This window comes from Monodelphis domestica, chromosome 3 (assembly GCF_027887165.1).
Source record: "Monodelphis domestica isolate mMonDom1 chromosome 3, mMonDom1.pri, whole genome shotgun sequence".
In the NCBI taxonomy this organism is placed as follows: domain Eukaryota; kingdom Metazoa; phylum Chordata; class Mammalia; order Didelphimorphia; family Didelphidae; genus Monodelphis; species Monodelphis domestica.
Window position 1 is genome coordinate 293,872,576 of NC_077229.1, and position 72,089 is coordinate 293,944,664.

The following is a 72,089-nucleotide window of genomic DNA, read 5'->3' on the forward strand; positions in this document are numbered from 1 at the left end:
CACCAGGGAGGCTAGGCTATCCCACACCGGAAGGAGGGCCAAGTCGGGGAGCCATATGGTCCTGGAACCCCACAGTGCTCTGAGCTGTGAGTGAGAGCGGATTCAGAGGCGGTCTTTTGGGGAAACAAATATAGAGAAGGTAGAAGAAGAGATACACCTGGGCTTGGATGAAAGGTAACAAATGCTCTGTTTGTGACTTTTCCCAACATAACAAAGTGTTAAAAGGGGATATCACGCCGGTGACAGAATGCACAGCCTTCAAAGTAAAGGATGAGATATCCCGGATGTTTGACGTTGTCAGATTTCGTTAACAGGATCGGGACTCGTGTCAGACGGACATCTGGGCTACTCGCCAAACTTGGCCCTTGTCGGTTCTCTCCAAAGCAGCCTCCTGAGTCTCTCTCAGCTCCAGACCCCAAGTTCTGCCGGCCTTGAGTCTCTCAAAGACTCCAGAACTGGAGGCTTCACCGAACCACTCATCTTTCTCCCCGCCCTCCCTCCCCTGCCCCATGCCCCACTGCAAACCATAATCTTGCAGGCAGACAATAAAGATAGAACAAGCATTCAAAAAAATGAGTAGCTTTGGAGTCTTAGAACGTGTCCCAACATTTTCTGCTGGTTTTTCTTTTCCCCAGGCACTCAGGGCACTGCCTGCCTTCTGCACCTGCCACAGGCAAGTGTCTCTGTCTTTCAGTAAAATTACTTTATGCATTTTTAGTGCAGGTCCTGGCCTGCTTTACATCCTGCTTTACCCGAATGATTATATCTTCCTTACTTCATTAACTTTTCAGCAGACTTTGAAAAGCAAAATCATCTCTCTGATACCTGCCATTTGATATTCCATAATGTTAGCATGAAAACAGAGATGGAGGGGAAAGGAGTCCCTGTGTCCCTTCATCCATTCATTTTATCTGTTCCTAATCAGATGACATAACAGAGAATACTTTGAAAACCTTAAAACCCTATTGAAGTGCTACCTGTTGTGACTTTTTCTCATTGATTTATTCCCAAATGTATCAATCATGTTATTTAATTTGAGGAACTCCAGTTTAAAGGATAGAATGTTGGGTTTGGAATTAGAAAACCCAGGGTACAAATCCCACTTCAGACTCTTAATGGATGTGTGACTAGATGGTGTCCTTTATCATCTGGAGCCTCAATTTTCTCACCTATAAAATAAGAATGAAAATAATGGTATAGAGTAGAATAGGTAGGACAGTGGATAGAGCACTGGGCTACCAATCAGGAAGACTCATCTTAGCTTTCTTCTGCCCTCAGATACTTACTTGCTATGATCCAATGCAAATCGCTTTACTCTATTTGCCTCAGTTTCCTCATCTTTAAAATGAATTAGAAAAGGAAATGGCAAAACCACTTTGCCAAGAAAACTCCAAATAGGGTCACAAAGAGTTTGTTTGACAGGGACTCAATAACAACGCATGATACTCTATTACAGATGTGTTGAATTCATGGTCAACAGGCCAAAAAACTCCGGAGTACACCAAATTAAATTAAAATACAATATTTCCAAATTATGTATAATAAAAATAAATAAGCCTACAGTATAACAAAAAATAAATAAAAAGGAATGCTGGCAAGTCCTCAAAAAAAGAGGTGCTGAATCAAATGAGATACATATATATATATATATATATACATACATACATACATATGCAAACATGCATTTAATCATGGAGGATATGAGATATATTTTACATGTTACTTATAGATTATAAATTGATAAATAAGTGGTAGCCTTGATTATTTATACAGTCCAACTGCCTTTTCTTTTTAGGTCTAGGAGATTTTCAGAACAGTCTGCAAAGGGTGATGACAGAAATGGATAATGACAATCATTGGAAGGGCTGCAGGAAGACAGGCATGCCAATAGTGGAACCAGAAACTGGTCCAACTATTCTGGAGAGCAAATTGGAACAATGCCCCCCAAATCAATAAACTGCCTTTTACTCAGTGATATCAGTACTAGATGTATACAGCAAAGAGAAAAAGGCCCCATATGTACAAATGTATTTATAGCAACTATTTTTAATATAGGTAAGAAATTTTAACTAAGGAAGTCTCTGACAATTGACAGATCAAATTATGGTTTATAAATGTAATGGATTACTACTTGTGCTGTAAGAAAGAAATGAGGAAAGAGATGGAATTAGAGAGACCATAAAGGACTTATATGAACTAATATAGAATGAAATGATCAGAACCAAGAAAACCATTCATAAAGTAACATTGTACAGAAAAGTAACTTTGACAGACTTAAGAACATTGATCAATATTATTACAAGTTATGACTCTAGATATCCTTGGATTAAAAACAAAGCAGTTAGTTGGTGCAATGAAGAGTATAATGTGTTGGAATCAGGAAAGCTTGAAAGTAGGCTGAATTCCTTGTCTCTTTTTGGTTTCTGTCTCAGGTATATGTAGTGATGAACAAAAGAGTAATTGAAAATTAATTATTACATTCTTTACTCCTGAGCAGAAGGTGGCAAACATTCAATCATACTGAGAGCAGGATGGACTGAGGATAACATAAAAGGCCAATTGAAAAGAAGAATGCCCTCTTCTGCAGAACACCAACAGTGGCAAGGTCTAATCCAGTTGGTATTATTGTAAAAACTCAGTACTGAAAGCTTCAAATTCAGCTTAAAAATGCGAGGCATCCTTGTGCATCAGAAGAGGAAGATATTGTATTCTGCTTTATATCCTGATTCAAGCAGAGACACAGAAGTACCGACTCCTCCTTCACTCCAACCCCCCTGCCTATAATTGATAGTTTGACTACTCCTTTGTGAATTTCTCAAGAAGCTGCTTCTTCCCCTCTGGTTTCTTCTTTTTTTGTAAAAGACTACAAGCCCCCACATCCAGAGAAAGAACTGTGGAAACAAATGCAGAAGAAAAACAAAATCAATCACATAGTTCAATAGGGATATATGATTGGGACTTTCACGTTAAAAGATCACCCTACTGCAAATATGAATAACATGGAAATAGGTTTTGAACAATGATACATGGATAACCCAGTGGAACTGCTTGTCAGCTTCTGGAAGGGAGAGGAAAGAGGGGGTGGGGATCATGAATCATGTATGTAACCTTGGGAAAATATCCTAAATTAAAAAAAAGAGAGATTACAAGTCAATTTTATTTTTGGTGTTGGGGAGACTGAAGATGATTCTGTTGCCTTTAAATTTTTGGTGAATTACCTTGCTGAAATATTTTACTATGTGACTTGTTATTCTTACACAACTTTACACAACTGTTATTACACAACTTGTTATTCTTACACAACTGAATTAAAGATGCCCTTAATTGGAGGCCAAAGTATTTTTCTTCATAATTGGTAAATTGTACTGACACTAAACCTCAAAGCAGTGAGATGTCTGAGAATGGTTTGGAGGAGAGGTTATACAAATGTTCACCTTTAAAGAATTCACTTGCAGTGCTTCCCTATGTCTGGTGATTGGCTACTTCTGTAATCAAATGACCAAATTCCTCCTGACAAGTCATGCCAAAGAAGACTTGTTGGGAAAGAATTGATGGGACAGTTTTTATTTATACTGATAACTGCTTTTTATTTTTATTGCTCATCACTCCGATCCAGATATGGAGAGCAGTTTGGTAATAAATGGCCATGCCTCAGCTGTCACCATTTTGACCACAACGATGATCAAATTACAAAAATCATTCTTGATTATTTGACTTAAAAAGGTCTTTTTCTCATATTGATGATGCTTTCAGATATGGGTTAGTGGTTTCTTTAAGCTCCATTTTGACTAGCTGTGAGGTGCTATAACTCTCACCTATTTGATTGATGGTTCAGAATCTTCATCAGTCCCTGCGTATATTTGATGCTGGGGCCAGGTGATGCTCTGAAAAGTGTAGCCTAGGTTAGGTAAGAGAGGAGGGTGCGGGGTCTGTATTTCACAGGCTTTTGCAAGTGTACTTCATCTTGACAAGCCCCCTCTGATGAGGGAGAGCTCTGTGAGCCTGGAGGAGGCCACATAATAGGGGCAGTGTGGAGCTAAACAGGCATGAGGGAGGTAAAAATCAACAACAGTATGTGTGTCTGAGGGGGAGGAATATTTTCTTGACGGATTAAGTAGGAGGCTTAAGGGTACACAGAAAGCCACAAATTACCTAGGATGGAGCTGTAAGATGCTAACTGACATAGAAGGATGTAATGACACTCTGTTGAAGAGATTTCAAAGATAAAAAAAAACCTCATTTTTCTTCTAATTATTTCAGTTTTATATCTTATTCCTCCATCCTAAAGAAAAGTAAAGAAGTGTTGTTGACGTATTTTAAATGGATACTGGAGGTTTTAATTTCTGCATTTAAGGTTATCGAAGGTAGCAACCATTTGTTATTCTACTATACGGTTTACTCAACCTGAAACATGGGGTCTTTAATGTAATATGACCTCAATTCTGAACTATCTTTTTATATTGATGTTATATGATAGAAATTATATGAAATACTGATAGCACATAATATGAAATATTAAATACATAAGTAATTATTATATAATGATAAATCTAAGACAGACAAATTACTATCTTATCTTCTGAAATAATTAAGGATTCCAATTTCCCAGTCAATTCAAAGGTTTCTTCATACAGACAATTAAGAGTGACTTCCTTATATTTAACCAGACTTGTTTCATTTGTTAGAAATGGAAGATTATTGGGTGACTGACTGCATAGACTTTATCACTGTTGACCACACCTTCTCAATAGTTTCTTTTACCTTGATTCCTGAAACATAATGGTACCTCAATGTTCTATTGAATACTTAAAGGGGATAGTCCCCCAAATTCTTCCTTTGTCCCTCTTTCACTTTTCTTTACATTCTTTCTTCCTTGGCAATTCCATTTGATCTCACATTTTTCAAATATCACACATGCAAATGACTTCCATTATCTATAGTTCCAGGTCTCACTTACCTACCAGACTCACATTTCCATTTATCTGTAGGATAATGCTACTTGTGTATCATTTGTGGACTTTGCCACTGAACTTCAGTGGCCTTCTCCCTCTGTCCTTGTGACTCTCTTCTCCCATTAGTGAATTCCTCCTGGAAGAAAGAACCAAATAAGCCATGTTTCATTGTCCAGATTTTGCCACTGTACAAATGTCTCTTTCCCCTAATCCTCTTTCAGAATTTTTTTATGTTGTTTTCCTTCATTAGAAATTCAGCACTTAGTACATTGCCTGACACATAGTAGTGTTTAATAAATGCATCTTGACCTGACTTGTCCTGTTGGTACTTCAAACTCAACATTTCTTTCCTTTTTTTTTAAACCTTACCTTCTGTCTTGGAATCAATATGATTCCAAGTCAGAAGAGTGGTAAGGACTAGGCAGTGGGGGTTAAGAAACTCAACATTTCTTAAAGAGTTTTTCCTTAAAACCCAATCCTCTTTTCTGACTTCACTGTTCCTATCAGTTCACCATTTACCATCTTAAAAATCTTGATTTACTTTTGATTTCCCTCATTCCTCCATTTTTTTCATAGTCAGTTGGCTATCAAATCTTACAGATTCATCTCAGCAACATCTCTTCTTCACCAGTTCCCATTGCCACATCTATCCTAATTCTGGTGTTTTCTGACAGGTCTTCTCATCTCCCCTTTCTAATTCTTCCAATTAATCCCACATATTGCTAACTGATTTATTACTTACTATTTAAATTTAGTTCTTATGTATGTTACATATCCCATTTAGACTTCTAGCATCAAAAGGGCAAGTACTCTGGTTTCTTTTTTTTTTTAATCATTACCTTCTGCCTTAGAATATATACTAAGTATTGATTCCAAGGTAGAAGAGTGTTAAGGGCTAGGCAGTTGGGGTTAAATGACTTACCCAGAGTCACACAGCAGGGAAGTGTCTGAGGTCATATTTGACCATAGGACTTCCCCTCCCCAACCTTAGTTTTCTTTCCACCGAGCCACCTAGCTGCCCCTGGCTTACTTAAGCTTTGACTCTTCCCCCAGCATGGAGCAGGATGCTCTGCTTTAGTGTTTGCTATATGTTTGTGAAATTGAATTGAATGAATATGTTAATGAATACAAAAATATGAAAACTTGCAACTTAAGGGAGATCAAGTGATCAGAGACAAGGAGGAAACTGAGAGTAGAAGACAATTCCCAGAAGCCTCTTTTGTACATTTAACTTGAGCTTTGTGCTAACCCAAGAAAAAACTAGTTTAGGGAAATGCTGGGTGTAGTCTCCTAGGTAATAACTGTGTTAGAAAAGGGGTGACTGCAAAGAGAACAGTTTTGACATAGAATTGAAGGGAAAAGGTTAGAAAAGATATAGAAAAATTTTATTAGGGAGGATTGTAAGGATATTGATAGTGAGATTACTTCAGATGCATGATTACCATCTGGACACACTTCCTACCTGCATCAAGCTAAAGTGACTACAAATACAGTTTGTAATGTTTATTTTGATCACAGTTAATAAACGAGATCTCTGTATGCTATGGGAAATAGTCTTTGTACTCAACCCAACTACTAGTTAAAAGTCGTTGCCTATTTTTGTGGAGAAAATAAGCTCACAGAATGTTCCTTTTCTTTTGGTTTTGGAACCTTTACAGAGCCTTCCGGGGGTAAGTTTTTATTTTAAGTTTCTTCTGTACCAAAATACTGCCTTGTACATATTAAGTGCTTTATAAACACTAAAATAATTAATTGAATGGAATAAAGTATATTTAATTGATTTGTAGAAAGGAACTCACAAAATAACATAGAGTAAAAGTTGGTGGAATTCAAGACACAATTTTCAAAGGTGACACTCCAGTGTGCTAACAAAATTTCTTGGGAATATTTTGCATGGGGACTATCATGGACTTTTTTCCCCCCAAAGTGGTTTTGTAACATTAGTTGACTCAATGGCTTTAATAAAATACTCAAAACAAATTTCTCTTCTTTTTAATTAAAATATGCATATGGAATTATGAAAATATGAAACCTAAAATATGAAGTTATATGTGTGTTTTGGGGCACAATTATAGAACTGAAGAGTAAAAGGAGGGATGAGAATGCTATGAAATGAAAAATAATGAAAATATAAAATTATGATTCTTGAATGTCCTCAACTCATAGGTTTGTAAACTCTTTAAGAATAAACTTTGCTTTTTTTATTATTCTGTACAGGTTACATTGAAAAATAGGTACTCAAAAGTTTGTTGTGATTTTATCATCAAATAACTGCAGGATCAATTTCCTACTAGTACAATCATATCTTTAATGACATTATTTGGCTAACTGAAGAATGACTAATTTTCACTGAAAATGAAAAATTGTTGGTAAAACTATGTGTGTGTATATATGATATATGTATATGTGTGTGCACATATATGTATGCATATGTATACCCAGTTGGTTGCTTTCCAAAGCAAAATGAATTGTTTACTTTGGCAGGAGGGGTGACAATGCACAACTAGCCAAAGAGCCCCATCCCCGGGCTCTCCTCCATTTATTTCATATCATTGTTTATAACCTGGCTTCCTTCAGAAACAGCTGGAATGAGGAAAAAGAAGCCAAGATTTTGAGTATCAAGTAAGGGGAAGGCTCCACTCTGTTCTTTCTAACCACAACACCTCGTCTAGAGCCCCAGCTAAGCTATTTTCAGAAGGGGGAAGTAGGACGGCTTAGCCAAAGTTGGATACACTTACTGGAAAGAGGAGCCAGGTCTGCATCTGGCAGGAGGGAAGGAAAAGCAGTAGGAAAAGAATAAGGAACAAAGAACATGTCACTAAGTAGAATTTTGTTAAATTTCAATTTGCCAATATATGAGCAGAGGATAGATTTTCTCTGCTTTTGCCAAGTGCATTTTGAATGTACTTAGACATTTTGGCCATTAATTTGATGGAACGTCCTACATCAAAGGGAAGCCAGGGAAGTGTGGTCTGTCATCTATTTTATGAAATCTAGAAATCAAAGCAAGGGGAAGTGGAGTTGGAATGGGAAACAAGGAGCAAGGAGGATTAATTCTATGGATATGGGGAAGCTCTAAACCAGAACCCTGCCTAGTTAATCAATGTAGACTATGTGTTTTTGCTACTAAAGTATAGCCATCATCAGTCCCAATTAAAGGCCTGCCTTCTGCAAGAAACTTTTTCTAGTCTTATTTAATCTAAGTACTTTCCCTCTTAGATTATCAGCCATTTATATCTTGTGCATACAGGGTTGTTTCATGTTGTCTTGCCCATTAGATGTGAGAGGAGGGCCTCTTTTCAGTTCTATTTTTGCCTTTCTTTTTATCACCAATCATTAGCATGGTCCCTACACACAGTAGTGCTTAATAAATATTTTTTTAATTTCACTTAATCATAATAATTTTTATTCATATAATACAAGAAAATCAGTATAAATATCAACTTGCACTGCTATCTGGGTTTCAATGAACAATAATCATGCTTCAGTTAAACCTCATTGACTATGATCTTGCCACTATGCAAAACCTTGGGACATGAAACTGAAGGATCATATGAATGGTGAAAACCTATTCTTATTTAGCCTCAGTTTTTTCAGGTGATTATTTGGCCAAGATCATCCAAGAAACAAAGAAAAATACGATAATGTCCCTAGTACAGTGCTAGAAAAGTAAGGCTTCAACCTACTGGCAGAAAAGTAGACAGAGGCTGCTAAGAATGGTAACTTTCTACATTATGCATTAACTTGAATGGTGATATTCACAATGCGTAATGAATCGACATACCATCTGAGGAACTAGGTTATTAGCAATAGTGAGATTTTTGTCATAAATGAAATGAAAACAAGGAAGATAATCACAGGCTTTTCATTTAAATTCAATTCAACATGCATTTATTAAGTAGATCCTCTGTACCACGCACTCTACCATATTGTTACAAAGGATTAAGAGATTGAAAAATTATAGAAAGAACTCATTAATACTCCTCAAATTATATATATGTATATATGCATGTAATATGTATTTAGATATACACTCTTCATGTTTAAGCATCTCTGAGTATGTCTGTAGTTGGTTTATACTATCAGCACCACTTGGTGCAACCACATCAATAAGATGAAGTTTTAGAACGTCCTTAGAATACAAAGAATTTTTATCCCGACTTCCAGTAAGGACGGTAAGGCAAATATCATTGACCACATTTTACAGAGAAGGAAGTTAAAACTTGAAGCTTCTCCATTTTCACAAAGTAAATCTTGATGTTGAGATTACAACCATTGGTCTTCTGACTCCAAACTGCATTGGGTTTGTTGGTGTATATATCAATATATTGGCTCTCCTAAAAACTAGTACATTATCAGCATAATAAATAATTATGTGGGAAAATAATTGTTAAGAAATCCTCTATTAAGAAAATATTAGCCTCCACAAGAAGATTTTTTTAATCAAGAAAACTTGTAATAAAAAAGTACAAAATGTTTTATTTCAGGAAACAATTTAATTCAATTATTCATCATGATATTTTACAAATTTTATAATTTCAATATTTATACACAATTAATTTAGAATGATGATGCATAATATAGACAAAGAATATATCAACAAAAGCAAACGTTCTGTGATTTCATTAGCTGAGGAAATCCCCAGTATAGAAATTCTCTCCAGGAAGCAACCTATTTATTGGACTTGATAGATAAATCCTAGGGAGTAACCAATCAGAAGTTAAATGACTTGCCCCAGGTCACACAGTTATTAAGTAGGAGAGTCAGGATTTGAACACAGGTCTTCCTTACTCCAAGTTCAGCACTCTATCCACCTTGCCATACAGTATTGGCATCTGAGTAAAACTGTTTGCATTATCTTTCCTCCTGCTGCTTATTATATATGTGCACTAAAGAAACAGAGACAAGAAAGGAAATAATAATTTAAAAGTAAAAACAAAAAAATTCCCTTAATTTTTTTTCTGTTTTGAAAGAAAACCACCCTCTAATAACCATTAGATAAAGATGCACCTGAATTGCTCATTAATATAAAGAAAACTATGTACCACTGGCACAAAACCAAATTAAATTGTTTTCATATAAAAGGTATTAAGTATTTGGGGTTATTTCCTTTAACCTGGTACTCACAATCATGCAGTCACACTACTGGTGTGATAGCATTACCTCTTTTTTGTTCATGAAATCAAATTATTATTATGGACTCATAGAAATTTATAGCCCTGCTCATGATAAGTTGTAGAATAAATGTAAATCTTTTTTTTTGGTCAACAAGCATAACTGCTGGTCTTGAGTTCTGATCTTCCATCAGTCTGTCAATAGTTTATATTTAAGTAATATAAATTTAAAAAAAATATCGATGCTTATTTAGATGACAAACTATAGATAAGTATTTGGGAAGTGCTTTTTAATTTGCTGTCTTGAACCTAACACAGATGTTTAGATGTCCTTATTCTAGAGATCATGGGGGTCTTTGAAGACCTGGGCTTCAAATTCTAGATGTTTCTGCAAAATAAAAGTGAAAAAAATTAGATATAGCTTACACTAAAGTCTTGTTGGATTCTTAAAGTGGCCCAGTTCCACTGATGACTTGATCATAAATCTAATTAAAAAGTAAAACAATGAAAATGTTTTAACCCTGATGAGAAGGGAAGGACATTTGAGGCAATGATGAAGGGAATTAGAAAGCTGCTGCAGGGAAAGAGTTATTGAACTGTTGGAAGAAAATATTTAAAAGTTATCAAATTCATTCCATATTACAAGGCAATGATCTTATCTATCTGTTGTGAATAACTTAAAAACAAAACATGCAATTATCTACAAATGATATCTATATCCAAAAATTAATTTCCTTGCAATGCCTAGAAAGGTAGTGAGGGAGTGGATGAAGTGTATCCCTTTAATATCTTGGTCAAGAAATGAGAGAAATCTCAGCTCAATCCACTTCAAAGGTGAAGCCACTGATTCCCTTCCCACATTGTCCTATCTCAGCTTGATACTGTCACTTTTTTGGTCATTTGTTCCTGAATGCCTTTAGAGTAAAATAAAAACTCCATTGTTGATATTTGAAGACTTTCATAATCTGGCTTTAGCTTATCTTTCCAGGATGATCATATATCACTTTCTCTTTATGCTCCCATCAACTAGCCCTCTTTCTGTTCCTCATATAACATTCCATTTTCCAGCTCTTTACTTTTGTACAAGCTATTCCCAGCATCTAGAATGCTTTGGTTCCTCATCTCTACCTCCTGGAATACATAATTCCTTTGAAGGTGCAGCTCTTTTGCCACCTCCCTCAAGAGGTCTTTCCTGAAGCCACCAGTGTTACCCTTTGCCAAATCACTGTTCATACAGTTTAGATGTATGCTTTATTTGTTGTTGTGTTCAGTCATTTCAGTCATGTTTAATTTTTCATGACTCCTTTTTTGGGGAGTTTTCTTGGCAAAGATACTATTTCCTTGTCCAGCTCATTTTACAGATGTGGAATCTGAGGTGAGTAGGACTAAGTGACTTCAAACTCAAAAAGATAAGTCTTTCTGACTGCAGGTTTCATATGCTATCTACAGATCCACCTAGCTGTTGGATGCGACTTTATAAGTAGCTAAGAAAGGGAAAGATATATCCAACTGAATAGAGAATTCCAGAGAATAGCAAGCAGAGATAAGGTTTTCTTAAGTGATCAATGCAAAGAAATACAAAAAAATGGGAAACATAAGAATTCTTTTCAAGAAAATCAGAAATATCAAGGGAATGTTTCAGGTAAAAATAGGCATGAAAAAAGACAATATGATAGAGATTTGACAGAAGTGTAAGTAATTAAGAAAAGGTAGCAGAAATACACAGAAGAATTCTACAAGAAAGATCTTAACATTGCCAGTGGTTACTGATCTAAAGGCCAGACTTCCTGGAGAATGCAGTAAAGTAGGCCTTAGGAAAAATTACTAACTATAAAGCTAATGAAAATCACAGAATTCCAGATGAACTGTTTAAAACTGTAGAAGATGATGCTGTTAGAATATGTCAATAAATTCAGAAAACTCAAAAGTGGCCACTGGATTGGAAAAGAACAGTTTATGCCCTAGCCCTAAAGAAGAACAACATCAAAAGAATGTTCAAACTCCAAAACAATTGCATTCATTAAAAAAAACAAACAAACAAACAACCCATCAAGGTTATGTTTATGAATCTGCAAACTGGGTTTCAGCAATATGTGAACAGAGAATTACCAGAATAGGCTAGTTTTCTAAGAGGAAGAGGAACTAGAGACCAAATTGCCAAAATTCATTGAATTATGGAGAAAGCAAGAGAGTTCCAGAGAAATTTCTACTTCTGTTTCATGGACTACACTAAAGCCTTTGACAGTGTGGGTCATAACAGAATGTGGCAAATCCTCAAAAAGATGGGAGGGAGTATCAGGTCATTTTACTTGTCTCCTCAGGAACCTGTATGTAGGTCAAGAAGCAATAGAGAGAAGTAAACATGAAACACCTGATTGGTTTAATATTGGGAAAGGAGGACCACTAGGCTGTATATTGTCACATTATTTATTTAACTACAACATGCAAAATATAAGGCTGGATGAATCAAAAGTCAGAATTAAAGTAGCTGGGAGAAAAAGGAATCATGAGATATGCAAACTATACTTCCTTGTGAGTGAAATAAAAGATCATAAAATCTGACTTTAAACTTTTAAAACATCCAAAAACTAAGATCTTGGTGACTGGCCTCATCATTTTCTGGCAAATAAAGGGAGAAGAAATTGAAGCACTATCTAATTTTATTTTCTTGACCTCAAAGAACACTGTGGACAGTGATTGTAGCCATGAAATTAAAAGACACTTGCTCCTTGGAAAGAAAGCTATAGCATATCTGAATTATTTATTAAAAAGTGGAGACATCACCTTTTCAACAAAGGTCTTTATAAGTCAGTTATGCTTTTCTTTTCAATAGCAATGCATAGCTGTGAGAGTTGTACTATAAGGAAAGGTGAGTGCTACATAATTGACACTTTTGAATTGTGGTTCTGAGAAGACTTTTGAGAATCTCTTGGACAGCAAAGAGATCAAATCAGTCAATATTAAAAGAAACAAATTCAGGTTCTTCCATGGAAGGTCAAATACCAAAGCTGATGCATACTTTGGTCACATAATAAGATAAGACTTATTGTAAAAGGTCATGATGGGAAACATGGAAGGTAAAAGGCAAAGGTGACGGCAGAGGATGATATGGATAGATGGTGTCATGGAAACAATGAACATGAACTTAGATTCAGGAGATAGTGAAGGGCAGAAGAAACTGGCATGCATGGGGTCACAAAAAGTCAGACACAAATGAACAACAACAAAACATGCGATAACTGCCCCCCCCCCTTGATTCAATGGAAGCGCTGGAAGGCAGAAATCATCTCACTTCTATATTTGTATAGTCCCCTAGCTAGCACAGTACCTTGCACAAAGAAAAACATTTAATAAATGCTTGCTGATTGATATATGATGAAACTTTGAGGGGAGGTTCAAATGAAGGGTTTGTTTGGTTTTATGAATGAGGATAATGCATATATATATATATATATATATATATTTTCCCCCCCAGGGAAGAAACTAGTGGATAGGGGAACATTTTTAAAAATGAGAATGAAGAAAAAAATTTTAAAAATGAGATAGAAGAGAAAGTGGGGGAAGACTACATGTCAAGATTAAAGAGAAGAAAAAAGACAAGCTATATTAGGAACTTGACTGAAGGAAGCACTGGATGATACTTCATCTTGACAGATGGAGCTTAAAATATATTTCCTATGACAAGAGAGGACAACTGGTCTTACCCTAGTTTCACTGTGAGGACTCACCTAGCTCCTTTGGTATTTTCTTTTTAGGATTGAAAAAGTTCTTCAGAAGCTACAGAAAATATCAGAGTTGTGAGACATTCTAATAGGAGACCCTAAATGCTAATCCACTGGTTCTTTCATGTGGGTAGAGATTATTTTCTCCTCGGGGGCAAATTTATCTGTGTATGGCCAACCACTTATTTAGTCAAATCCTATGGATTGAATATAGATGTTTTTCAGTGACTGTTAATACCTTTGGGTCAGGTAAACATGGACCAAATGCTTCCAACAAAAGACCTTCATCTCTTACAGCTTGTTCATAATCTGCAAAGGATAGCTTTCCATCATGGTCATAATCCTAGGAAAGACGAAAAACAAAAAATATTAGATATGATAAGTGATTTTGATGACATTATGTGTTACATATGTGTAACATCATTTAGATGATAGAAAAATATGTGTTTATGTGTATGATTTTTCTTTTTATTAAGAAGGAGAAGTCACATGGCATAGTGGTTGGAGAGCTGATCTCAGAGATAGCTTTTGGGTTTTAAGTTTTGCTTTTGATAAATGCTTTCTTTAGGATCCTGACCAAGTCATTTCATCTCTTCATGCTCTTGATATTTCTCTAAGGCTACAAATTGACTTGCATTGGCAGAGGCAGCCATCTCATGAATAATTTTTTCCTGCTAATGAAACCACAGGTTCATTCTCTATGCCCTATGCCCACCAAAGCAAATAATGATTACTGCATTTCCCCTTTTTGCTTTTCTTCCATACCCAATTATTTTGATTGAAATATGCTGATAATATTTGGCTGTAATATGCTTACCATTTTCTTAAGTGTTATATCAACTAAATCTTTAATTCCTTCATCAGGATCTTCTTCACTTGGCTGCTTGAGAAGGCTGTTTTTCAGCATATGAAACATTTCTTCTCGTGAAATGAAACCATCACCATTCAAATCGTAAGCTTCAAAACAATCTTTTAGAAACATAAAAAATTGTAATTTTGTTAAGTTGACTTTTTTTTTATTTTCTCTTAAGCAATTTTAGGCATTCTTAAGTTGGGTAGCTAGGACATTAGCCACTTTAATCATTTTCAGAATGATTTCTCTAGTGGGTTTAGAATTATCATTGCTGTTATAATTTTGATTCAGACATAAAATTCATATTCAGCCCAATATTAGTCAATTTTATTTTCATGTATGCAACATTTAAACACACATCCAAAACCTAATGCTGCAATTATAGCTTACTATAGAGTATTCTTTTCCTTTCCACTTCGAAACTGACTACATTGAGTAGATTGTCCTCTCAAATTACTTGCTCCCTGTAATCATCTTTCATTACATTCAATATATAGTTTCTCTGAAAAGGCTGGGCTAGGCTTAAGAAACCCAGAGCGTATAGTTCATTTCCAGTACTTTCTTAGACAGTGAAAATGTGGCCTGACTCTGCCCACCTATGTTGATCTATGCCACATGCTTTAGGCCATAGTGGGAACATCTACTAACTTGATGAGTGTTAGAAGATTTGACCACGTTTCAGTGAATGCAAAAATATAACATTCTGTTATGCCCTCTAAATTTTCTCAATGTTGAGATGGAAGATATTTTTATGGACTATGAAGTTCAAGGGCACCAGTTCTAGGCTACTTTGGGTTCTTAGACCTTTATCAGTTTAAGAGAATGGTTGAGTTTTTGTTACATTAAATATTTCCATTTCCATTTTATTCTGAACAAGGCAAAAAAAGTCTTTGTTGAAATTGAGCCCCCTGCCAAAATTCAAAGTATTTTGTATTTTCCTCTCCCTCCATACCAGTTCTGTCATCCTGGGTTACTAAAAGTCTGACTAAAAGTCAGACACAACTGAACAACAACACAATAAATACTATTTTAGACCAAGAAACTGACATGGGCCAGATTTAGAATGTAGAAGAGTGTGAGACAACATGGTGTAGAAGAATGCACAGTGGCCTAGGAGTTAGGATACACAAATTTGTAATCTTTCCTTTTGCTACTCCCTACCTGGCCAAGTTTATGAATCTTTCTGGGTCTCAGAATCTCCATCTATAAAGTGATAGGATTGAAATCAATGACATGTAAAATATCTGTTAGTTTGAAATTCCATGATTCTACTATTTAAGTAAAATGGATGGATGGGAAAACATTGATTTGATAATTTCAAAGCACAGAACATGTTTCTGGAGTATTTTTGTTAACTGGATTATCTGGATATATAAAAAATTTATGTTTGCTAAAAATGATTTTTAAAAATCAAGTGAAAGAAAAACCATTTTTATGTGGAACTCCTATTGTCTTTTGGACTCCTGCTACATTGATAAATTTTCATAAAGTTAAAATTTCAGTATTGTTTGTTTCAAACAACAATGCTTCACCTTAGCATTCTTTGAACTTTCTTTTAAAATGAGATGGTCAACTCATTGGATATTTACTGATTGGTGTCTTTATTATCTCTTAGAAGATATGGACAAGGGGTAGGTAGGTAGCACAGTGGATATAATGATAGGTCTGGAGTTGGCAGGACATGGGTTCAAATCTGGCCTCAGACAGTTTTTGGAATTTTGGAGAGGAATCTAGAATTATGCACCCAATGTCATAAAAATGAGTACCCTTTCACTCAGCAATAAGCAGTAAACAAATAATGTTTGTTTCCCAAGGTGATCAAGGAAAAAGGTAAAGGACCCTACACATTTAAAAATATTTCTAGCAGCCCTTTATGTTGGCAAAGAATTGGAAATTGAGGAAATGACCATCAATTGGGGAATGGCAGAATAAGCTGTATTTTATGATTATGTACATGGTCAAAGGAAGTGAAGGGCAGTTTTTGGAAGAAGAAATCAAAGCTATTGATATCTCTGGTTTAAGAAATGATGAGGTTAATTTTTGAAGAAACATGGAAAGACTTGTCTGAAATAATGAAGAGGGAAATGAGCAAAAGCAAGAGAATGCTATATACAGTAACAGTAATATTGTTTGAAGAGTGAATGACTAAGTTATTATGTTACATGACTATTCAGATCAACTATGAGGGATTGATGAAGGAAGATGTTATCAATCTTCAGAAAAAATATGTAGAACTATAAATTATATAGGTTCACATATATATTTCTATAAAAAACTCATCTTTATTGTAGGGCTGGGCAGAAAGGAAAACTGCTTGGAACTGAAATATAACAAAAATAAAATAAATAAAACAAATATAGAGACCTATGGACTTAGAATAGGGCCATACAAGATGATAAAAGCATAAAAAAATTTAAAGCAGTCATTTTCAAACATTTGTTGATGTTGGCACGGTAGCACAATTACTATTTAATTTTAATTTGATCTCACAATAGGGGAGTTGGAGAATTCACATATATGGAATTTCTGTTCAATAAAGGTAGTCATTTTTTGTGAGTTTAAGGTCTGAAATTTTTTGAGGCTACTACATGATTTTATAAGGCAAAATATGTTTTTTGGTTTGAATACTATATCTAGCATATTACACATGTTAGGTAAGCAAAATTTATATTAAGCTACTTATACAATTTCTTTTATTTGCAAATAATATCCAAAATTTCTCAGTAAAATTAGTAGGACCTATAACATACTCATTGAGAATTACTGTACTAAAAATCAAAACTCATGAGAATTGTATTCAGATAATGCATTAATTCAGGTTAACATTAATTGGTAGAATCTAACAATAAAATAATTTTTGCATTGTTTATTTTAAATAAGAGAACAATGTGGAATAAAATATAAAGTATAAAATTAGAAGACCAGGAAAACTGCAAATACTTTGGAAAATATGGAATTTCTAGCAGCCCTTTATACTGGCAAAGAATTGGAAATTGAGGAAATGACCATCAATTGGGGAATGAAAAATACTATATTGTGTTCTGCAAAACAAAGTTCAGGGGCATATTTAAGCCATATATTTAAAAGTAAATTATAAATAAAACTAATATATTAAAAAGCACAAAGGTTGAAACAAAATTTACTTTTAGATAAATCATAAATTTGTTAAATTATCAAAAAGAAATATTTTAGAGAATTGTTTGAAGATGGTGGCCTATGCAGAGTAATGAGGATATCGCATTCTTTTTTTTTTAAGTAGAACAAAGAAGAGAAAGACATCCCAGGCAGCAAATCCCTTCAGTAACATACCCTACATCCCGCCTAAAGCACACAGAAACACATATATACACACTCACACACACACATATGTCTCATATTATAAATTGGCTACAAAAGGTAAGAATGTTATATTCATAAAAGGGGGATTGGTGGTATTTTTGGCTCATTTTAAAATATGGCTTTAGAGTGTCTTTTTCCCATGATTCATTGTAATATAATGTTTATTTTCATATATTTGTTACTAAATTACCTTGTGCTGATGTAACTCACCTAAAATGTAGCTATTGATGGTAAGTCACTTAACTCCCATTGCCTAGCCCTTCTGTCTTAGAACCAGTGCACATTATTGATTCTAAGATGGAAGTTAAGGGTTTTATATTTATATATATATATACACACACATATAATTATATATATATTCATTTTTTTCTATGCTGCTCCATCAAATTCATTCACCTGGTTCTTCACAATGTCCATCTTTCATCACTTCAGTGTTTGAAGAGTTCTTCATATCCTTTCTGATTTTAATCTTGCTGGTTTTTAGAATTTGAAAGTTTTTTTCCCTGAAATAACCTTTATCATTTTAATACATTAATTGACAAATTTTCATTAAACCAGGTTTAATGGTCATAAGAAAACTTTTTCAGGACTTATCAGTATTTAGATTACCACATTTTTCTTTCTTGGAGTCATCCTTTCTCCAACCATTTTTGTTTCTACTGTTCCATCTAAACAATAAAGCAGTTTTTGGAAAGCAGGATTTTTGGTATAGCCAAGATACAGTCCTAGCAGTAAAAGAACAATCATGTTTAGAGCTCCACATATATACCATGACTATTTCTCTTACGTACTGATGTATGGAATGAATTTTTTCAGTTATTGATTCAAAAAGTGAATTTTCATGTTTTGAACAATTTATGTGCCATCTTGGAGATTATATTCTTTTATCCCAGAAGTAAAAATTCAGCTTTCATTACATAATGAACAAGGTCATTTAGAGTTGTTTGAGTTAACCTCTCTGAAAATAAAGAGAGATTATTTCAAATGGGAAATCATGACTTGGTTGGGCTCCTAATGCTGAAGAATCTTCAGGTTCTCCTTCATTCAAGTTCCAGATTTCTAGTAGTTTTAGACAAGTTTTAATTTGTTTATTTGCTTTTGTTTGTTACCATTTATATATAATATGTAACATAACAATAATATAATACATATGATTTGTTATACAAATGTAATAGATTATAATATGCTTATCCAAGAGAAACAAATCCTCCATTAGCAATATCCAAAAATATATCTTATTTTTTCCCTTTCCCCTCTTACTCCTCTGCTCTCCCCAAGAAGGCAAGCAGTATGGTTGTACATATATTACCATATAATTTCCATGTTCATATGTTCCATATTTCCGTGTTCATCATGTTGTGAAAGATGACATATACTGCTTACACTAGAGAAAAATTCATGCAGGAAATAAAGTGAAAAATGGTATGTTTCAATATGCATTCAGACTGTCACTTTCTTCTAAGACCATGGATATCCTTTTTTTGCTATGAGTCCCTTGGAGTTGTCCTATATCCTTGCCTTGTTGATGACAGTTCATTTATTCACAGTTATTCATTATCTACTATTGTTACTGTATATAATGTTGAAGTCTTTCAATTTCAAGTAGTCAAAGCTATTCTGTTTTATCTTTTGAAATTGCCTCTATCTCTTATTTGGTTAAATTTGTATATCCCTTCCAACAAAACCAATACAACCAGGATTAGAAGGTAAACAAAACCTGAGGAAAAAATTTTTATATTAAGTGTCTCTGACAAAGACCCAATTTCTCAAATATATGGAGAATTGAGTCAAACTTATGAGAATATAAAAGGCATTCCTTAAATGGCAAATTGTCACAGGGTATGAATAGGCAATTCTCATTTGGAAAAATTAATAATATATTTAGTCATATGAAAAAATATTCCAAATCACTTTTAGAAAAATGCAAATTAAAACAACTTAGTGGTACAACCTCATACTCATCAGACTAGCATATATGACAAAAAAAAAAAAGAGAAAGTGATAAACATTGGAGGGGATAGAAAAAATTGAGACAAAATTACAACTATCATTGCCACTCTTCTTTCCAAATATCACTCCTGTATCAATAACTGTCTACTAGATATTGTTAAATAGATGTTTCAAATTCAACATACCCAAAAAGGACCCTGCATCTCTCCCCAAACACCTCATTGTAACTTCTCTATTTTTGTGGAGGGTACCACCATATTTATGGTCACCTGAATTATCACTTGCAGCAATCCTTGATTCAACTCTACTTCTTCACCCCTTCACATCCAATCAATTAATTACCAATAGTTGATTGTACCTTTATCATGCATCTCATATCCATTCTCTTTTCTCCACTCACACAAACACCACCCTACGTTCAGGCTCGCCTCACCTCTTGTCTGAATGAATAGTCCCTCAACCTGTCTCTGTCTCATTTTTCCTGTCACCAATCTATCCAATCGCCTGCCAAGCTGATATTCCTATAGTAAAAGACTGTACACATCAAACCCGATTTAAGCAAATCCTTGGCATCCCTTTTACCTTTTGTGGATAAAACGAACATGATTTATCTTTTACCTCAAGGATAATGTATAAATTCTTTCCTTTTAAAGTCCTTCATAATCTGGGTCCAGTCAGTCCTCCCATATTTATTATATATTATTCTCCTTCATCCCCTTTATCCTCAGCCGGCCTAAATGATTTGCTGGCTTGTCCCCATGCACTACTTTTCATCACTAATCACTGTGCTTTTGTACAGGGTTATTCCTCATTCCTGGAATACACACTTGTCCTCACCATAAAGGCCCCTTCCTATCATCCTTCAAAGTTCAGATTGGGTATCACATCTAATAAGAAGTCTATCATATCTTGATTCTCTCAAGTTACTAATGTCTGTCCCAGAAGCCCAATTGCATCTATTTTGTATTTGTTTTATATACTTGGTGTTTCTCTTCAATAGAATGTAAAGTCAATGAAATCAAGATTTTTTTATTTTGACCTTTCTTTCCCCAAGGCTAAACACATAATAGGTGATTAAGAAATGAATTATACCTATTCATCTTAATTTTAGAATAAATAACATTTGTTAGTGTTCCACTACCTGGTATGATGCAAAACAAGTTAAATGACATGATAGCTAAATAGACATGATAGATACTTTCATACTTGTCTAGATATGAATTTTTCAAATTTGGTTCAGCCTATTTGCCTTTCTAGTTTAAACTAGAATGGCATCTTGAATGCTCTAATTTCAACCTTCTATCATCATGAAAATTAAAAAAAAAGATGATAGAATATAATTTCATTTGTTTAGATAGTAATCATAAACAAACCAAAAGGTTTTAAAGTACATTGAAAGAAGTTACCTTATTAAAGAATACACAATAAAGTTAGATTTTGTCATAGAGTTATTTTAAATGTTTAGAGTAGACTTGGAAATTTGCTTTAGGACTACATTAGAAAAAAAGGCAAAAAAAATTCAAGTGAAAAATGTGTCAATTAAGTTTCAAAGTAGCAATAAATGCCTTCTTTTGTCCTTAGCAGAGGTCTTAAAAAGGGTCATTGATATTAATATCTAGCATATTGTCCTTGTATATAACATACATGGCTAAGAAAAGGTCTTAAAGGAAAAGTTCCAAAACCTGATAAATCATGTTTGTTTTATTTGTGGCACATACTAATATGTGGTAACAAACATTAGACTTTTATAATTTCCATAGTGTGAGGAACTCCTTTCTATTAGGACAAATTACAAATCATCTGTGACAATTTGTCTTAGGGAAGTGCTAGAGGCACTTGAGGGGTTTAGTGGCATGCCATGGGTCACATAGCTAATGAAATGGCAGGATTTGAACCTAGGTTCTTGAATGAATAAAGTATTTATTAAATGCCTTCTATTTGCAAAGCACTCAGCTAAACAATGGGTATATACGTAAGAATGACAATCCTGTTCTCAATAGGCTCATATTCTAATGGAGACAACATATCTGGAAGGTTTTAGTTATAAGTTATCCTGGTACTTAGGGGACAGCAGCAAAACAGATAGAAATGGCTCTTCTATAATGCTATTTCCATGGACAAAACCACACTGGTTTCTAACTTAAACTCTTAACAGCTCAACTATCTGACAGTTCCAAGGACTTTTGTAGAAACCCCCCTACCCCTTGAGTTGGAAGCATCATTATTCCAAAAGCTCTTGGGTTCAGGGGCCTGGGCTGTCTCCATCAGGGTCTGAGGGGCAGTGATTGTCAAGGTGGTAGTAGTTGTTTGATTGGTCAGGTGCACCCTGTCTCTTGGGGTTTTCCCCCCTCAGAGTGCCCTGCTACCTCATCTAGGCTGGCTTGCCCACCTTATGAGTGGCATTTGGTTAGCATTTGATAGAGATGGTTTCTCTGTTCTCCATGGAGCTTCCTTGCCAGATGATAACTGTGAAAGATGAGATGCAACAGGACAAGTGTTTTTGTTGGTGGCAGGGAGGTCCTTCCACTCCCAGGGCTCGTGTGTCTAATTGCCTTTTGGTGACAGTTGGCCAGAAGTTGTTGCTAGTGATGATAAGAAAGGTGATCCCCATTTCCACAATGACTCTCCCCAAGTGATGACTTTGGAAGCTGGTTGAAAGCTGGGGTTAGACTCTGCTATTTCCAGGGCTCTTGGCTTGCTTTCTCCTTTACATCCAAGGGGAGATGATAATAAAGATGGTGGTGGTTTAACTTGCCTGGCATATGCTTTCTCCTGACTCTTTCCAGGTGCCATGTTACTTAAGCTAGGCTGGCTTGCCTATCCTGTGAGTAGAAGTTACCTGATGGTTAGTCCTTTCTCCACCGGAGTCATATTCTTAGATGACAGCTGTGAGGGATAGGCTCTAAGCAGGACCAGTGATCGGGGCATGAGAGTTTTTGCCATTCTCTGGGCTCCTGAACTTATAACTTCAAACCTAGCACTCTACCACTAATGGGCTGCTTCTATAATTGATAATTCATAAATTAAGCATCCATAAATATTTTTGGAAGAAGTATATACTTGTTAGAGGAGGAATGAAGACTAGGTCCAGAGGAGAAACTATATATCAACTTACACATATACATATATATATTTGTAGTAATATGTGTACATTTATTTTTAAAATAAAATGGTATAAATGAAAAGCACTGAATTTAGATGTTGCATGTCCTAAATTGGAGTTGCAGCTCTGCCACATATTAGAAATATGATCTTAGGCAAGTCATTTAATGTCTGAATTTTCTCTTCTGTAAAATGGAAATTGTAATAAATGTATCACCTACCTTACACATTTTTTCTTATGAATATTTCTGTAAACTGTGAAGAACTATGAAAATATGAGGCATTATTTCATTCCCCAGGGTAGCTAGTCCAGTGCAGCTATCATTTGGAAGAGAAGTGGGAAAACAGCTTTCCCAGGGTCACATGGACAATGTGTATCAGAGTCTGGACCTAACACATCTCCCTGACTCTGAGGCAGGTATTCTATCCACTGCTTTTACCTTCTGCATAGATGATAGCTTCTTAATATATGAGGAGCTGATATACAAAAATGTGTGGCCTCAATCTTTATATATATTAGAATCAGCTATAAGCAAATGAGTAAAAAGCACCATGATGAATGCTAATTTTATTTCTCCCATAATTACAAGCTAGAATACAAATTAAATATTAATCTTAAATGTAATTGCTATGTAATACAAGCCAATCTTTTAAAAAAAATTTTAATTAATATTCCCCATTAAAAAGGTCATATGTGGCTTAACAAAGTAACATTTGGGGGGGAAGGTTAAGATCTGAGATTTTATTGATGAGAGCAAAAACTCCTTCCACCAATACATATAGGTTACTCATCTCTAACTTCTGGTGAAATAGCTAGGCAGTACAGTGGACAGGGTCCTTGGGCTGGAGTCCGGAAATCAACCTGAGATGAAATCTGGCCTCATTGACTCTGGGACAAATGGTCTCAGTCTGTTCATTTGTAAAATGAGCTGAAAAGGAAATGGCAAACCATTCCAGTATCTTTGCCAAGAAAACACAAAATGAGGTCACAAAGAGAGATACATTGCTGAATAACAACAACAAGATTTGCCTGAGGCACAAGGAGATCAAGTGACTTGCCCAGAGTCATATGGAAAGTATGACTTAGAGGGGAGACTTAAACCTGGGTTTCTCTGACTCCATCTATTATGAACTCCATCTATTATAAACAACCTCTTTAATAAATGTTTATTGAGGTTAACTGAATTGAATTCTCTATTGGTATTTATCTTCTACTGTAAAGACTATGCCATGATTTTTTCATCCAATGAAATAATTAAAATACTAAAAATGAAAACATGTGTATATAATTAGTATGAACTATGTCAACTATGCTGTTAGTTTTTTGGCAATCAAAATAAAATTTAAAAGTTTTTATTTTTTAATTTTTCTCTTTATTGTTCATTCATTACCTAATGACTGGCACTGACTAATATTCATTACAATATACAGGATAAAAACACAGAGTTCAAAAAGGAAAGCTATTGTGAGGAAAATGAATGTTACCAGAAAACTCTGCTTGTCCAAAGTTCAGATAACTGCTAGTCAAACAATCTTTACATATTTTAAGCATAAAATTCAGAACAAAAACATTTCTAAATAAAATACTAAAACCTTACATTTCATTTTTTCTTCTAAATTCCCTCGAAGAAACACGCATAATCCTGTAACCCACTCTGTTACACTCACATGGCCATCATTGTCTCTGTCAAAAGCTCGAAATACTATGAAAAAAATTGTAATATAAATACAATGATTTACATGAAATTTTTTAGAAGTTTTTCAATATAACGTTTTGTCCAATTCTATTGAAACATAAAAACATTTCCTCTATGTTTGCATTTTCTCTTTATGTGGAAAAAATAAAAATTTTGGAAGTTTGATGAATTAGTTATACATAGAAAATGTTTTTCTCCAGACATTTGTATAACTATCATGGGAATTTATGCCTTTTCAATGATATATTTTATTTGCAATTTTTGTACATTATTTTTATGCAAGGTGACAGTATATTTTCTTGGGTTAAAAGAAAAACCAAAAATATTAAAAACAAATTATAAATAAAAATCAGTTGTATATTAAGTAGAAATGGAATAATAGCAACATTTTTATAATCTTTAAGAATTTCTCTATAAAATGAGGAAAACACAATATAATTTTTTTCTAGTTTTTAACATATGCTAAAATGTTTCCGTTTCTTCACATGACTTACTAAAAGCTTATTTTCATGTGAAATTTTAAATATCAGATGCTAATTTATTACCCAAAATTCCCAAACTCCAAATTCACTGAAGTCTAGTTTTCAGCAGGATTTAGTCAATTTGGATCAATTATGTCTCCTTACCCCTGTCCATGATCATGTCATCAGTCATTCCAAATGTAGTATGCAGGATGTTTCGAAATGTATTACGATCTAGTCCTATGCAATCTGGTTTCTCAGCTGCATCTCCCAACAAGGTATAAAAAAATCTTATGAGGCACTCTATTTCATGTCTGTTAACTGTGATGAAAAAGACAAGAGATGACAATGAAACCTATACAACATTGAATTTGTGGTAATTTTTATGAGTACTAACTGTATAGTTCTCAATAACAGAAACTACTTCTTGAGGTATTTGAGAAATTGAAGGGTAAAAGATGATTTCAGAAGCTAAATTTATCTCTAATTTTCATTAATAAAATTTTTGAATGTATTCAGTTCCTAGAATTATAAAATCATAGGTTTAAAGCTAGAAAGGATCTACAAGGTCATCAAGTCCAAGATTCCCACTTTACAGATGAGCAAAATAAGGCACAGAGAAAATTAGTAGCTTATACAAGGACATCTATTTACTAAATGTCTGAGGTCAGAGTTGAAGCCCAGTGTTCCTGATTTGGAAACCAGCAATCATTCTACAATTCTATGTGACTTCAATAGAGCCATCACATTAGAATTAGGAAAAAATGATGGGTGGAAAGCATTGGTAAAGTTAGGCAATGTGTTTTGTTGTCATTTTCAGCTCATCATGACCCTATAGACTGTATGTAGCACACAAATATTGTCCATTGCATTTTCTTGGCAAAGATATGGGGATGGTTTGCCATTTCCTGCTTCAGTGGATTAAGTCAAACAGTGGTTGAGTAGATTTGCCCAGGGTTACACATCTAAGAAGGATCTGAGGCCAGATTTTAATGTAAGTCTTCCTGACTCCAGGCCTAGAGCTCTATCCACAGAGTTATCTAGCTGCCTCAGATATCCATTTTACCAGGCACTTACATATGTTTGAGTGACATTATAGGACTAAAAATGGGAAAATAAACCAAAAACTTGACTATTAGGAATTCTGAATCAAAACTACTTCTATCTATTAATTACCCTTTCGACATCTTAATTATGAGATACGATGTGACTACTGATTTGACTTCATAGAGTGCTTCAGTTTATTACCATGGGAATGGTTTTCATGCAAACTATTTAGGGACTAATTTTCATTTCAATTAAATAGAAACCGATTCATCAGTACTTTCATCAAATGTAGAAATGTCCTTTCAAATAAAACTGTGATATTTATTATATTATATTTATTATATTTATTTATCCACATACAAATCTCAACTGATACTACTCAAAAATGATTTCATGCTACTTCCAACATGCAACTAAATCAGAAAAAAGTAAATAAGGTATATGCTGTAAAAACAATTTAGCTGGGAGTTTAGAAAGCAAGGCATTCTAACCTTGCCTCTTCACATGACTTATTAGACTAGTCATAACCTCTCTGGCCCTCAGTTTTTCATTCATAAAATGAATGAGTTGGACCTGAGAAACCCTAATATTTCTTCTTAGTGCTCATATTTTAAACTTGGGAACTGTGGAGAAAAGAATAATTTCTTTGAAAAATATAATGTAATCAATATTTCATCTCATTAGAATATTTCCTCTAGCATGGAAAATCACAAACCATCCTCACTCTCTCATCTTTAAAATGTAGATCTATATACATACACACATATATGCTTTATACATACAAATATATCTAGTATCTATCTACCTATCTATCTATCCATTCTTCCTTCCATGTATCTATCTATCCATCTACACATCTATCTATCTATCTATCTATCTATCTATCTATCTGGCTATCATGTCTCAAAAGTTAGGTTGTAACAGTTTTCTGTCATTAAAAGAGTAAAACTGAATTAAGATTCTGGGTCACTATATATACTTACATATCTATATCTAAATCTATGTATGTCTCTGTCTGTATTCATACACATGTATATATACATATACATATATATCCACATATATACATATAAATAATGCATATATTCTTTTTCAGGGAATTCTTTATAAAGTTTTGCAAACATTCACTTAGGTATACAGGTGTCAATTTCTGCTATATAACATTGAGAATATAAAATTAACATCCAAATTTAGACAGAAGTAGAATTAGAAGTTAAGGAATGTTCAGTTTAAAATAAGATGGATTTTCCCACTGATTTTTAGGAAAAAGAAGTAAAATATTTGAGCACACATTGAAGCAACAATAACAGGCAGTGAACTTTCAGATGAGGCCCATGTTTTGCTTCTGGGTCTCAACTTAGAATATAAAACCCTTAAAGATTCACAACACTGAAGGTAAAAGGGCTAAAAAAGATAAACATCTATTATGAAAGACTAAAGGAACTGAGACTATTTACCTGGAGAAGAGAAGCCTGAAGGATAACTTGATCATCATATATACAAATATGAAAAAATTATACAAAGGATAACTTTTCAACTCTCACTGAAGATACTGTAAATAGAAATGAGCTAAAGCTTATGGCAATGTAAGGTTAGATATAAAGAATAATTTATTGACTATGAAGTTGCTTAAACACTGAATTCTATAATTAAAGGAAAGTATAACATTTTAAAATATATTTATTTTTCCTTGGTGTGGTGGAAAGGGTTCTATAATTGGATCCACCTGCCCTAGGTCTGAACTCTGGTCCTATTACTGACTACCTTGGACAAGTCATTAAACTTCTCAGAGATCATATTTCCTCATTTATGCAGAGAGAGTTGGATAAGATGCCATCTATGGCCCCTTTTACTCTAAACACTGCGATCTACTGGCATCGGTGTAATTCTAGAAGATTGACTACATGATTTTTACAGGTATTTTCTGGTTCTAGGATTACATAAAGCTTATCCACATAAAGATGATGGCATGATTGTCTCCACAATCAAAATAAATTGACCACCATGGACAAAATATGATAGCTATATAGTCAGTAAAAAATAATATTTCATATTACATCTCCTCCTTTGACCTCTTTCAAATTTGATAAATAAATCAAAAGATATTTATTAAGTACTTACTATGTGCCAGGTACTTTGCACAATACAATCAAGTGGTCATTAGGGTTTCCTTTTTCCTTTTATAGAAAAACAAATGGCAAAAGTGTGTACATCTTTCTTTTTTACCACCAACTCTTTAAAAATGTATTCCTTGTGGGGACTTCCGGTTAAGATGGCGGCTTAGAGAAAGCTAAAGCTCAGATCTCCGGAAAACCCTTCCCGACCTATCTCAAACCAAAAGCTCCTAAGGCACCGAAATTCAAAACGATCAACAGCACAGACCCTGGGAACCCTCCTCCTGGACCTGGACCCGGTTCAAAAGGTACGGCTCCCCTCAAAAGCCAGAACCCGAGATCACTCGGACCTCAGGGGTAGGAGCGCAGAGTCCAAGGCTCCCGGAAGCTGCAGCCCGGCCGGGCTCAGAGCGCAGAACCCTCAGGGCCTTCTACCCGAGTCCCAGTGAAAGTTACTGCCTGGGGCTTCCACTGCAGAGAGCTGGTCTAAACAACAGCAACCCTCAGGGCGGGCAAGACAGCCTCATGGGCTGGATCCTGCTATCCAAGTCTCAGTGAAAGTCCTTGCCCTAGAGCTTGGGAAAGCTGCAGCCCATCCCCCCCCCCCCCCCCCCCCCCCCCCCGCAGGCCGACTAAACAGCCTCACGGCCAGCTATTCTGAAGGCAACTTCCGGAAAGCGAGCGGGGAGGGGGGGGGTAGTGTGGCCTCGTGGTCCGACCCTTCCATTCCAGTTCCAGTGAGGCATATTCAGTTTAACCCAGGGAAAGCTCGTAGAACCAACATCTGCCCAGGACTAAAGCCTCTGATCACCAGACAGAGATAAGAAAAGCTAATCCTCCACATTCAGAGATGACAAACTCCACAGAAGCACAGAAGCCCCAAAATACCAAGAAAAATAAGAAGGGGCAACTTTGGACACATTCTATGGAGCCAAAATACAAAATACAGAGCAGATAGAAGAAGATATACAAGAAAATTCTCCAAAATCTTCCAAAGGAAATAGAAACTCTCCACAAACCCATGAAGAATTTGAATCAGAAATGACCAAAAAGATGGAAGCCCTCTGGGAGGAAAAGTGGGAAATAATGCAAAAGAAATTCATGCATCTACAAAACCAGTTTGACCAAACTGTAAAAGAAAACCAGGCTTTAAAGCAAGAACTAATAAAGCAAAGCCAAAACACCAAGAAATTAGAAGAGAACATAAAATATCTCACCGACAAGGTGATAGATCTGGAAAATAGAGGGAGAAGAGAAAATTTAAGAATAATTGGACTCCCAGAAAAGCCAGAAATAAACACCAAACTGGACATCGTGATACAAGATATAATCAAAGAAAATTGCCCAGAGATTCTAGAACAAGGGGGCAATATAGCCACTGACAGAGCTCACAGAACACCTTCTACACTAAACCCCCAAAAGACAACTCCCAGGAATGTAATTGCCAAATTCCAAAGCTATCAAACAAAAGAAAAAATCCTACAGGAAGCCAGAAAAAGACAATTTAGATATAAAGGAATACCAATCAGGGTCACACAAGACCTTGCAAGTTCTACTCTGAATGATCATAAGGCATGGAACATGATCTTCAGAAAGGCAAGAGAGCTGGGTCTCCAACCAAGAATCAGCTACCCAGCAAAACTGACTATATACTTCCAAGGGAAAGTATGGGCATTCAACAAAATAGAAGACTTCCAACTTTTTGCAAAGAAAAGACCAGAGCTCTGTGGAAAGTTTGATACCGAAAATCAAAGAGTAAGGAATACCTGAAAAGGTAAATATTAAGGAAAGGGGAAAAATGTTATCTTCTTCTTTTACTCAAACTCTCTTCTATAAGGACTACATTTATATCAATCTATGTATACTAACATATGGGGAAAATGTAATGTATAAATAGGGGGTAAAGAAAGACCAAATAGAATAATGGTTCTCACACAAAGATTCACATGGGAAGGGGAGGGGAAGAAAACTCCTATAAGAAGGAGAGGAAGAGAGGGGGGGTGGTTTACTTAAACCTCAATCTCAGGGAAATCAACTCTGAGAGGGAAAAACATCCAGATCCATTGGGATCTTGAATTCTATCTTACCCAACAAGGGTAAGGAGAAGGGAAAACCAAGGGGGGGAAGGGGAGAGGGAGAACAAAAAGGGAGGGAAAGAGAGGGGGGAGGGGGAGGAAAGAAAAAGGGAGGGACTAAAAAGGGAAACATCAAGAGAGGGGACAAGGGGCACTGATTCAAAGTAAATCACTGGACTAAAAGGTAGAGCCGAAGAAGAAAAGGTTAGAATTAGGGAAGGCAATCAAAATGCCAGGGAGTCCACAAATGACAATCATAACTTTGAACGTGAATGGGATGAACTCACCCATAAAACGTAGACGAATAGCAGAATGGATTAGAATCCAAAACCCTACCATATGTTGTCTTCAAGAAACACACATGAGGCGGGTTGACACCCACAAGGTCAGAATTAAAGGATGGAGTAAGACCTTCTGGGCCTCAACTGATAGAAAGAAGGCAGGAGTGGTAATCATGATATCTGATAAAGCCAATGCAAAAACAGACCTGATCAAAAGGGATAGGGAAGGTAATTATATTTTGTTAAAAGGGACTCTAGACAACGAGGAAATATCATTAATCAACATGTATGCACCAAATAATATAGCACCCAAATTTCTAATGGAGAAACTAGGCGAATTGAAGGAAGAAATAGACAATAAAACCATACTAGTGGGAGACTTAAACCAACCATTATCAAATTTAGATAAATCAAATCAAAAAATAAATAAGAGGTAAAAGAAGTGAATGAAATCTTAGAAAAATTAGAATTAATAGACATATGGAGAAAAATAAATAGGGATAAAAAGGAATACACCTTCTTCTCAGCACCACATGGCACATTCACAAAAATTGACCATACATTAGGTCACAGAAACATAGCACACAAATGCAAAAAAGCAGAAATAATGAATGCAGCCTTCTCAGATCACAAGGCAATAAAAATAATGATTAGTAATGGTACATGGAAAACCAAATCTAAAACCAATTGGAAATTAAACAATATGATACTCCAAAACCGTTTAGTTAAAGAAGAAATCATAGAAACAATTAATAATTTCATCAAGGAAAATGACAATGGTGAAACATCCTTTCAAACCTTTTGGGATGCAGCCAAAGCGGTAATCAGAGGCAAATTCATATCCCTGAGTGCATATATTAACAAACTAGGGAGAGCAGAGATCAATCAATTGGAAATGCAATTGAAAAAACTCGAAAGCGATCAAATTAAAAACCCCCAGCAGAAAACCAAATTAGAAATCCTAAAAATTAAGGGAGAAATTAATAAAATCGAAAGTGATAGAACTATTGATTTAATAAATAAGACAAGAAGCTGGTACTTTGAAAAAACAAACAAAATAGACAAAGTACTGGTCAATCTAATTAAAAAAAGGAAGGAAGAAAAGCAAATTCACAGCATTAAAGATGAAAAGGGGGACAGCACCTCCAATGAGGAGGAAATTAAGGCAATCATTAGAAATTACTTTGCCCAATTATATGGCAACAAATACACCAATTTAGGAGAAATGGATGAATACATACAAAAATACAAACTGCCTAGACTAACAGAAGAGGAAATAGAATTCTTAAATAATCCCATATCAGAAATTGAAATCCATCAAGCCATCAAAGAACTTCCTAAGAAAAAATCCCCAGGGCCTGATGGATTCACCTGTGAATTCTATCAAACATTCAGAGAACAGTTAACCCCAATACTATACAAACTATTTGACATAATAAGCAAAGAGGGAGTTCTACCAAACTCCTTTTACAACACAAACATGGTACTGATTCCAAAACCAGGAAGGTCAAAAACAGAGAAAGAAAACTATAGGCCAATCTCCCTAATGAATATAGATGCAAAAATCTTAAATAGGATACTAGCAAAAAGACTCCAGCAAGTGATCAGAAGGATCATTCACCATGATCAAGTAGGATTCATACCAGGGATGCAGGGCTGGTTCAACATTAGGAAAACCATCCACATAATTGACCACATCAACAAGCAAACTAGCAAGAACCACATGATTATCTCAATAGATGCAGAAAAAGCCTTTGATAAAATACAACACCCATTCCTATTAAAAACACTAGAAAGCATAGGAATAGAAGGGTCATTCCTAAAAATAATAAACAGTATATATCTAAAACCAACAGCTAATATCATCTGCAATGGGGATAAACTAGATGCATTCCCAATAAGATCAGGAGTGAAACAAGGATGCCCATTATCACCCCTACTATTTGACATTGTACTAGAAACACTAGCAGTAGCAATTAGAGAAGATAAAGAAATTGAAGGCATCAAAATAGGCAAGGAGGAGACCAAGTTATCACTCTTTGCGGATGACATGATGGTCTACTTAAAGAATCCTAGAGATTCAACCAAAAAGCTAATTGAAATAATCAACAACTTTAGCAAAGTTGCAGGATACAAAATAAACCCACATAAATCATCAGCTTTTCTATATATCTCCAACACAGCTCAGCAGCAAGAACTAGAAAGAGAAATCCCATTCAAAATCACCTTAGACAAAATAAAATACCTAGGAATCTATCTCCCAAGACAAACACAGGAACTATATGAACACAACTACAAAACACTCGCCACACAACTAAAACTAGACCTGAACAAATGGAAAAACATTAACTGCTCATGGATAGGACCAGCCAATATAATAAAAATGACCATCCTACCCAAACTTATTTATCTATTTAGTGCCATACCCATTGAACTACCAAAATACTTCTTCACTGATTTAGAAAAAACCATAACAAAGTTCATTTGGAAGAACAAAAGATCAAGGATATCCAGGGAAATAATGAAAAAAAACACATACGATGGGGGCCTTGCAGTCCCTGACCTAAAACTATATTACAAAGCAGCAGTCATCAAAACAATTTGGTACTGGCTAAGAAACAGAAAGGAAGATCAGTGGAATAGACTGGGGGAAAGCGACCTCAGCAAGACAGTATACGATAAACCCAAAGATCCCAGCTTTTGGGACAAAAATCCACTATTCGATAAAAACTGCTGGGAAAATTGGAAGACAGTGTGGGAGAGACTAGGAATAGATCAACACCTCACACCCTACACCAAGATAAATTCAAAATGGGTGAGTGACTTAAACATAAAGAAGGAAACCATAAGTAAATTGGGTAAACACAGAATAGTATACATGTCAGACCTTTGGGAGGGGAAAGGCTTTAAAACCAAGCAAGATATAGAAAGAATCACAAAATGTAAAATAAATAATTTTGACTACATCAAACTAAAAAGCTTTTGTACAAACAAAACCAATATAACTAAAATCAGAAGGGAAACAACAAATTGGGAAAAAATCTTCATAGAAACCTCTGACAAAGGTTTAATTACTCATATTTATAATGAGCTAAATCAATTGTACAAAAAATCAAGCCATTCTCCAATTGACAAATGGGCAAGGGACATGGATAGGCAGTTCTCAGATAAAGAAATCAAAACTATTAACAAGCACATGAAGAAGTGCTCTACATCTCTTATAATCAGAGAGATGCAAATCAAAACAACTCTGAGGTATCACCTCACACCTAGCAGATTGGCTAACATTACAGCAAAGGAAGGTAATGAATGCTGGAGGGGATGTGGCAAAGTAGGGACATTAATTCATTGCTGGTGGAGTTGTGAATTGATCCAACCATTCTGGAGGGCAATTTGGAACTATGCCCAAAGGGCGACAAAAGAATATCTACCCTTTGACCCAGCCATAGCACTGCTGGGTCTGTACCCCAAAGAGATAATGGACAAAAAGACTTGTACAAAAATATTCATAGCTGCGCTCTTTGTGGTGGCCCAAAACTGGAAAACGAGGGGATGCCCATCAATTGGGGAATGGCTGAACAAACTGTGGTATATGTTGGTGATGGAGTACTATTGTGCTAAAAGGAATAATAAAGTGGAGAAGTTCCATGGAGACTGGAACAACCTCCAGGAAGTGATGCAGAGCGAGAGGAGCAGAACCAGGAGAACATTGTACACAGAGACTAACACACTGTGGTATAATCGAACGTAATGGACTTCTCCATTAGTGGCGGTGTAATGTCCCTGAACAACTTGCAGGGATCCAGGAGAAAAAAACACCATTCATAAGCAAAGGATAAACTATGGGAGTGGAAACACCGAGGAAAAGCAACTGCCTGAATACAGAGGCTGAGGGGACGTGACAGAGGACAGACTCTAAATGAACACTCTAATGCAAATACTATCAACAAAGCAATGGGTTCAAATCAAGAAAACATCCAATGCCCAGTGGACTTACGCGTCGGCTATGGGGGGTGGGGGGGAGGAAAAGAAAATGATCTTTAACGAATAATGCTTGGAAATGATCAAATAAAATATATTTAAAAAAAAATGTATTACTTTCCCTAGCTTGCTTGCATTATGAAGTCTATTTACAACTGCAAACTTACTGCAAAAGGACACTGTTTCTTTCAGTGTCCTGCATGATACCAGTGGTATTTTGTGAGAATGTTTTTTAGAAACAACTATTGGAAATTTTAAAAACAGTTTTTTTTTCCTAAGGCTAAAAAACATTTTAAGTGGGAAAAGCATCAGATTATAACTCTAGTAATACTTTTAATGCGTATGGTGTTTTCTTTGTTCTAAGGAGTTAAAAATGCACTCTACATAGCATAACTTTTATTTACTGTATAGTCCTGTAAAAACTCTCTTTTGTTGCCACTGCCAAAAAGTAAATCATACTCATTATATTAGATATTAGTGATTAGAAATTGCTGAGCACTACATCTCTAGGACAGCCCCTAATGAACACATTTGTTCTTTCCTTTTATTCTTGGCAATTCAATTCGGGGGCACTCCCAGGTTCATAGTTGCTTCAGTATTATTAGTAGTCACAAACATTAAAAAAAAGTAAACAAAGCATCCTGGAATTTTCCTTATATACCTCTTAATTATCAAAATAACTTTAATAGATTTTTCTGGCTTCTGTGTTCTAACCCTTTTGTAATGGAAATATTTCATTTCATTCTGGAAGGGTTGAACCAAGAATTTCCAAAGCTTCTTTTAAAAAAAGTTTGAAGCCTTCTTGACTATTCCTGAAGACAGATAGCATTAACATACTCTCTTTACAGAGAGGAAATTAAACAATTGTGCCCAAAATTAGCATTGGAGAAGTAATCAATAAGTGGATATTGAATACTTGTGACAGGTAGAAAGTGAAATGACTGAGGAAGCAAGGGTTTGAGCTTCTAAGCATATCAATTTATTAAACTTTAAAAGTGTGGACATGACAGGTTTAGAGACTTGTGATTTCACTGATAGAAGGAACTTCCAGATGAAGATATTGTCTACCAATGCTGGTAGGCACTTTATCCACAATAACCTTAGATCATTGTCTAGAGTCTTGAAAGATTCAATGACTTGCCCAGGGTCTTAGAGTCAGTACTCAACTCACAGCAAAGCCTTGAGAATATGTGTCTTCCAGGATCCAAAGTAAATTTACTTCCAGAAATATGTATAGTATGTATGTATATAATATATACATATAATATACAATTACTATGGTCATGTTAAGCAATATCTAATGCCTGTATCAATGCTATCTATCTAACTAAATTCCCCAAACATTGCATCAGGGGCCACCAAAGGGAATTTTTTTGTATTCAATTCATCTTGACCAGTTGTACAAATTATGCACCAAAAGTGTTTCATACTGTGAATACTTTAAAAAAAAATAGTCTTTGCCTTCAAGATAAAGTTAGAATCAATCAATACACAAGTTAATTTGATCTAGGATAATTTGAGGAAAGAATACTGACAATTTGGTGGGGGAAAAGGGGGAAGAGTAGGGCTCAGACTTCCTACAGAATGTGGCACCTGAACTGAACTTTGAAGGAAGATTTTAAATGAGGCATGGGTGAGGCGGGGAGTGAATATTTCATAAGTTGTTTCCTCATGCTCTTATATTCAGTGTAAACATGGATATTCTTTATAATTTATGCATATATTAAATTGCTGTCATAAATATGCCTCTAAGGAATATTTATAAAGGAAAACTTTATGAAAAATTATTTATTAAGAATTCACAAAACCCTCTGATCCTGAACACCATTACAGAATGGAGAGCTTGAGAGAAGGCAAAGAAATGGTAGTTGGAATGGGGAACAGATGTTAGGATAATTTGTAATATAGAATGTGTGATAGAGAGCATTATGAAATAAAACTGAAAGAAGTAATAGGGTATCCCTGAACATTTTTGAGGAAGATAAGTGATATAGTTAGACCTATGTTCTAATGATACTAAGGTGGAGGATAGACTTAGGTAAGGGTACAGACTGGAAGTGTAGGGGAGAATTGCTAGGTGATATAGAGCTGCCTCAAAAAGTTTGAAAAATATTATCCCAGTATATTTAGCTTGGCTCCATTGTCATAATGCACCCCCAAACTACAGTTGTGTAAGTTGCATAAAACATATATACTATTCCTGCAGGTCTTTGTTTATACTTCAGTAGAATGCATACTCTTTGAAGGCAGTTTCTATGTCCACTGGCATATTACAATGTCTAGAACACAATAACTTCTTAATAAATTCTTACAGAATTGAAAAGAATTGTTCTTGTCCCAAATTGGGGGCACAGAATATATTGCATGCCAAAGGCTAATTATGCAACTTTCTTGAGTATAGTAGCTATTAGACTACAACTAACTGTGGTGAGATGAACTTTTTTTTCTTTATCCAAAAGATTATACAAACAAGACAACAGGAGGTTAGGTATGTGTGAAATGGGGTTGGGGGGAGGGGTAGGGAGCTCAGAGGGTAGTTGCTAATTTTTGCCTATAGAGATGAGTTCCTGTCCTGAGGAATTAAGAGGGGGAGGCAATTGCATAGACATACTGCCTTTTTCCTCACTCTGCACAACTTTTTCTCCATACACCAAATACTAAAAACCGTCTCCTGTGAGAGGAGTTACAGGAGGGAGTTCAGGTTCTGAAGGTCTGGGGGAGGGATTTCTCTTAATGAAAGATGGGGAGAAGGCCCTGCTGGATTTGGCAAAATTGGGGGCATACCCTGGGGTAGAGACATCTTGGGGCTTGGGAGCAAAAGAGCAAAAGATCACTTTTTAAGTTTTCTTCAAGAAGTAAATTTTTGAAACTAGAGGGAAGCCCGATCATCTTCTATTTGAGGAGCTGATTGACGTGAATGGTGAGGGGGGTGGGGGGGAGGAAAAAATGGGACAGCCTGTCCTTGGTAGGGGCCCAGGAGATGGAGCCAGGGTTTTCTAAGATCGGGGGGCAGCCCATCCCAGGGAATACACGCGGCTGATCAGGGATGCGATCATTGCTACTCACAATGCTTGTTGGTTTTACTCAAGGTGTTCGTAAGCTTCTGCAGTCTCTTCCGGTTCAATGCAAACATTGTCGGGACGGGTGAGGGAAGTTGATGGTTTCTTGATGTTCTATCACTGTGAGCTTTCTGGAGTTACCTGGTGCCTCCCACCAGAACCCCTCTAATGTGGTGGTCTTGAGGCCAGCAAAGCACTTCCCTGTCCCTTCCCCACCCCCACCCCCCAATACCTGCCTACACCCGCCCCTACTCATTGCGTGCCCCGCCCGGCTCCAAACAAAACAACGTGACCATGACAACCGGTTCAAGGACCAGCCTGCTATTGGCTGGCGGGGAGATCAGTTTCCTAGCGTGTCAGGAGAAACCCGTCCCTGATTTGAGGGTAACAAGCTGCCAGGTGTTGATAATTGCTTCTGTTCCCCTGCCTTCGGTTTAAAATTAAAAAAAAAATATATATATATATATATATATATATATATATATATACACCTTCTTTACGTTCATTTAAACACGGGATATGAAGAGTCAAAGGAACAGTCTTTACTCTTAAGCTCACAGACTAATGGGGAAGACAAGCACACAATTATGTACAAATAGTCTATATACAGGATAAATATGCAATAATAGAGGGGAGGCACTAGAATTTCAAAGGGTTAGAAAAGCTCCCTGTAGAAGATTGGAATTTAATAGTGGCTTAAAGGAAGTCATTAAGTAGAGAGGAAGACAGAAAGCATCTAGGCTTGGGGGATAGTCAGAGAAAATGCCTAGAGACCAGAGATGGAGTGTCTTGTTTTTGGAACAGCCATAAATGAATTGAACTGAATTTATAGAATTGAAGAATATTTGACAGAGAACAAGATATAACAAGGGAAGAAAGACTGGGTGTCATTGAAGTAGAGGAATAACATGGTCAGACTGACCCTTATGGAGAACAATGTTGGTAGATGAATTGAGGATGGGGAGAGACATCTGGCAGGCAGATCCACCAACAGGATATTGCCATAGTCTGGGCAAGAGGTGATTAGAATTTCCATCAGAGTGGTAGCAGTGTCAGAAGGCAGAAACACTGAGATACATTGCAAAGGTAAAATTGACAGTGGTGAAGAGAGAGAAGAAAGGAGGGTCTAGAGTAGAGCCATGAGGGACACTTGCAGTTAGAAGGTATGATTTGGATAAGGATCTAGCAAAGGATGCTGAAGAGTGGTCAGATAAGTTGGTGGAGAATCAGGAAAATTGGTGACCTAAAAACCTAGAGTGAATAGGGAGGGAGGGTGATCAATAATGTCAAAGGCTGCAGAAAGGTCAAGGAGAATGAAGCTTGAGAAAAGGACACTGGATTTGATAACTAAGAGATAATTGTTACTTTGGAGAGAATAATTTTACTGGAAAATGAGACCAGAAACTGTATTATAAGGAAAAGAAGAGAGTGAGAGGAGAGACTGTGAGACATCTATTGTAAATTGATATTTTCAAGGAGTTTAGCTACAAAGATAATAAGATAAAAGATAGTGGGGATGGAAGGATCAAGGGAAGGTTTTTTTTTTTTTCCTGAGGATGTAGGAGTCACACATATTTGTAGGCAATAGGGAATGAGCTAGTGTACAAGGAGAGATCTACAAAAAGTGATAGAATAGAGATGTCAAAGGGGACAATCTTTTGGAAGATACAAGTTGTAATGGGATTGCTTGAGCAGGTAGAGGCATTGGCCAGGGAAAGGAGTAAGGCAACCTTGTCATGTGAGACAAAGTTGAATGAGAAAATGGTTGCAGAAGGTATCTGACTGGTAAGAAAAATAAGAGCTTGTGGTGAATGTCCTCAATTTTTTTCTATGATATGAGAAAATCTTTTTAGCTGATAGTGGAGGGGGAGAAGGAATCATGGGAGTTTTGAGAAGGGATGGAAAGGTTTAGAACACCGTGAGAGTGGAATAATGCATTGATGAGGGAGGGTTAGTATGACTATCTCGCATCAGTGATGACCCACTTGATTCTGTATAACACAAATTTGTAGTGGACCCAATCAGAACACTTGCATGATTTTCCCCCATTTTTGTTTAGCAGAATGTATATGAGAGTGAAGTACATGGAGGGATTCAAAGATGAGATTTGGCAGGGCTCAATTGTCAAAATGATTCAGTGAGCTAGGAAATCAAGAGAAGAGAATAATGATGATATAAAGTTGAATTGCTTCATCAAGGGGACAAAGTGGGGAAAGATGTAGAGAGGAAAGATGGCCTGAGAGAGAACTGAGGAGTCATTGGTTTGGAGGTCATGGTATGAATGAAGGAGTTATGGGTTTAGAAAGGGAAGGCAAAGGGAGAGATGGAAAGCTAATAATATCTTATAGTCAGATAAGAGCATTTTGGAATTCTTAAACATGAAAGTGCTACATTTAGGGGTTTTGATAAGATCAAAGGTATGATTATCTTTGCTTCTTGCTGGGATGGGGTGGAGGAGAAGGTCATAGGAAGTGAATAGATTGAGGAACTGAATGGTTCAGATATTTGAGGGAGAGTTAAAATGTATGCTGAAGTCCCTTTCTGTGAGAATAGGAATTGAAGAGGGAAAAACTGGGCCATGAATAGAATTCACTAGGGAAGAATGGGGTATGTCTTGAAGGATTATAGACAAAAGCTACCAGGATTTTGGTTGAGTGGTATTGATCAATAGCATGGACTTCAAAGGATAAGTTTACTGAGCAATGGAGATATTGAGAGAACCTGCAAGTGGCAATGGGGAGGTAAGAGTAGTTCAAGGCCCCTGTCTTAATCAGTGAGCTGAGGAGAATGATTGAAGATACAGCCAGTATTGGAATAAGTAGCCAGGGAAGCTGTCATCAAGGGAAATTCAGGTTTCAGTAAAAACTAGTAGATGGAAGAAGTGGAAGAAGAAAACATTTAAGATGAATGGCAATTTGTTGCCTATGGAAAAGGCATTCCAGAGGTCAGGGAAAGGGAAAAGTGGTATTTGGCTAATACTTTATGGTGGAAGAGTTGAATAAGAGGGGACTAAGTAATTAGATGGTAGGAATTGAAGAATAGGGTTTGGATGGTTACCTACAGAAATTCATAATCACTTGGATTTTTAGGGTATGCCTGGGTCTAGGATGTTCATCACTGAGTTAGGGCTACCATTCCTCTTTCCAAAAAATTCCGGAGAACAACATGGGAAGGAAGGCACACATGGTTGACTGGTCTCATTCTACTATTTTTTTTCCTTTTAAAGGATGGAGAGTAGGCAGGAAATGGCTTAGGAGGATATGGAAGTTGAACCCACACAGCAAAAATAGGAAGTCTCACTCCCAACCAACTTTTCTCTTGCTCTTTTTTTCAAGGGTTAGGTACAATAAGAGGTAGAAGGCCTGAGGCCAAAGAGAAGATTGCTCCACATTAAGAATGTTCTCCACATGACAGTTAGGAGATCAGACTAGGATCAGGAGGTGGAATTTGCCATATGTGGGCACAAATGGAAGTTGGCTGGCCCCTTATCACCTTCCTTCAGGATACTCAGGTAGCATGAGATAGAAGGTGAATAGTCAGAGGAATGTCTGACTCCTCTTCCCTTCTAATTTTCTAGTTCTAGATCTGTGAACATATGAACCTTTTGACTGTTATTTTCTGGGCTTCTGACTTGATTGTCTGTGAAGGGAGTGAGATAGTCTTAAGACTTTCTGGGCTCTTGCCTTTTATGATTTTCTATGTTGCCAAGTAAGAGGCTGGGATTGTTGAGCTCTTAAGAGAAATAGTTTTCATGGGGCAAAGAGTAGCTTTGAACACTATACATATCACAGGTGCAGTAATGGAAGGAAGACACTGGTGAAAAGGTAAAGGAAGAGATGAGCTAGAGCTACAGAAAGGCCTGACTTCAGTCATATTGTAAAATGAAGCCAGGCCCCGTTTTCAAAGTGTGTGCCAAAGTTCTTATGGAAAGGGTCTAGAATAATTGATTTTCTGCTTATACTAAAAATAATCCCTAGGGCAACAAACAAAGCAGAGTTCTCTCATCTGTCCTCACATCTGAAATTTGTGAGTAATTAATTGCTGGTTTTTTAATCTATGCATTTGCAACATCCTCTTTAGGATAATAATGTAATGCCTATGTGTCACTGGCAACAAAAATAAGATGTTATTTCTCTTGGGAGAACCTGAAAGGGGCCTAAGGAATCTACTACAAGCACCTAATTTTTGCATTGATGGCTAATGTGGTTAAGTGATTTGCCCAAGGTCCTCATCACCTCACAGCAATTGCTAGTAGCTCTACCTGCCTAAACTTTCTTCTGATAAATCTGTTCTCCATTCAGCTATCAAACTGATCTTCCTTAAGTGTGCAGGTCTGATGTTGCCATTCCTCTATTCATTACACTCTGGTGACTATCACATCCAAGATTAAATATAACATTTTGTTTTATTTTTAAAGTTCTTTATGACTTGCCCCCTCCTTTTTTGATTTTTACCTTTTCAGTCTTCTTATGTTTTATTTCTAACCATTTACTCTGAAATCTGGGGACTGATATCCTTGATGTTTGTAGACTAAGACACCTTGTCTTCTGACTCTGGACAGCTTCACTGTGTCTTTCTTATCAGCTTTATCTTCTGGAGTCTCTCCTTAAAGTCTCAGCTAAAATCCTATTCCAAGAAGCCATTCTTACTCCTTAAGTCTTTTGAGAAACCCCCATTTAGTCAGTACGCATATTATTTTTATCTGGTTGTTTGCATGTTGTCTCCCCCATTAGACTGTGAACTCCTTGAGAGAAGAGATTATTTTGTTCTTTCCTTCTTGAATCTCTACCACTTAGCACATTGCCTAGCACATAGTAGGCACTTAATGTTTGGCAGACTCACTCATATAAGGGACCTTTCACATTGTAAGCACTTTAGTAAATGTTTTTGTTAGCACCTTATCATTTAGTCTCTTTTGGCTGGTGCCAGAAGAGAACAGTACCCAGTAGGAGAGAAGACTTATGAACCTTTGAGAACGTGTCATATATACTTTATGGTATAAATTATCTAAATCACTCATCTGAAAGGGGAAAAGTTGCCTCAGATGTAAGTCAAATGCATGGATGATTCCCTTGGAATGATTACTGCAATCAGGGCTGATATTGCTTGGTAAAACACATGTACATCTAAATATACTCAAGTTTTTGTAAATGCTTTGTTATATTAAATAGTATCAAGAATTGATGTGACTATGCATCAGCACCTGACTTAAATCATATATATTTGTGTTACCTTAGCTGATAATTATTTTTCTTATAATCTATATATGGTTCCAAAGCAGAAGAGGGGTAAGGGCTAGGTTTTGGGGGTTAATTAACTTGTTCAGGATTGTCTGAGGCCAGATGTGATTCTAGGTCCTCACTTCTCCAGGCCTGGCACTCTATCCACTGAGTCATCTAGCTGCTCCTTGGCTGGTAAATTCTTACTAGAGGTAGTAGAAAATAGATGGAAAGGAATGCAAAAGCAATGTGATTTCCCTCAGCTATGATTCTTCAGTGGCTGCCTTCAGATGTACATGATGTGGAATTTCTACCTATTTTCATAGGTGCCTTTTTGGTAAAGTTGATCCTCCCCTTATTTCAGAAAATTAAGAGCCGAAAGGATTGTTTTAATGATTCCTAAAAAGCCCACAAGCCCCACCTGTCTCCAGCTAGTTTCTCTTAAGTACCACCTAGCAAAGCATTCTGAACATGTAGGGTTGTCAAGTCTTAGTGGTAGGCAAGCCTGCACTAGTGGATAACACATTTATGTGGTGTCCACATATCTTGACAAACATTCTGCATACTTATCTTGCTGGGGAGCACCCACAGAGTGAGGTAATGAGTTCTTATTTCACAAGCTTTAGGCTCAGGACCAATCACCTATGTTGACTTGAAATAGAAAATGTGATTTGTGGGTTATCATGGACTCGGGGGGGGGGGGGATGGTTAAGTCTGATGGCAGCAATATTACTCATTGAGAAATCCTTTTTTTTTTTGTGAAGCAGAGATAAAACCATGCCCTTTGCCATGCATAATTTTCTGTTTTAAACCCAGTAGGAAAATATCCACTATGAGTTAATGTCTGAAACTTAGAGCTCTCTTTAGAACAGCCTCAGTTACAGTGCTGACCTCACCATCATGCTTGGCAAATCTTTTTCTCATCTTTTGCTAACAGAGGCAGAATCTAATATGCCAGTGGCACATTTCTTCAACATACCAATATTTAAATATGGTGATTTCATATAGTCCCTGTGCAACTGCCACACTTATGAATTTTATTAGTCAAGTCCAAGTGACAAACATTTATTAAGCACTTACTATGTGCTAGGCACTCTGCTAATTCCTGAGAATACAGATAAGCAGAAAGTCAATTCCTGCCTTTAATGAAAGAGCTCATGTCATAATATGGGAAGAAGAAATCAAAAAGCTGGAGAGTGCCAATATAGGGCCATGTTGAAAAAAAAAAGTCCATAGTGTCAGGATTGTAGCATGGAGAGGAATGAACATATAACCTTATAACTTGTGTGTCCTCATTAAAATGGATGTTCTGTGAAAAACTAGCCAATCAGAGGAAGAGGTCACAGGATTAAAGGATACCTTCAGGGTGAAGTGTCTAGGGTTAGAATCAGGGGGATTCTAGTAAATGTTTAGCAACTAGCTTAGGAGATGAAACATAGCATTACACACTTTTACATCTTATCTGCATTATTAACATTTGCTCCATCACTTCTTTAAGTCTAGGCAATCATCACAACAATAAATCAAACTCAGATATGGTGATTTCTAAGTTGTAGATGATCACACAGAATTTTTTTCTTTTAAACCCTTACTCTCTGTCTTAGAATATACACCAAGTATTTGTTCCTAGACAGAAGAGTTGTAAGGGTTATGCAATTGGGGTTAAATGACTTGCCCAGGGTCACACAGCTAGGAAGTATCTAAGGCCATTTTTTTTTTTAATTCAGGAACTCCTGTCTCCAGTCTTGGTACTCTATCCACTGAGTTTTCCAGCTGCCCCTCTCAAACTGGAAATTTAACAATTGGTGCTTATAAACCAGTTCAGGCTGGTTTTAGTATACCTGTGGGTAGAATGAACATCCAGGATAAAGAGTGTTCTATAGAATATATATAACAAAATTGATTAGTTATTATGATAGAAACAATCTGTTAGGGATATTTAAAAAGAAATTGAATTGATTAATCACACCTGATAAGGATTCAGTATATTAGACCCAGGAAGAGAGCTATAACTAGGGCAGGGTAATTGGGGATGTGGCCTCAAGCACCAAATTTGATGGGTGCTAACTACACTTGCATTCCTTTACTCCTAGATGGAACTGAGCTTAGCACCTAGTTAGCACTTAAACAGAAAGCTACCAGGTAACTTGCTTTTCTTTCTTCAAAGTTGATTTCCAATGACATTGCAGTTGTCTCTTTCTTGGCCTAGCTACACCGCATTTCTTCTCATTCAGGTTGTCTTTTTGCTACAGGCCAATGTCCACAGATCTCTTCTTGCTGCAACTGAATTTACCTTAAAAAAACAAAAACTGATTTGAGGGCTCATTTTGTGTTGCTTGCCCAGGGTGCTGAAATTGCTAGTTACAGGTATAAATACAGGATACAATTTATCTGGAATACCACAATAAGTCTTTCCCCCTTCCCTTCATTAGAGGATATGAAACAAAACTATATTGAATTCAAATGTAATATGATGTAAACCAAAATATAGCTGCTTTTTATGCCAGTTGTCATTTTTTTCTTTTAATATCTACAACCTAAATTGTTCAGATTTCAAGTACACTAGAACTTTTGTCAAAGATCTGAGAATGAAGAAAAAATTTAGGAGGAGGGAGATACAGGGAGTAATAGAAGACTAGCAGCTAATGGTCATATAGAGTAATTTTAGATATAAACATTTAAAAATTTTTTTAAACCCTTACCTTCCATCTTGGAGTCAATACTGTGTATTGGCTCCAAGGCAGAAGAGTTGTAAGGGCTAGGCAATGGGGGTCAAGTGACTTGCCCAGGATCACACAGCTGGGAAGTGTCTGAGGCCAAATTTGAACCTAGGACCTCCTGTCTCTAGGTCTGGCTCTCAATCCACTGAGCTACCCAGCTACCCCCAGACATAAACATTTTAAAGATAAAACATGGTGTTGATGAGGAAATCAAGTTATAACCATATTGAATTGAAGATAACTTCAGTGGAACCAAAGATAGAGGGACATAATTTTTTCATATAATTTCCCTGATTAGACAGTAAACTTCCTAAGGGAAGGAATAATATACTACTGAATATAGCTCTAAGTATTGAGTCTTACCCATAGCAACAAAGGATCATAGATCATAGATTTAGAGCTAATGGGAGGTAGGAATCTTAATAAATCTTTTTATTTTTTATTTATTTATATTTATTTTGTCATATTTTATCAAAACAAAACAAAATAAAAACCACCCAAGTCTAAGGTATAAAAAATAACCAGAAAAAAATAATAACTTACCCAGTTTCACAGAGTAAACATCAGAGCCAGAGTTCAAACCTGGAGCCTTTTGAACTGGATTCTAAGCAAAATGTTCTACTGTACCATACCACCTCACATAGGCACACAGCAAATATTTATTGCTTGATTGCTTGTTTCTTTAGTATGACCCTTTTACATATACATGGAACTGCCTGGTGCTTTCTATGATAAGACAAATGGAACAGAGTGATTGTTTATAACGAATTCATATATGAGGGTTTTTTTTCCAAAGCTGCTACAAAGGTATAATATTTTTGAATGAGGAAGTCTACTTGGAGATGGTCATTATTTCTATACAAAGTATTACTAAATACATTAAAGTGAAGATTAAGACAATATTGCCCTTCAGTTCTCCTTCAAGGAAAACTCGCCTTTTGTCTAAAAATTAATTGGAATCTTGCCATGACAAACACCATAGGATTGACTTTTTAGCTGATCAAGTGATATTTTAAATAGTCTAATCTTTTATGTATGGGAGAATGTTTATAATATGACATCATGCTCTTACTCTAGGCATATTTTAAATCTCTTTTGCAGTTGTGCTAATGGGAGGAAATTAAAACAGTTTATTATCTGTGATGGCAATTTATTTAAATTCAATTTTATTCATATAATTCCACAAATAAGACAACTAATGGATGGATTGGGTGGCCAAGCTGGACAATGCTATAGACTATGCATTGATTGCTAATAATTCAGATAATTTGAATAGCTCATCCCACATGCCTGGACTGCATTTCTTCCTAACCTCTGTCTTTGAACCTTAAAGAAAAAGAAGGATTCTCAAAGTTTGGTGATGAGTTAGCAGTGATCAGCTTATTCTGGGAGGGGCATCTTCTTGAAACCAGGCAGTGTTATAGATGGAAACTGGATATAATCTACTTCCTCCCTCCCTCCCTCTCTTCCTCCCTCCCTCCCTCTCTTCCTTCCTTCCTTCCTTCCTTCCTTCCTTCCTTCCTTCCTTCCTTCCTTCCTTCCTTCCTTCCTTCCTTCCTTCCTTCCTTCCTTCCTTCCTTCCTTCCTTCCTCCCTCCCTCCCTCCCTCCCTCCCTCCCTCCCTCCCTCCCTTCCTTCCTTCCTTCCTTCCTTCCTTCCTTCCTTCCTTCCTTCCTTCCTTCCTTCCTTCCTTCCTTCCTTCCTCCCTTCCTTCCTTCCTTCCTCCCTCCCTCCCTCCCTCCCTCCCTCCCTCCCTCCCTCCCTCCCTCCCTTCCTTCCTTCCTTCCTTCCTTCCTTCCTTCCTTCCTTCCTTCCTTCCTTCCTTCCTTCCTTCCTCCCTCCCTCCCTCCCTCCCTCCCTCCCTCCCTCCCTCCCTCCCTCCCTTCCTCCCTTCCTCCCTTCCTTCCTTCCTTCCTTCCTTCCTTCCTTCCTTCCTTCCTTCCTTCCTTCCTTCCTTCCTTCCTTCCTTCCTTCCTTCCTTCCTTCCTTCCTTCCTTCCTTCCTTCCTTCCTTCCTTCCTTCCTTCGCTACATGTAAGTACTACCAGATATTGTGATACCCTGAGTTGCCTTCTTAGTAGAAACATTAACTTTGTTGCCTTTATGGCTAGTTTCTTTCTTTCCTTCTAATGTGGATTTACTAACTTCTAAAAGGAATAGAAGTGCAACTTGGGTGACTCACCTTAAAAGGGGAACGTGGACACTTGTTACCTAGAGAGTCCTGCATGAATTGAGGAACAGTGGGATTGACACATCCTCAACTATAAACTAGGAACTGTAGAAATACACTGATGACATTTTTCTTTTCCCTAGAACTTTATTTCATCTAAGCCAAAAAAAAAAGCAAATAATTGTGAGAAATAAACTATATTATCTCAAAGATTGTACCTATATATTGATGTAGTTGGCAAGATTCTTAGGAATTACTTTGTTGGACCGGACAGTTTCTTTTCTTACTCAAAGCCTTCTGTAGTCCAAGTATTGCTCGACGTCCTGAGCACTGGACATTATAGTATTTTTTCAGGCACTTATTAAAATACAAACTCTTCTGGCTTTTAGAAAATGAAATCTAAAATTTTCAGCAGGTGGGACATGCACATTTCCTAATCTTGCTCTTTGTTATGTTCCTGTTTAGTTTTGGCTCCAAGAAATGTGAGCTGATAGTTTTTCTGTTTCCTCAGATTCATGTATCTGAAACTGGCAGACCAAACAGAAGAACCTTACTGAAGATTTTCAGTGTTTGTTGATCACTGATGGCATGCTTTGGAAGTACTCAAAACAAGGTAAACACCATTGTTGCTTTACAAGGGAATGTCTGAATTCAGTAGACAAAACAATTAGATATAAAATATACCAAGCCCAAGTTTTTTAGAAGTAAAAGATTTCTTAGTCATTATGATGATGACTAATAATATGGTACAGGGCACACTTTGCTAGAATAATGTTTTTGATAACTAAGATTTGATTAGCTTTATTATAAATATGTATTAGATAAATAACTCTTTCCACTATTGGAAAACGTTTCCTCAGCAGTGTTGGTGACTTGCCAAACTTTAAACAAATCTTCAAAGTGTAAGGAATAAGTAAAATTGCAACAGACTTCTTAGGGAAGTGAAATTGTTACATCTCCTGGTTTTGGGGAGTCATCTTTAATTCCTTAGCTACTGCCAAGGACCAGGTCTACATACTGCAACTAAATTTAAACAGACTGTCCTGCCAATGTCATGCCAGGGTTATTGATGTACCTTGATTATGATAAATTTACCAATGGTGAAATAATGGTATAAAAATAATTGCATCAAGAGAATTCTGAGAAATAATATATTATGCACAAGTTATTTTTGTAGCATTCTTACTGATTTTCTCCATAGTTTCATAGGTTGCCAGTCTCTGGGTGCTCCTATTTTCATCTTTTTAATAAACTGTATTAATTCAAGGATTGGATCCATATTAGTTCACTTCAACCTAATGATTTGATGTGATTGGCAGGATCCTCAGGTACTGGAGGAGTAGCAAACAATCTTCCTATGGATATTTTTGGGAAATTTCTCAGGTAAAGAGACCTTGCTTTTCTTTAACATCTCCCTGTTGGGACAATGCTAACCATCTGGTTCTTTGGAAAGTAATGGCTTTTGAAGAAACTGGAGATTAGATATGATAAATTTGTTCTAAAGAGATATGACCTGGAGACACTGACTGACATGGTAGAGAAATATGGGAAGCCTATAAGTTGCTGGCAGGTATCTCTCTCAAGAGGTTAGTACATCTCTGCTTTATTTGGAATGTTTATACTTATGAAAAATCAGATTCATAGTGGCTGGAGGAAGGTTCATTTAAAGAGCTTATATATAAGCTGTTATCAGAGAAGATTTTTAGAAAACACATCAAAAGCAATGGATTATCTTTGGGCTGAGTATTATATCTCTAATTAACAAGAATGATTTGGATAGTCAGAAAGAAAACAAAAACTATTGAATATGCAACAAAAGAAGAAACAATTAAAAAATCTTACTGTCACTGAACTCTCCATTCAAATAGGACTTTTAATTTAAAATTAGTGGGCTTTTTGTTGTTATTGATTTGTTGAGAAGAGCCTTTCTGTATGATTTAGTACTATTATATTCTAAAGGAGCATTTTGGAATCCTTGGAAGAAAAGGCAACTGGTTTGGCTACTATGTACCTTCTATTTCAGGAGGGGTTGGGGAGTAATAATTTTACCTGTGGAGAAGCACCCTGGAGGGAAAGAAATTGACTCTGTATTGTGAGACCACTTTAGGAATGATACTGACTTGATAAAAAGAATTGATCTAGTTGTGATCTAACTATTATAAAGATTATCTTTTTGAAAACTTGCAGGAAAATGTAAAGCCCTATTGTCTTAATAATGAGTAAGAAAAAAATGAGAATTTTTTCTGCCAGAGTTTCAAAGCTTTCAAAAGACATATATTCTCATTTTTGTGTTTCTAATTCTGGCAAAGTTGGGAATGAAAAAAAAAAGTAAAGATAAGAGAGATCCTTTTCCCATTTGCGGAAATTTATAGCAATGCAAACTAATTAGAGTCTGGATTTGTAAACTGAAAGGAAATCTGTTTACCAAATTGTGGTGAAAATCTGAAAGAACCTAGTAGAATTTTGGGGTTACAGTCCCCTATGACTAGGGAACATATAAACAGCAGACCTTTCTATCACTCTCTCTTCCCAGAAGAATGACAGATTTATGGTTTTAGTGTAAGGGAAGAAGGCAATTGCACTGACTAGAGAATAAACAAAACTGAAATCATTTAAAATTTTTATCTCCAGTGATGTCTAAAAGCAAAGAAAAGGAAAAAAATGGTTTTATACTTTTAGGGCATTCCCTTTTGCTTAAGAACACCCATTACTGGCACTTCTTCCTATCTTGAAAAGAGGGAAGGTTGTTTAAATTAAAGAGCAAATGATTTGGGAATAAGGAAAATTTCATTTTTAAGATCTCTATGAATGATTTGGTGGAATTTAATTGCATGGGTAAATTAGAAGCAAAGTCACCTAAAAAGAATTAGAATAGACTATGCATTTTCAAGTTCTTAAGAAATTTGATTGAAAAAATTTCCTGATAATATTGGAAACTGATTTTAAATCTTGAAATTTTTATTTTGAGCAAAGTATAAGTTTTGCAGTTAATTGACATTGCATAAAAAATCTTGTCATAAGTCAAAGGAGACATCAAGAATTTAGCAAAGGAATTCTTGCAGAAAAGTATCATTCAAGTTTGTACCTCATTTAGATAAGAAAATAGGAAGATTTCCATGCCCATAACATCGTTTATTTCATAATAGAGTAGTGATTATTTCTGCCTCATATAGTTCAGGTTAATTTTGAGATTTCTTATGATCTCTAAGCTGATTTTGACACTCCCATTGATGTAGAAGAGGAGAGGGAGTAAGTAACAAAATTTTAAATTGAGCTTTTTAAGATTTGGATTTGGACTTTGAAAATTTTAATTTGGAAAATAATTATTTACATCCCAATTGATCTGTGTTGTGAATGGTAACTACTAATGTCACCCTTGTAACTATAAGAACAGTTTTAACTTTTTTGGTCTCTGAGTGTAGCTAGTAAAAAATGCTCAAACTGATAGATGGATTAAATGAGATTCAACATAAGATTCATTCTTCTGAATTCATTCAATTGAATTGATGCCATTGGAGAGGCAGCAAGTTTTGTTTCATTTTTCCTATTTTAAGTCCATAATATTGCTTTATATCATTATTATGTGCCTGAATGTTTTGTATTTTTATTTTGGAAAAAAATCATATAAGAAATGCTATCAATTTGGAAAATCATACTTGGAACACCCTGCATTTATATTGAGAGATTAGCTTCTCTTTTGATCTGAATACTGGAAAATTGTGAATTTGAGACTTCATTTATTAGATCCTTTTGTCATTATGCTTTTTAAAAAGCTGCTTTACATATTTAATTAGATATTTTTCACTTTAAATTGAGTAATAATGATAATCAGTGTTTGGAAAAAAATTCCTTACAAATTTTCATTATCTATAAAATTCTTTGGAGACTTGTCAAGTTCTCTAGACCAGTGAGGGCAAAGCTTTTAGGGGTACAGTGGCAGGTTCCACGCCCACCCCACCCCCAGACAGTACCATGCCAGCCCTTTGCCCCAAAACCAAATGCCACACCTTGCCCCCCTACTATGCCCCCCAGCCACCCCTTTACCCAACAGGGGAGGGAGAAAGTGCTCCCATTGGGCTGCTGGGCAGAGGGGTGAGTGATGACAGGCACAGAATGACCTGAGTGCTCTGCTCCCCTCCAGCTATGTGCCATGCTGTGAGCTATGATCCTCTCAAACCAAGCTCCTCTCCAACCCTGCCATAGGAATCACCTTTACCACAGACTCAATAGGCTTCCATCTGTGCCACACCTTCATGCAGCATGTGACACCCTACATACATAGCACCTTACCCTAGACAGGGGAGGGAGGAAGCACTTCCATCAGCTGCTGGGCAGAGGGACAGGGAAGTGAGGAATGCCCTTAGGTGCATGAAGAGGGGGAGGATAACAGCTCCACCCTGAGTCCTTCTGGCTTTCTAGTAAGGAACTCTGGCAGGTGACTGCAGGTGTGCCCACAGAGAGGGCTATGTGTGCCCTTTTTGGCAAGTGTGTCATAGATTTGCCACGATGGCCCTAGACCTTCAATCATGGCAGTGTTGTAAAATCTTACCAGGTATGTGAAAGAGAGAACTAAAGGAATGTATGTGACCAATGAGAGCCTTGTCTAATGATTGTTTTTTTGTACTGGGATGTGATTAAACTAGAAAAGAGAAGAAAATTCAAATGTAGGCTTTAGAAGGATTTTATATGTATTTAACAAATAACAAAGATAAATGTTATTCATTGTTAACTATTATTGCAACAAAAAGAGAAAAAAATACTCTACCTTCTAAATTTGAGCAGTGGAGTTTGCTATAACAGATGGAACTTTAATTTAATTTGATCATAATTTTGAGTTCAAGTATAACTGTTTAATATTATTGTTAAGCAAGTAATCTGTTCAAAGTAAATGCCATGAGCTGCTTAAACGAATTGTGATCTGAAGATGGTACAGATGATTACAGAGCCTTGAGAAGGTTGAGAAGATGGCTTTCAAAGGCAATGGAAAGGCCCTCTTGAGTCTATTTTTGCTGGTATTTCCTATTTGATCAGAAATAGTTTCTATCTGGTTGATTCTGAGCCTGGCTATGATACCCTATGGATTACTCTACAACTCTGTTGTATGATTGGCTATTCCAAAAAGTATTTATGATTTGTATCTCAAATCAAGTAGATCTAAGCAAATTTGGTCCTGGTATACCTATGTGACATTAGATGTAAGCCTGAAGGATAGTCCTGACACGTTTACAATTGTAACTATATCATTTCCTTTTTTAATAGCAAAGTTCTCTCACCATGACAAGAGAATGACAAATATTTTATAACTGAAATTATTGGTACAAGCATCAAGCATCTCTGAGCCATTATAAAGGGATGCAAGTATAAATAACTCTATTGCTTTAATTTTCCTGACCTGAATTTATGTACAGGAATTGTCAACTTACTAGGCAGTCAAGACAAACAATATCTCTAGACTCATTGGTAATAATTAAGAGTATGTCTGTATATTACATGTTGACTGAATGACATAAAAATAACATCCTAAAAGGGGATATAGGAGAATGATATGTATAATATGGATATGAAAGTTTTAATTTTCAATAGTTTAGTTTAGACTGTTTAATTTGAAAATTAAGAGATATGTAATTAGCTTTTAAATGTTTTTTCATTAGTTAAAAGCATATACTAAAAGTACTCATGATAGCTATAAATGTTTTAATAGCCATAAAACTTCTGCTATTGTGCCAGTAGGAAAAAAACCAACAACATATTTTGAAGTGTTAATGTGAAAAACAAAGGAAAAACATCAAGTAAAGATGATGGTCCTTAATAATATGTTTTACACTTTATCTTGGGAATGATAAAGAAATACTGAATTCCTTTCAGGTCCATTTGAATATCTATAGCTATTTATCCATAAAAATGTCTACATGAGCAGGCTTTTGATATGTTTCAGTAATTATATTTAATGATTGACTATAAAGTCTCAATAGATTTAGGATTTTACACATAGAATTGTTCTCTTTAATCATCAAGAAAATTTCAAGTAACATTTTTTTAAGTGAACAGTGTAGAGTCCTGATAAGCAGGGTCTACAAAATCTACAAAGAGGGGGTTGTTTTTTGTAATAGGGACCCGAGGAGAGGTAGGGAATCGGGGAACCAGGGTGAAGAATGACAGACGCGGACAAGTCAGAGTTTGAATAGGGCAGGCAAACCCCATGATTTTCTCCTTGGGAGGAAAATATGAGGATCAATGGAATGGGAGGTAGAGGAGAAGATTAGGGCAGAGAATGCATAGCTGAGAGGGGCTGGAGCCTCGGGGGAGGAAGAGGTTTAGAGAGAGAGAGAGAGAAAGAGGAAGAGGAAGAGGATCAGGAGCAAAGCAGAGATCCATGAAAGGAAAGAGGAAGTTCCAAGAGGAGGATCTAGAGGTTACCTCCGAATTTATTCCTGTCCTGCTTGGGAGGTACTCCCAAGCATGTAGCAATCACATCACAAAGTATAGACAATCATGATTGGGTGCAAGGTAGAGGTAACACCTTTGGGCGTGGGGATTACAAACCAGGCTTTCCAGGGGGAATTGACTCTGAGCATGTTAATGAGTTTGTCCTAGGCCTGAGCAAGGTCAAGGTTACATTCACAAACATCATTGGTATAACCTTATGCCTGAAGACACAGTAACCATACAATCATTCATGATTCATAGATGTGAATATCCTTGGAATGCTACAAACAGAGAACTAAAATAAAATAAAATTAAAAAAAACAGAAACCCATTTCTTTCATAAGGCAAACTATGGTACTTGGAGGTACATACATTATATGTACATACCTTGAGAAAAGAAAAGGGAAAAAAAAAACTTGTGGGCCTCAGAATGATCAGAAATAGAGCTTCTTGTCAAACCACATAACGTCAGGAAGTAATGATTTTTAAATAATTAATTAGTGAAATCCCAGAAATTATCCAATCTGAAAATAAAATCACTATGGCAAAGCTCCAAGCCAATAATTATTTATTAAGGGCACTTGGCCCCCAGCAACAAATAAAATCTCAGACCTTCCTCACAATCTAAGATCCCTCCATGCTTCGGAGTACAAGTTTTATAACCCTTAGGTCCCAGACAGTTCAGATGGTGCAACACAAAATACAGAATCTCATTGGTGATCCAATGTTCAAATTGGGGTTCAAAGAGTAAAGGGCCAATAAATCTCAGAGTAAAGGGCAATTGTTGGATAATGGGCTTTAAACTGTTCCCCTGAGGTTAAGTACAGGACAGGCAGAATCCTGTCCAAGTCTTGGACAATGAACTTCTAAAATAACTAGGGGACATTTTTTAGTTCATTAGAACATCTCTATCATGTAGTACTCAGATGACCCAAGGTGGAGGTCTGGAGGGCTTACTTGCCCATGGTGACACTTACTGATCAGGATACATGAGTGGAGATCTTCCAATTAAGATATTTTTATGTTCAAACTTAAAGTCTGAATCTATAGGTTTAAAATCTAATGTAAAAAAAAAAGAATCTATTTAATCTAATCTAATTATTCCTAATATGTGTTGATTATACTTAAATAACTGGATGCATATTAATGTCTATTAATACCAAAGAAATAATTACTTCCCTTAAGGAATCACATTAAACTGGATAATGCTGATTAGAATTAGCATGGGGTAAAATAACTGATTTTGGATGGGTAAAAATGGCTAAATTACTCAAATAGGGTAGGGATCAAATTATTTCTCATACTAGACACTTAGTAAAACACTGTCATTATTTCTAAGTGATTTTTTTGTTACTAAAAATGACTAAAAATCTAGTGGCTCACATTTATAAGGAGAAACATGAAAAATAAGTACTGAATGCAATATTCTTCATTAGAAATTGATGATTGTCCTACGTAAACAGCCAAAGATTACTTCCCTCCTTTTCTTTGTACATAGAGCTATGCTTCAAATGAAATAGTTCAATATAGGTTCATTAAAAATATTGTCTTTTTAGTCTTGCAATCCTAAAACATTTAGCTTTAGTAGATTTATCTCAAATTTTGAAGCTACATTACATTAAATTGACTGATTTTCCAAAGCATTTCAATATGTGCAAGTTGGTTAAAGTGATATAAAATTTTAAGAGAAGTCTGCAATGTTATCCAAATGCATGGTTAAAAAGCCATTTTTCAAGGTTTCAAATTAGAGAATTACCAATAATAAAAAAAATGGGTCTTCATATCTTATTCTGAGAACTTTTTTCTTTTTTTTTTTTTAATCCTACCTTCTATGTATTAGTTCCAGGGCAGAAGAGTGGCAAGAGCTAAGATGTTAAGTGATTTGCCCAGCGTCACACACTTAGGAAGTGACTGAGGCCAGATTTGAATCTAGTACCTCCCATCTCTAGTCCTGACTCTCAATCCACTGAACTACCCAACTTCCCCCAGTACTTTTTCTTGAATGAGAGATTGATTTAAAAACAAACAAACAAACAAACAAACAAACAAATCTTTTCTGGAATCTCCAATACTCTTTCCCCACTGAGTGCTCTGAGAGCCTCAGTAAGAATCCTGTTGACTCAGATCCCAGGGCAAAGGCTGCAACCCCGACAGAGTATCTTGATAATAGAGCAGGAAGCACAGCTCCCTTCAGTCTCCACAGCTTCACCTTCATCTTCAGCTTCTGTTGCCAGCTGGGGAATATCTGACCTCAGGGTTCATTAATACTCCATCAACCTAATCTAGTCAATTAGTAAAGTAGAGAAGAAGCCACTTCAGGACAGAATAGTCCAAATCCACAGATCCAGCAAATAATCAGAGAAGCAAGATTATAGCCAATCATGGGGGAAAGAAGGGAAAAAATGAGTAAACAACAGAAAAAGAAAAAATAAATTACAACTGATAGTTTCTATCCAGCAATAAACAAAGAGAAAATGGAACAGAAGAGGACCAAGGAACCCCAAGCACAAATGCAGAACCTCCAGCAAATTGAACTCAGGCTTTGGAAGAACTCAAAACACAATTCAAAAAACAATTAAAAGTGGCTGAAGACAATTGGAAAAAACTTAAAAAGCAAAATAAGTCATCTGGAAACAGAGGAACATGAACTAAAACTAGGAAATAGTATCTTGAAAGCCAGAATTGACCAGCTTGAAAATGAGGCAAATAAAGTGAGAGGTGACCTACAAAGAAAAACAGACCAAAAGGAAAAGAATGACCAGAAATCCAGGGATGATATTCAGTCTTTAAAAATTAGAATCTAACAACTAGAAGCAAATGACTTCACAAGGCAGCAAGAGTCAATAAAACAAAATCAAAAGAATGAAAAAATTGAGGAAAATATGAAATGACTCAATGATAAAACTATAGACCAGGAAAATAAATCCAGAAGAGACAATTTAAGAATTATTGGACTACAGACAAAAGAAAAAGCCTGGACATCATTCTACAGGAAATTATCCAAGAAAACTACCCCAACATTCTTGAACAAGAGGGAAAAGTGGAGATTGAAGGAATGCACAGATCACCTCCTGCATTTAATCCCCAATTGACAAAGCCCAGTAATGTTATAGCCAAATTTAAGAACCACCAGAGCAAGGAAAAGATACTACCAAGTACAAAGAAGAAACTATTCAGATATCATGGACCCACAGTTAGGATAACACAGGACCTGTGTAATATTTATAGGGAAAGATGTGTGGATAAGAAGAACAGGGGATATGGAAGGTTTGTAGCAGGGAATGGAGGAGTTGAAAGGAGAGAGGGAATATGACCACCAGAGAGGCAAAATGAGAGAGATGCCCCCTGCCAGGAGGCTATTTTTTATTTTTTTTAATTTTTTTTAATTTTTTTAAAATATATTTTATTTGATCATTTCCAAGCATTATTCGTTAAAGACATAGATCATTTTCTTTTCCTTCCCCCCACCCCCCATAGCCGATGCATAAGTCCACTGGGCATTAGATGTTTTCTTGATTTGAACCCATTGCTTTGTTGATAGTATTTGCATTAGAGTGTTCATTTAGAGTCTATCCTCTGTCATGTCCCCTCAACCTCTGCATTCAGGCAGTTGCTTTTTCTCGGTGTTTCCACTCCCACAGTTTATCCTTTGCTTATGAATGGTGTTTTTTTCTCCTGGATCCCTGCAAGTTGTTCAGGGACATTACACCGCCACTAATGGAGAAGTCCATTACGTTCGATTATACCACAGTGTATTAGTCTCTGTGTACAATGTTCTCCTGGTTCTGCTCCTCTCGCTCTGCATCACTTCCTGGAGGTTGTTCCAGTCTCCATGGAACTCCTCCACTTTATTATTCCTTTTAGCACAATAGTATTCCATCACCAACATATACCACAGTTTGTTCAGCCATTCCCCAATTGATGGGCATCCCCTCTTTTTCCAGTTTTTGGCCACCACAAAGAGTGCAGCTATGAATATTTTTGTACAAGTCTTTGTGTCCATTATCTCTTTGGGGTACAGACCCAGCATTGCTATGGCTGGGTCAAAGGGTAGATATTCTTTTGTCGCCCTTTGGGCATAGTTCCAAATTGCCCTCCAGAATGGTTGGATCAGTTCACAGCTCCACCAGCAATGAATTAATGTCCCTACTTTGCCACATCCCCTCCAGCATTCATTACTTTCCTTTGCTGTAATGTTAGCCAATCTGCTAGGTGTGAGGTGATACTTCAGAGTTGTTTTGATTTGCATCTCTCTGATTATAAGAGATTTAGAACACTTCTTCATGTGCTTGTTAATAGTTTTGATTTCTTTATCTGAGAACTATCTATCCATTTCCCTTGCCCATTTGTCAATTGGAGAATGGCTTGATTTTTTGTACAATTGATTTAGCTCATTATAAATATGAGTAATTAAACCTTTGTCAGAGGTTTCTATGAAGATTTTTTCCCAATTTGTTGTTTCCCTTCTGATTTTAGTTATATTGGTTTTGTTTGTACAAAAGCTTTTTAGTTTGATGTAGTCAAAATTATTTATTTTACATTTTGTGATTCTTTCTATATCTTGCTTGGTTTTAAAGCCTTTCCCCTCCCAAAGGTCTGACATGTATACTATTCTGTGTTTACCCAATTTACTTATGGTTTCCTTCTTTATGTTTAAGTCACTCACCCATTTTGAATTTATCTTGGTGTAGGGTGTGAGGTGTTGATCTATTCCTAGTCTCTCCCACACTGTCTTCCAATTTTCCCAGCAGTTTTTATCGAATAGTGGATTTTTGTCCCAAAAGCTGGGATCTTTGGGTTTATCGTATACTGTCTTGCTGAGGTCGCTTTCCCCCAGTCTATTCCACTGATCTTCCTTTCTGTTTCTTAGCCAGTACCAAATTGTTTTGATGACTGCTGCTTTGTAATATAGTTTTAGGTCAGGGACTGCAAGGCCCCCATCGTATGTGTTTTTTTTCATTATTTCCCTGGATATCCTTGATCTTTTGTTCTTCCAAATGAACTTTGTTATGGTTTTTTCTAAATCAGTGAAGAAGTATTTTGGTAGTTCAATGGGTATGGCACTAAATAGATAAATAAGTTTGGGTAGGATGGTCATTTTTATTATATTGGCTGGTCCTATCCATGAGCAGTTAATGTTTTTCCATTTGTTCAGGTCTAGTTTTAGTTGTGTGGCGAGTGTTTTGTAGTTGTGTTCATATAGTTCCTGTGTTTGTCTTGGGAGATAGATTCCTAGGTATTTTATTTTGTCTAAGGTGATTTTGAATGGGATTTCTCTTTCTAGTTCTTGCTGCTGAGCTGTGTTGGAGATATATAGAAAAGCTGATGATTTATGTGGGTTTATTTTGTATCCTGCAACTTTGCTAAAGTTGTTGATTATTTCAATTAGCTTTTTGGTTGAATCTCTAGGATTCTTTAAGTAGACCATCATGTCATCCGCAAAGAGTGATAACTTGGTCTCCTCCTTGCCTATTTTGATGCCTTCAATTCCAGGAGGCTATTTTTGAACAAAATGAGGTGTCTGAAAAATGGGCCACTTATGATAGCCTGTGGGGATATATTCTCTATGAATTGATGCCAAAGAGGCCCCAGAGCAGGTAAACATGGACCCTCCTGAGGGATAAGCTTTTCCCCAGACTTTGGTTGCCCAGCAAGGGTCCAATAAGGACAGTTTGTAGTTGAATGACTGTCATTAGGTTCAGCTCCCTCTATGCCTCCTGAAGAGATAATCCTCTTATCTGACTGTGATATTCAAATGAGATAAATTTTAGTAACAAATTTGGATTGGAGAGGTATCAGGGAAGAGGGAAGAGGGATTTCTCTAGATAAAGTTTGAGTCTTTCTCAGCACTGGAGCTGAGACCAGGTCTCATAGGCTGGTGGAGGGTTTCTCTTATTTCTGTCTATGCTATATCTGTGCTAGTTTTCCTAATTTCAAAATCTTAGCAGTAGACAGCAAGCAACAAGAAAAGTTCTGACTTTCAGAGCTGGTTGGGCCTGTCTCTTTGGGCTGAAGAAAATAGAGACACTTCTATCCAGAGACTGGGAGGAACAGCTCCTCCCACTTCCAACACCAGGAAAGAAGTGCTCCTTACAAGACCAACTGCCACTCCCAGTTGCCCCTTCCCCCACCAACTGTCAGTCTTGTCAATTTCTTCTCTCTAATGTTCCTACTGTTGCTTGTTCCAACACAGTGGCAGAAAGTTCATAATTTGTTTTAGTTTCCTTTCCACCCCTGGTTACATCCACACTGAAGGATAAGAGGGCATGGAATAGGATTTTCTGGAAAGCAAAGGAACTGTGTCTACAACCAAGAATCAAGTATCCAGCAAAATTGACTATATTCTTGTTGAGGAAAGTATGGTAATTAAAAATATAGAAGACTTCCAAGCATTCATAAAGAAAAGACTTGACTTAAACAGAAAATTTGATGCCTAAACACAGAACCCAAGAGAATAAAAAAAAAGGTAACTAAGAAAGGGGGGGGATAAACTTTTTTAAAGGGATCCAATAAGTTAAAATGATTTATATTCCTATAAGAAAAGATGATATTAGTAACTCTTAAAAATTCTTATTATCATTAGGGTAGCTAGAAGAAGTATACTTAGAGGAAACAGTGACAAATTGTATAGGATGAAATGTCACTATATATATATATATATACACACACATATATATATTTATATATGTATATAAACTAGGGGCAAAAAAGAGGATAATACCAAGAGAAATGGGAAAAAAATAAAATGGGGTAATGTTATATTTCATAAAGAGGCACATGGGAGGAGGGGAGAGAAGACCAATACAATGGAAGGGTGAAAGAGGTTGGAGACAATCTCCAAGAACATTTTAATCATTACAATAGGAAGGGTCAGAAATGTTCAAATGGAAGGAACACCTGCAACTCCAAATTCAAACATCATCATCCTAAATCATCAACATCAACATCATCATCAACATCAACAGCAACATCATCAACCTGGAGAGTGGAGGTACTCAACAAATCAAGAAGGCAACAATCTGATGATGAAATACAGACCTTGCCCTCCAAGAGATCTTTAAAACTTAATTCATTGAATTTAGGAGAGAGATTCAAAGATTCATGGAACTGCAGAATGGGAAAGTATAAGAAGCCACATGAAATTAGGAGAGTAAAAGAAGCAGAGAAAACAATCTCCAAAGGGAAAGAATTCATGGTCAGCAGGGAGATTATTAGGGATGATTGGACACAAGTAGTGTTGGGAAAGAATCTGTTTTATTGGAAACCTTCTAGGTGGTGATACCATATTTCTTTTAACCTCTTGAACTTTTTCCTGAGAGCCTGAAGCTTTTTTCAGACTACTGGCATGATTCTGGTCAAGTTATAATTATTAGTATTACAATTTTGGGAGGCAGCTTAGTATTAAACATCTCTAAAGGAAAGATAGAGATAGTTATAACATCTGAAATATTTTGTTATATGTTCTGTCTCTAACTCAGGGCTGGGAGATAATAAAAAAATAAATAGATAGTTACAGATCCTTTGACACAACTTCCCAGAGTCAAGGAACATTTATATTGAGAAACCAATCCAGGCCACACAAGACAGTGGTAGCATGAGGAGTAAATAGGAGTGGTTGAACAATCCCACTCACCATAACCTCCTCTCTCTGCTGACCTTTCCTATACAGTCCATGCGATCCTACATTTTGAAATCTGCTTTCTCAGATGTCAGACTCTTGTTATAGAGAATTTAAGGGAAAGGGGAAAAGGTCGTAGGAAAGGGAAAACACAGAATTATATAAATAAGTTTATTAATAAAGGAAGGGAATGATGGGGAAGGAAAGGCGAATGTTGACCATCTGACTATCACCCACCCAAAAACTTAACCCAATAAGTTCCTATACTAAGCTTAACCTGTCTAAACTAAACTAAAGATAACTATGGATGAGACCAAACAGGGAGCCCAGATTCTCACGCAGAGTCCTTGATGGATCAGATTTTATACATCCAGTTGTAAAGTCCTTAGAAGATGGAGGAAAGGGAGAAATTCTCTTCCAAAATCACTCTGTGCACCAGAATGAATGGGGAACTTCCTTTCAGCCTTTTCTTGATGTTAATCTAAGTCAGGCAGCTTGAACAATGTTTTTTTTTCCCCCCCAGGGAGAATCTCAGAGTCACAGCTTCAGTGTGTAGATCCAGCTTCAGACAGACAGTTGAAAACTGTTCCAACCCCCTTAGAATCTTGACCCAGCCAGCTCTTGTAGAATCCTTGGCTTGAGGGCTGTCAATCAATCTTTGCAACTTCCCTTGCTACACTCTGCAGTATTTGAAACTCTAGTAAGAAGTTACTCTCTCCTTCTTTTCTTCCCATAGTTGAAAATCTAGATCCCAAATCCATATACTTAACATCACTTCATTAATCAACTTTTAATTTCATGAATTAGATTTTTCTCATTTGCATTCCTTAGCCTCAACTGGAAACAGTGAGGAAACTACCACCTGTACCCTTATATTTTTTGTATGATCCTTTATAGTTTGGGGCTATATTTTTTATTTTCCTTCTTGGCAGTTTTATTTATCCTCAAATAAATTAACAGAATTAGGTAATTATCATCCATTTTGATAGTTTTTGAAATTTTTCTCTCAGAAGAAGATGAAAAAACTCTAACATTATCATGTCAACAAATAGCTATTTCAGGGGGAAACTAGGTGGCTCAGTGTATAGAGAGTCAGTTGTGGAGATGGAAAGTCCTGTGTTCAAATCTGGCCTTGGACACTTCCTAGCTACCTGACCCTGGGAAAGTCTTTTAAGCCCCATCGCCTAGCCCTTACTGCTCTTCTGCCTTGGAAACAATACACAGTATTAATTCCAAGATGGAAGACTATAGTTGAAAAAAAATACTACTTCAGGAACCATGAACAATAAACCATTAATTACTACTACTCTTCTTCCCTTCATTTCATTACTGGACAACTCTCACTTGACAGCTTCTATGGCTATAGTGTGTGATTCTTTGAGATTTGCATTTTTTCCTCCTCAAAGCTTCTTGCTCCATCCTTCTCAGAAAAAGAATAGACTATGTTTTGAAGTTCTAATTATACATTTATCCTTTTCTTTCCCTATGTCCTCTATGTAACAATGTACTGCTCTCCACCATATTGAAAAGTGTCAAGTTTCCTTTCCTCCACTTCACAGCCCTTCACAAAAATTTTTCCTCTGAAGTTTCAACACTTCTGTTTCCTTTAGGAGCTCTACATTCATCCTATCAACCTGGAATGTAGAGAGCTGTTTCTTATTCCCATCACCTTTTCCAACTACATTTGGAACACAGTCATTTGACTGTGGCAAACTATAAACACTAATAATATTTAATGAAGATCCCATCATAATTCTCTCTGCTTATCATATTGGTTGAGTTTTTAAACTTTTTTTGTTAAAAAAAAAGAAGCTTGTGGGTGTTAGTTGCCTTTTATAGCCAATTATCACCTCTTAATAACTTGAGAATCCCACTCGATTTCCTTTCTTTAGCTTCAAAAACTTGACAGCTTCATTCTCTTACCCTTCATCCTTTCCCCATCAGCCTAGCTCATCAGTTTGCCACACCCACCAATCCACTCTCTCTGTTTTTACTCTTTAATTATTCCACTTATATTTTCTTACTTGCCTTGTTTTGTCTTACCAACTACACTGTTCTTCTTGAGTTTTCAAGATCTGCTTCCTAATACTACTTGATTCTCTTTAATCTATTTATATCCTCCATAATTATACTTGTTCTTGATCCTCTTTTAAGTTGGAAGTAGAATATTCTGAATATTTGTCTCCTTCACATTTTCTGTAGGTTCTCTGAAATTTGACAAAATTTCTTCTCCACAAATTCAGCTTCTGTACGACTGCATTGATCCACCCTGTCCAAGTCACCCCCATAAATTCTTTCTTATTCAACTCATGCCTTCTTTCTTCTCCTTTTCCTACTATACAATACCATTTTCTTTTAAACTTCCAAACCTGGATTCCCTTATGATTGATCTTAGCTTTCCTTTTCTGTTTATATCAGTCATTTTTTAATATTACCGATATTGAACTTTCCATTTTAAAATTTAACTTAATTTTATTTTCAATTCCAAATTCTCTTCTTCTCCTGACTCCCTTTATCACTCGTTGAGAAGGCAGGAAATATAAAACACATTCAAAATGTGAAGTCATGCAAAATGAAACTCCATATAAGCCATGTTGCCCCCTCCCCCAAAAAGCAAAAAAAAAAAAAAGAGAGAGAGAGAGAGAGAGAGAGAGAAAGGGAGGGGATAGAAGGGAGGGGGGGGATAGATACAGAGATAGATAGATAGAGAGAGAGAGAGAGAGAGAGAGAGAGAGAGAATCCAATGCTCAATCTATACTCTGAGCTCTGAGTTGATCAATTTTTATCTGGAGGTAGATGGCATGTTTCAAAATGAGTCCTATGGGATTGCGATAGGTCATTGTGTTGGTCAGTTACTAAATTTTCCACAGTTTTTTAACTTTACAGTATTGTTATTACTAATGTAAATTGTTCTCTTGTTTCTGCTCACTTCATTCTGCATCAGTTCATATTAGTTTTACCAATTTTTTCCTGAAACCAAATAATTTCATAATTTCTTATAGCACAATAGTTCCCTATAACATTCATATGTCATTACTTGTTCAGCCATTCTCCAGGTAATGAGCATTCCCTCAGTTTCAAATTCTATTCCCTCACAGAAAGAAGTGCTATAAATATTTTTGTATATATGAGTCTTTTTTTTTCTTTCTTTGAGCTTTTTTTGGGTATAGGTTTAAGTAGTATGGTATTGCTGGGTCAAAGGATAAGCACAATTTAATAGCTCTTTTGAGCGTAGTTCCAAATTGCTATCTGGAATGGTTAGAGTAGTTCACTACTCCTCAAACAGTTCCTGTTTTCCCATATTCCTTCAGAATCTGTTATTTTCTTTTTCTGTAACTTTAGCCAATATGATGGAGATGAGGTATTACCTCAAAGTTTTAAAAATTATCAGTAATTAAGGACATTTTAAAAATGACTATTGATAGCTTCAGTTTCTTTCTCTAAAAACTTCTCATTCATATCTTTTGGCCACTTATTAATTGGGCGATGGCTCTTATTCTGATAAATTTGTTCCAGTTGCAAATAGTTTTGAAAAATGAAACCATTATAAAAGAAACTTGGTACAAGATTTCCCCCCGTTTTCCTGCTTTTCTTCTCATTTTAACTTTCTTGGCTATTTGTGTAAAAACATTTTAATTTTAATGTAATTAAAATTGTTCATTTTACCTTCCATGAACTTCTCTTTCTTGTTTTGTCATGAACTCTCTCAGTCTCTATAGATCTGACTACTGGTAATCTCTGTTTCTCATATTTGTTCAGAATATCACTCTCTATGTATATATAATTACCCTTTTTGAGTTTGTCTTCTCATACTTCATGAAATATTGGCCTTTGCCTAGTTTCTGCCAAATTACTTCCTAATTTTCCCAATAGTTTTTGTCAATAGTCAGTTCCTGCTCAATAACTGGACATTTATTAAACATTAGATTATAGTGCTTTTTGTTTCTGTATATTGTATATAAAATCTGTTTTTTCATCAACCATTCAATTTCTTATCCATTAATAAATTATTTTTTATGATTACAGCATTAAAATCTAGCTTAAGATATGAACCATTAGGTTTCCTTTCTTTGGATATTTTTTCCATTGATTATCTTGATATTTTTTACCTTTTGTTCATCCAAATGGATTTTGTCATTAATTTTTCTAACTCTACAAAGTGGTGTTTGGTTTGATAGTTTGCCTTTGGTAGTTTGATTGGTATGTCATTGAATAAGTATATTGATGTATGTAATGGTTTCATTTTTATGAATTTGGCCCAATGTATTCATGAGCAATTTACATTTCACCATAAATTTTGAGCTGTCTTTATTCATGTAAAGATTGTGTTCTTGTAATCCTTGCATGTGTTTTGGCAGGTTGGCTCCCATGTATTTTATTTTGTCTGCAGTTATTTTAAATCTAATTCTTTTTCTATTTCTTGTCATTGGAGCTTGTTGGTAACATACAGAAATGTTGATGATTTGTTTGGGTTTATTTTATACCTGAAATTTTGTAATTGTTTTGATTAATTTTTAGTTGACTCGAGATTTCTAAGTAAGTCCTCATATCTTCTACAAAAAGTTGTGGTTTATTTCTTTATTTCCTCTTATTCTTTCAATTTCTTTTTCTTTACTTCTTGCTGTAATTACCACTTTTAGTACAATATTGAATAATAATTGAAATAATTATGATTATGAGGCTGCTAGTAGCTTAATGGCTTTATTAAATAAAAATAGTAGTAGTAAAAAGAAGGAAAGGTAGGGAGAAGTAGATATTTAGCTTACTAATCTATTGGTTGCCATGGTGAACTGAAGTTGAAAACTGACAAAGGGCTCCTTCTGCCTCAGTGCTGTCCCTTGGCACTGGAATCCTTGTCTGCTCTGCCTGCTGCTGTGCTGTTGCCACTACGCTGGGCTCTTGACCAACTTCTGCCCAGTATTTGTAGCCTTCTTTGTCTTCCTAAACTGCCTTGGGATTGAAAAATGATTCCTGACTTTTTCTTGACTTTGCCAATGAGAATTCAGGCTGGCACACTTACTGTGTTGTGTGAGAGTCAAGGCAAAAATGCTACCTCTCACTGTTGTATTTTTCATATCTTGACTCTCTCCCCTGAACTTTCCATTTTGACAAACAAAAACATTAAGCAAAAGTATATGATATAGACAGACCACATCTATCAATATATACAATATTCTGACCTAGTAGTCTGCTAATTGTATGTTATTGGAAATAGGGAGTTGTTTTCTATTATTTGTCCTTTTGGTTCTTTCCTTTTTTTTTAATATTTCAATGTTCAAATGTTTTAATTTATGTGATTTTAGGCATTTTTATATATTTTTCTCATGATTCTGCATATTTTACTCTATATTAAGTCATACAAATCTTTCCACACTTCTCTAGCTTCTTCATATCTTTCATTTCTTAATATAATAATGTCATACTACCTTCATATACCATAATATTTCATTTAAATTTCCAATTAACTTTTTATCTAAGTCTGATGCTAATTAGAAAAAAGATCAAGACTACTGTCAATTGCCACATTATTAGGAGTAACAAATATCTCTGTAGATACTATGCTATTTTATAGAATAGAAAATGGGTGAAGAAAATATAAAATTGATATTATACATTGATCAAAATATAGACAGTATTATTCTATGAATTTATTAAGAATCCCTTATAGTTTTATATTATTTCAGAATGTGATTTGATATGGATAAATAAAGCTTTCAAACATTTGCTAATGCAGAAAGAGACAAAAAAGGGAAGTACTAGGAACTGGAAGACAGAGATTTGAGCAAGTTAGAAGGGTACCAGACTTGTAGTTTTTGCTATCAATGTGCATTTAAGTTAAGTGATAACTACTCTAGGTCTCAATTTCTTATTCTATAAAATTAGCATGGTGGTCTGGATTCATTCATCTAAGAACAATAGTACCTGCTATATGCCTACTAGGTGCACTGTGGTCTCTAAAGACCACTTGATCCTATAATGCTATGAAAAAGATTTTGTACAGAGCATACCTTTGCTTTGACACTAAACATGATGAATTCATATCTATCCTGGTGATTTTGTGTTTAAATCTTTCCTCGTGGCTTCAAATAATTTGAGAAAAAGTCATGATATCACCTAAAAACTCAAGGTCTTTTTATTATCCTTTAATACAAATTCCATTTTCTAATTTTACATGTATGAGGTTGTTATTTAAGACAAATAATCTAACCTTCATTCCTCTTCTCTCCTTTCCTCTTCTCTCTTCCCTCCTCTTCTCTCTCTTTTCCTACCATTTTACATGTTTTCTTGGGAATACCAAATGGCTGTTATAAAATCTTATGGGACCAGAGTAAGGCATCAGTTTGCCATCGAAACATTCTTGTGCCCTGAGGAAATGGGACATATATCCTGTTAATAGAGACACATAAAACCATGTGGATATATCTTCTGGCCTTTCATTAAAATTAATAGTGCCAAGCCACTCAGAGCACATTTTGTTCTAGCACTTGAGAAATGAAAGTCTGTGTTATAAGAAAATTGTCTTCCTACTCTGATCTAATCTTCAACGTGGGGTTATATGTCGAGATCCAGAAAAGGAACATTTGCTTTTTGATAGTACAAACTTAATTGACTCAAAAAAGACTATTTCTAGTTAATGATTTTTAAATGTATTTGGCCAGTAGCATATCCAAACATTTGTGAATTTGTGTAATGGTTTTCTACATTCAGGGGGGCTTATTGGTTTATATGACTTACTCTGAAATGAAAATATGGAGTTCTTGATTCTATTTGTGGGTTTGGTGTGTGGTTCTAGGAAGCTGAGCTATAACTAAGGTATTGTGTCAGGAGCTTTGTTCCACAGAGTGCCACAATTTAGAGAGCACTGACAGCACTGTCTTTTGATAGGTAGAGATAACTGAACTTTGATTTTAGCACCTAGTTAGCAAGATTTATAAATTCAAGTAACAACCAGATGCAATTCTTTATCTTGTGGTCTAGCTCAAGTAAGTCCTGATCCCTGGATTTTTGGCTTTCCACAATGGGACTGTATGTTCTGAGACCTGAAATCGTTTCCTTACCAAATTAATTTTTCTTAAAATGTTGATTAGAGGGAGCCTCCCTTTTTGCTTTTTGCTCTGATTGCCAGAAATCTTAGGTATACTTCTGCTGATAAAATTACTTTGTAAAAAATGAATCAGTAATTCAACTCTAGCACACATCGGAACTATTCTCCCAATTCTACTTACACTGGTAGACCCAGTGCCCAGAATTTTAGGAGAACCAGAAAAGTTGCAGAGGTATGGTTTTTCCTAGTATTATAGTTTGGCCTCACTGGTGTGCTTTATTCATAGTTTCTTGTTAATATCAATTAGTCAAACAGATTTAATGAGCTACTAAAAAGGGGATATTTACTAAGGTGGAATACTAAGACCATTTGGTATAAAACTTCCCACTCAAAAGTCTATAGCACATTTCTCCTATCAGCACATACAAAGGCCAGGGAAGTAGACTCAAACTTTGAGAAAAGGGAATGATTCAGAGTTCCTGAAGGTCCTTTTGCTGATGCCACCACTAACATGTTCTGCTTAGCTCTAGTAGATATTTCTTCTAGGATCTTTGAATAGTCTAGAAGTGTACCTCGCTTGTCCTTGACTCACTTATTCTGGGGATAGTGCTAGGGATCTGGTGAAAAGTGTGAATCCTCTGGCCCTCTGAAGTTGGAAAAAGACAGAGTTTCTACTCCTTCCCCTCTAAGGGTTGAAACTTATCTCTCCTGGTCTTCTGGTGTATTAAAAAAAGCCAAAGGATATGACTGGATTTCTTCAACCAATTCAAAGTATTTCTTGTATGGAACTAACATCATTTCATATAATGGATTTCAAGAGTTTCTTAGTCTAATGTTTATTACTGACTGATTCAGAGAAGTCTAAGCATTATTCGTATCTAAATCCTACCCCTTAATGATAGACTCAGTTGAGGTATATTCATCTGACAAGGGTAGGACCCTAAATGAAGTGGGGTGATTGATCCAATGGACTCCATTGCCCCCTCTTCACTTCTCTCATATCTTAAAAAGGCTTTTGGATGTGGAGATGGAATGGGGATATGAGTTAATGAAGCATATTGCTTAGGTGGAGGATTTCTAGTTCTTTAAGAAAAATTGAGGTAAGGTTATTAAATAAGGGACCATGAAAGATTTGAGACCTTGGTAGGAATGACAAAGAGATGCAGAAAGATGTCAATACAGCTCCTTAGCCATGATCTCAAGATTGGAAATTTGATTAGTGGAATAACTAGGGCTATCTTCCTAATCACATTTTATTCTCAAAGACCAAAGGAAAAATAGCAAATGTAATTGTATGAAGATGGAAGGTAGTAGTATGCAGCTATAATGATGGCATATGGTAGAAGCTAGCACCACCTATTTGACATATCACATGGAATTAACAGAAAGCATAATTTCATATCACATTCTGTTATATCTGTTGCCATGATATCACTTCAATCTGCCTCTCCTCTCCACTCACAATCCTTCCTCCTAATTCAGGTCCTTCTTAATTTTGGTTTCTGTATTCCTGTAAATAGCCTCTTTACTTCTCTGACTCTCCTCCCCTCTCTGCTTAGCCACCAACATAATCTTACTAATGCATCGATCATGTCACACTCCTATTCAAAAACTTTCAATGTACCTCCATTACCCATTGGGTAAATGTCATCTCCTTGTGTTTAAGACTCTCTGTAATACAGCTTTCACTTTGATAAATTCTTGCCACAATGTTATGTAGTTATTGTCCAGGCTTATTCTGTGTTCTCCCACTTCCATGAATTCACACTAGTTAAAATGTTATCTTCCAAAGGAAGCCTTTCCCAACCCATCTCATTTCTAGGGCCTTCCCTCTGGCTTTTTCTCCCTATTTATCATGCATATCATAAATATTTGTTTGTTGTCCTTCCTATTAGATTGTGAGCTCTTTGAGGGCAGGACTGTCTTTTGTTTCTTCTTATTTTCCACATAATTTAATACAGAGCCTGGTGCATAGGAGGCACAATGTTTATTGATTAATGGAAATAATCTATGCTGTTTAAATCATGCCTTCCTAAGACTTCCTCTGCCCTTCTTCCTTTTTAATACTTCCAACCTAACCTGTGTATTGATTATTTTTTTCATTTGTGTAAGGATGGAAGGAAAGGAGGAAGGGAAATAAGCACTTATATAGTATCTACTATGTGCAAGGCACTACGCTAAATACAATTTACAAAATTAATTAATTTGATTCCACAGGAATCTTGTGATGTAAATACTATTTTTATCCCCATTTTATAGCATGAGAAATTGAGGTTATGAAAGGTTAAATGATTTGCCCAGAGTCACATAGCTAGTAAGTGTCTGAAACTATATTTGAACTCAACTGATTCCAATACAGAAAAGTGGTAAGACCAAGGAAATGGGGGTTAAGTGACTTGCCCAGGGTCTGAGGCTAGATCTGAACCCAGGACTTCCTGTCTCTGGGCCTGACTCAATTCCCTGAGCCACCCAGCCAACCCCTTCTCATTAGAATTCTTAATGTTCACGTAATTCTTCTTGTATACCTAGAAGTCCTTTTCATCTAGCCCCCTAAATAAGCTAAATTATTTTTCCTTTCAATTAATTCTCTTTATTTGGATTATTTTTGAGATTATAAAAACCTTGAACTATTATATATACCCTATCATGTGATATCAGGTTCCATTCTAAAGAGTCATCTGTAAGATAATAAAATGAGTCATTTAGAGTTACATTTACAATGACATCATTTTCCATATTAAAGATAGGTTTGAATTCTGTGCGTAATTAATTTCCTACCATTTTCCTGGCCTGATTATCACCATCCCATTTATTAAGCCTCTGTGATGAGTCAATCTCAGAACAGTTAGACACACTATGTCTCCTTTTTACCACCCTTTTTCACTTTTTATGATGAACGGCAGCAGTGACAAACCTCCACATCACTGCTCTTTGTTCTTAGCCACACAGAGGTTTTAGCTGTACCAATGGAGTTACAGGCCAAGGTTTCTCTACTTTAATAAAATATTGATTTTATAGGGGCCGCTTAATGACCTTAGTTTGCTTAACATGGGCCTTGGAGAAATCTAACTGCATTTTTCTTCATCATCATTCAGCCTTGCTGAAATCAGTTCCTGATTGAAGTCAAGTTTGTGCTTTGGCAAAAC

General features: G+C 36.0%; 1 protein-coding gene across 6 annotated transcripts; it reads right to left on the reverse strand.

The window, feature by feature from the left end:
- Positions 1-1,493: 1,493 nt before the first annotated feature.
- CLXN (calaxin) lies at positions 1,494-38,017 on the reverse strand. Of its 6 annotated transcripts, none has more exons than XM_056823889.1 (7): positions 37,755-37,988; positions 25,356-25,511; positions 24,631-24,735; positions 14,606-14,757; positions 14,027-14,131; positions 4,958-5,088; positions 1,494-2,891 (listed from the first exon to the last, which is right to left on the reverse strand). In XM_056823889.1, the coding sequence occupies exons 1-6, from the start codon at positions 37,819-37,821 to the stop codon at positions 4,996-4,998; spliced, it is 678 nt and encodes a 225-aa protein (XP_056679867.1). In that variant the 5' UTR covers positions 37,822-37,988; the 3' UTR covers positions 1,494-2,891; positions 4,958-4,995. The 6 variants fall into 6 exon arrangements, with proteins under 6 accessions (XP_056679867.1, XP_056679869.1, XP_056679868.1 ...); XM_056823891.1 differs by having other exon boundaries at positions 2,346-2,891; positions 4,971-5,088; XM_056823890.1 differs by having other exon boundaries at positions 2,346-2,891; positions 4,962-5,088.
- Positions 38,018-72,089: the final 34,072 nt, after the last annotated feature.

Coding starts and splice junctions, on each gene's coding strand:
- CLXN (XM_056823888.1), bottom strand. CDS start 37,821: ATGTTTGCATTGAACCGGAAGAGACTGCAGAAGCTTACGAACACCTTG. Junction 25,512..37,754: donor GAGTAAAACCAACAAGCATT/GTGAGTAGCAAT, acceptor TTTTCATCACAG/TTAACAGACATGAAATAGAG. Junction 14,132..14,605: donor ATATAACACTTAAGAAAATG/GTAAGCATATTA, acceptor CGTCTTTCCTAG/GATTATGACCATGATGGAAA.